Genomic DNA, 60,948 nt, shown 5'->3' with positions numbered 1-60,948 from the left:
GGCAGGAGAGCTGGATTTTGAAAGATAACTCATTAAAGAACTAAGTTCACGGAGAAAGACCCATGACCCAAGCAATTAGAGAACAAAAGCTTTTACTGGAAATAGCAATTCATTGTCCATAGGCTTAATAAATAAATGACGCTAAACCAATTTATTCTCCTCAATAGTATAACCAGTTACTTTATTCTCCATCATTGTTCCCTTTAATTGCAGCATATATGGTTGGAAAACAGGGGAAGTTATAAGCATTTGTATAGACCTACTATGTGCCAGGCTCTGTACTAAGTCATTTGTAAGTATTTTCTCATTTTGATCCTCACAACATCTCTGATTTTGGTACTGTCATCCCCATTTCTAGAGTGAGGAAACTGAGGCAAACAAAAATAAGTCATTTGCCCAGAGGCACACAGCTGCTAAGTGTCTGAGGCTGGACTTGAAATCAAGCCTTCCTGATTCCAGACCCAGGGCTCTTACCACTGCATTTCCAGGGGGCAGTTAGGTGGTGCAGTGGATAAAGCTCCATCCCTGGATTCAGAGTACCCGAGTTCTAATTTGACCTCAGACACTTACTAGCTGTGTGACCCTGGGCAAGTCACTTAACCCTCATTGCCCCCCAAAACCCAAAACCACGGCATTTCCACCTGCTTCTAATTTCTACATAATTGGTAGCTATGGAGCACCTGTGAAAGAGGTGGCCAAAGATGGGATTTCCTGATTACCAACTGCATGATTCCATGGTCCCCCTCCGAAGATCCTGACAATCATTACCATGGAAATCTTCCTCCTTGAAGAATCCTGGGAACCATCCTGTGGTCCTTGCTTGCCCCTCCCCCTTGCCCTGAAGAGGCCCACATTCCACATTTCTCCCCATCCTCATCCTTTCCTCATTCCCCATGCCTAGGGCTTCCAGTTTCCAGAGAAGACCTGCCTCTTCTCAGAAGGGGGAGCACCATGGCTTCTGGAGCCAAAAGGCCCAAGGCACCTTTTGTCCAGGTGAGTCACATGTAAGCAGCTGTATGAGAGATGTTTGTGTTGTAGTGAAGGGAGTGCTAGCTTTGGGGACAGGCAGACCTGACCTGGAAATTCCTGTTTAGATGCTTTTTAGCAACATGATCCCGAGCAAATCACTAACCTCTGAGCCTCAGTTTCCCCATCTGTAAAACAAGGTGTTTAACCTCCATGGCCTTTCAGTTTCCTTCCAGTGATAAGTCTATGATCATGTGTAGGTCACTCCTTGGAACTTTGGGGCACAGAACTCTCCTGAAATCATTCAAAAAGGGCTGCAGGTCTCCAATGGGAATGAACACTGTCCTAGATTTTCTTCAAGTCAACAAACCTTTATAAAGCACCTGCTTCATTCCAGGGATACAAAGAAAGTGAGAAAATAATTATTAACCAATATATGGGGAAATTCAGCTTCCCCTATTTGTTACTTGCTGTCAGGGCCAGACTCACTTGTGCCCCTTGGGACCACACCCAGATAGTAGCCAGCCTGCTGGCCTGGTCTGGGCAGGGTCCAAATTCTTTGGATTCTAATCCAGCCAATAGTTCAGTCCTTCAGACCTGATATAATCCACCTTCAAATACCAGAACCAGTTAGATCTGACTGATGGAAAATGACCTGCCTCTTACTGAAAAGGGATAATAACCTATAAAAGTAACCATGCAGTCTCATTCAGAGTGTTTCTGTCTCTGTCACTCTGTTTGTCTGTCTCTCTTCTCTCTCAAAACCACAAGACTTCGCTAGAGCTGCTTGGTTATTCCCTTAGTAGTAGAATGTGATAAAATCATAATATGGTTTGCCCCAAACTGGTGTCCTTATAATTATTTTACCTTAACATAAGGCAGGGGACATGCCCTGCTCTCAAGGACTTCACAGTCTAGTAGGGAAGACAACAGCCAACAACTATAATAACCCCTTATTCGCAGGATGAATTGCAGCCAATCAGGAGAGGGAAGCCCCCCTTGGCTAAGGAGGCCTGGAGAAGACTTATTGTAGAATGAGGGATTGTAGGTGGGACTTGGGGGAAGCCAGAGCAAGCAGGAGGGGCAGCAGAGAGAACATGGAGTCAGGAGATGGAATGTCCTGGTCCAGATAGAGAGGAGGCCTGTACCACTCATTATTGAACATGTGGAGGGGAGTCAGTGAAAGAAGACTGGAAAGGGAGGAGAGAGGCAGGTGATGAAGGACTGAACAGCCAAGCAGAGGACTCTATATTTGGTCCTTGTGATGGGGAGCCAAGGGAGTTTATGGAGTAGGCAGTGACATGAAGAGAGGAACATTTTTATTTAGGAAGGTGAGTTTGACAGCTGGAGGGGGGATTGAGTGGATGGGGGAGGAGATTTGCTATGCTATGGTGAGGCTAACAAGGAGACTCTTGCAATAGTATCTCAGATATTAGGTGATTGAGGCCTGAACTAACAAAGTTGCAATATACGGAGGGAAGGGGATATTACCTGGATGCTTGGAGGCAATCTGATGTCAGATTGAGAAGGAATTTGTTGCTCTTAGAAGTGGACAGAGTTGGATATAATCATGGCATGAACACCCAAACCATTGCAAGTCTGCCTGATCATGACAGTTTGTAATCAATGAAGATAAATTTTAGAAAATACATGGATAGTGGCAGCTAGGTGGCGCAGTGGCCCTGGATTCAGGAAGACCTGAGTTCAAAGCCAGCCTCAGACACTTGACACTTAAACTGTGTGACCCTGGGCAAGTCACTTAACCCTCATTGCCCCACAAAAAGAAGAAGCCGGGGGGGGGGGGGGGGGGGGGGGGGGGGGGGGGAGGGAATACATGGATAATGGATATCATAAAAAAGTTATAGACCAAAAACAGATTTTATTATACCTTGGGAAAATTTTTTTAAAGTGCTGATAGTCATGTTGGGGTCTGAGACCTGGAAATCAAAAAGTAGATTTTTTTTTTTTGTGGGGCAGTGAGTGTTAAGTGACTTGCCCAGGGTCACACAGCTAGTAAGTGTCAATTATCTGAGGCCTGATTTGAACTCAGGTGCTCCTGTTATCCAGGCCTGGTGCTCTATCCTCTGTGCCACCTAGCTGACCCCCAAAAAATGGATTTGAAAGGGTACACCAGGGTAGTTATTTTACATAGTGATTTAATAAATAATGAAAATTGTGCAAATTTAATATATGCTCAGCAAATAGCTAAGTATCTATCAGTTTTAATAGAATATAAGAGAAGTTAGTGGGAACACTGAATATTATTACAGGAGAATTAAACAGAAGAAACATATTTCCCAGCAGTCTATGAAACTGATGAATGAGCATGTGATTATTCATCAAATCTGAGCAATACAAAAGAGCAGGAAGATTACCTGAGATTGATAACACAAAAAGCAAAAATGTTTAAAAGGGATTTAAAAATGCTGTTGACCGTGCAATGGAGAAAGGACATTTATACTGGAAAAGGAGTATATCTAGTCACAGGTGCTGGTCCAATGTTTATTAATAGGTTACTGTGAATTTGAGCTAATGTCATATTCCACATTCCAAAGATTGATTCTGCCTGCTTGGGTTTGAAACTTCTTCCCTGGGGAAGTAGAATAACATTTGGTTTCCTTTCTGCCATTAAAGGGGAAATTATATACTTATATGTGCGTGTGTGCATGTATATGTGTATGTATATATATATATATATATATATATATATACATACACATACATACATATATATAAATAATATTTATTTATTTCTTCAGATGCAGTGAAAGTGATGACTACAAATTTGAGCATTTCTATGGGAGAATCTGGCCAGCTAGATTCATGAGTGACAGTCCCTGTGACTCAATGTGAGAGAAATCTATGACTCTGATATCAAGATGGATAAAAATCCAAAGAATCCATATGAATTTGATGAAGTTGGAAAGAGCTTCATACAATATTCAGTCCTAAATCACTGTGAGACAGTGTCCCCAAGGAATAACTATTTGGGGTACAGTAAATATAGGGAAAGCTTTACTGAACAGGTAAAACTTATTCAGTCCCATGAGAAGTCTCCTGAAATACAACTACATCAAGGTAATCAACAGAAAATGACTTTCAGCTTAAATTCAGACCTCACTGGACATCAGAAAAGTGAAATTGGCAAAAAGCTTCATCTATGTAATGAAGGAAGGAAGGCCTTCAGCCAGAACTCTAAGCTCATTACTCACCAGAAAACTCACATTAGAAAGGAGCTTGATGAATGTAATGAAGGTGGAGCAACCTTATCCCTTCACTCATCTCTTCCCTACCATCCTAGATTTCATACTGGAGAGAAAACATATACATGTAATCAGTGTGAGAAGGCCTTTCATTTGCACTCAGATCTTGTTAAACATCAGAAGATCCATACTGGAGAGAAACCTTATAAATGTAATCAATGTGGAAAATCTTTTACTCATAGTTCCAATCTTTCTGTACATCAGAGAATCCACACAAAAAAGAACCCTTTTGGACATAATCAGTGTGAAAATGCTTCCCAATGGAACTCCAATCTTGCTTCCCATCAGAGAATCCACAAAGGAGAGAAACCTTATGAATGCAGTCAATGTGGGAAGACTTTCAGCTACAACTGCAGCCTTGTTATCCATCAGAGAATCCACACAGGAGAGAAACCTTATGAATGTAATCATTGTAGAAAGGGTTTTACAAGGAGATCTGATCTAGCTACACATCAGAGAATTCACACTGGAGAGAAACCTTATGAATGTAATCAGTGTGGAAAGACTTTCACACGGAGCTCCAGTCTTGCTATCCATCGGAGAATTCACACAGGAGAGAAACCTTATGAATGTAATCAATGTGGAAAAGCTTTCACTCATAGCTCCAATCTTATTACCCATCAGAGAATTCATAGTGGAGAGAAACCTTATGAATGTAATCAATGTGAAAAGGCTTTCAAAGATAGATCCAGTTTTGATACACATAAGAGACTCCATACTGGAGAAAAGCCTTATATATGTAATCACTGTGGGAAGACTTTCCTAAAGAACTCCAATCTTAATACACATCAGAGAATCCACAGTGGAGAGAAACCTTATCAATGTAATCAATGTGGAAAGGCTTTCAAAGATGGTTCCAGTTTTGCTACACATCAGAGAGTCCATACTGGAGAGAAACCTTATGAATGTAATCAATGTGGAAAGACTTTCAGATCAAAATCCCATTGTGCCTCACATCAGAGAATGCACACTGGAGAGAAACCTCATAAATGTAATCAATGTGGAAAGGCTTTTACAAGGAGGTCTGGTCTAGATGCACACCAGAGAACCCACACTGGAGAGAAACCTTATCAATGTAATCAATGTGGAAAAGCTTTCACTCGGAGCTTCAATCTTTCTGTACATCAAAGAATCCATGCAAAAAAAATGCTTATGAGTGTAATCATTGTGGAAAGCCTTGCCAATGGAATTCCAGTCTTGCTGCCCATCAGAGAATCCACGCTGTAAGGAAAGGTTTTGAATGTAGTCAATGTAGGGGCGGCTAGGTGGCGTAGTGGATAGAGCACTGGCCCTGGAGTCAGGAGTACCTGAGTTCAAATCTGGCCTCAGACACTAATACTTACCAGCTGTGTGACCCTGGGGCAAGTCACTTAGCCCCAATTGCCTCAACCAAAAATTAAAACAAAAAAAAAACAAAAAAAAAAATGAATGTAGTCAATGTAGAAAGACTTTCCCAAGGAGGGCCAGTCTTGCCACACATCAAAAGAATCCACACTGGAGATAAACCTTATGAATGTAATCAGTGTGGAAAAATTTTCACTCAGGAGCTCCAATCTTTCTGTACATCAGAGAATACCACACACAACACACACACACACACACACACACACACACACACACACACAAAGTATCCTTATGGACATAATGAGTGTGAAAATACTTCCCTGAATGGAATTCCAATCTTGTTGCACATCATCAGAGAATACACAACTGGAGAGAAATCCTTATGAACATATTCAATAAGGAAAGGTTTTTCTCATTTCATTACAATCTTGCTGAATATAAAAGAATCCACACTGCAGAGAAAGCTGAGTGTAATGAATGTGGAAAGGCTCTGCTACAGAGCTGCAGTCTTGGGGAACATCTAAGACTTCAGTGTACAGAGAAACTTCTTGAGTGTCATGAATGTGGGCAGTTGCTTTAGTTATCAATTCTATAGTCTACTGAACTTGATATAATCCATACTGGGGGAGAATCTTTAGAAGATTTCTCATCAGAGCATGCGTGACTGGAGAAAAGTCTTATTAATGTAATGAATGAGGAAAGGCATTGAGATGAAGTACAGGAGCTTGTTCCACATAAGAAAAATCATTCTAATGCAGAGCTCTAGATTGAGTCACTGTCAGAAGCCCTTCAGACAGAGATCATCTCTTTACATCAGAGGATTCATATTGGACAGAAAACTTATACATGTTCTCAAAGGGGGGTGTGTTTTACTCTGCAAGAACAATATCAGTAGACAACAGGGTATTCATATTGGAATGAAGGCCTATAAAAGCAGTGATTATGGAAAGGCCTTCCTTGACCTAGAGGTCCTACTTGATTGTATCTTAGAGAATTCATGCTAGAGATGAAACTTTAGATCGAATGAACAAGAGGTCTCTTACTGCAGCACAGACTTGATACATTTCCCAATATAGAGACCTCAATAGATAGCATAGATTTCCTACTGTGCAAAAAGTCCTGTAATTGGAATAGTTTTTGTCATTACTCCTTAATATTTCATGGAATTCGTATGTTGCAATTATTTCAGAGGCCATTTCCCTGTTGATCAGTACTCACTTTGTTTTTCCTGTTCTTTGTTGGCTCAAAAAAAGTCCTTATATAAATATTTTGGTGTCCTGTTTGGATATCTATTTCTGTCATGCTTTTTTCTTTTCTTTTTTTGTGGGGGTGGGGTGGGGCAAATTCCAGTTAAGTGACATGACTAGGGTCACACAGCTAGTGAGTGTCAAGTGTCTGAAGCCAGATCTGAACTCAGGTCCTCCTGATTCCAGGGTCAGTGCTCTATCCACTGCACCACCTAGTTGTCCCTTGTCATGCTTTCCTTTAGCAGCAGTATTTAGTTTGTTATGCCTGGAAACACAAGTCCTGAGTTCATATTTGGTCTCTAAAATTTAGTAGCTGCATCACCCTTGGAAAGTCATTTGACTTCTTGCCTGAGTTTTCCCATCTGTAGAATGTGGATAATAAGAGACCCTACCTCTCAGAGTTGATGTGAGCCTCCAATGAGACCATATTTGTAAAATGTTGTAAATCACTTTGGAAATCCTTATTATTTCTTGGGTCTCATAATGACTTCAATAGGCTGAACATATGGATAGCTGAGTCACTTTTGTTTTAATTCAAATTGCTGTTCCAAAGGCATTACTTGTAAAGGATAGAACTCTGGGTTTGGAATCAGGAATTTTGAGGTTCAAATCCTGACTCAGGTATTGTGTAGCTCTGTAACTCTGGGAAAGGGACAACCTCCCCGTGCTTTGCTTTGCTCATCTCTAGAATGAGATGGGCCCCAGCTTCTATAGTCCCTTCCAGCTCTAAAGATGTGTTCTCCTCAAAAGTCCATTCATCTGTCTCTGTCCACACCCTCTTCCAATGTTCTAGGAAGGAGGCCCAGCAACACCAAATCTGAAGCTGGACTAGCAGTAGTCATCCAGACTCTTTTGTCCTCCTTACAAATAAAGATCTTGAGAAATGGAATTAATCAGGTGTGGAATAAACAAGAAAATGAATGTAGTAACTATGTGTTCACTGAATCCAATGACCTCCCCTATGGAGCTAGGACTTATCAACCACTACAAAGTGCTGGAAACACGGGAAAGTAATCTGGCAGGAAATAGATATAGCCTCTGACATTGTAGGCCAAGATTAGCTCCTAATGAGTTCACGACTTAGATGTGAAAGGTCACCTCAGATACATTAGAGGAACCAAGAACAAGAGACATCTCTGCCTAGTGGAAAAGTGGTGATGAACACAGAAAAGAATATGACTTGTTTTTTTTCATACACAAAAACCAAAGCATCTAAAATTCAAAGGGAAGCAATTAATGAGGGCAAAGATTTGCAGCAACTTTCATAAAACTCTCCCATCTGAGGTACATCAAGAGGAGATTCAGATTATATGCAGCTATGTAAAGTATGGCTGAACAAAATTTGGTATATGAATAGCAGAAGAACATGCTGTGAAAAGATACATGGAAGCTTCAGTGAAACCTTTGAAAAGTTGTGTGAACTCCTGTGGATTGCAGGGAGTAATTGATGATAATCACAACATTGTGAAGGCCAACAACTTGTGTTGTTGGAAGCTCTCACACCTCTGATGATTGGTTTTGGTTTTGGTTTTTTTGCCAGGCAGTGAGGGCTAAATGACTTGCTCAGGGTCACACAGCTAGTGTTAAGTGTCTGAGGCTGGATTTGAACTCAGGCACTCCTGAATCCAGGACTGGTGCTTTATCCACTGCTCCACCTACCTGCCCCACCTCTAATTTTTATAATGATCAGCAATTATATTAGGGCAGTAAGAAAGGTCTGGGCCACCTACCTCCTGATCCAGAGGTGATGGATATATTCACATCAAGGAATGTAGATGGGCCAGGATGAGAGAGGACAGAGGATCCCATCTCCCCTGGTAAGAGCTGTTTATTGGCAGGGATCTGCATCTTTCTGCACCTCTGGTCCCAGCCGTTGGATGGCTGGGCATTCTCTCCATGTCTCCACACCTCTGACTAGTTCAAAGCCTCCAGCGTTGTGTCCAGTGTTTATCCCAGCCAATGGTCAGCCTCATTCCTTTTTTTTTTTTTTTTTTAGGTCAGGCAATTGGGGTTAAGTGACTTGCCCAGGGTCACACAGCTAGTAAGTGTTAAGTGTCTGAGGCCGGATTTGAACTCAGGTACTCCTGACTCCAGGGCCGGTGCTTATCCACTGCGCCACCTAGCTGCCCCCAGCCTCATTCTTTACAGGAAAGTGCTCATACTTTGTAAAAGGAGCATCAGCACCTTCTCATACCTGATTATATCCTGTGAGTTTATACAGAGCTGGGGAGAGAAGGCGGATTTCAACTCTCTACCCCTTACCCAACTAAATGTAGCATGTAGAGGATCAGTAATCACAGTCCTGGTGGTAAAACACTCACCATGGGGAAACCAGGAAAGGACAGCGGAGCTGAGCTTTGATGGACCTTGGGGTTCTGAGCAGGGGAGGTGAGGGAGGAATGCATTTAGTCAGGACTGACAGCTCATGCAATAGCAGGGCACACAGGGGGCTGGCATGTCCTCTGTGTGTGTGTGTGGGGGGGGGACAGACCAGTCTGCCTGGACCGTAGAGGACAGTAGCCAGTCTGGAAGGCCTGGCTGGAGTCCATCAGTGAAGGGTTATACCTACAAAACAGAGAAAGGTGCTTGGACTTTAGGTGAGGGGGAAGATGGAGGGAGAGAAAGTGCCCATGCTGGAGTGTGGTGGACACAGCTGCCCAAAGAGTGAGAAAGGAGAGTGTGAGGATTGGAATGACACCCTCTGCTGAGAGGGACATTGTGAGCTCTGGCCTGAAAAGAAACCATGTGACTTTTATGACCAGAAGTGACCTTTCTAGAGTGTCAGAGGTCAGATCGGCATCAGGAAATGTTGTCTGCCACCTGTAGGACCTGTCAATCAGTCTTACCAGCCAATTAGCTTGGAGGTAGGTGTTTGTGTGTGTGTGTGTGTGTGTGTGTGTGTGTGTGTGTGTCCCTGTTTCCTGTTTCACAGGAGGCTTCTGGGAGAATGAGGGTAGAGCGAGCCTTTTTGGTTCCTGACTTGGGTTTGCCAGGACACATGCTGGGCTCTCTTAGATAGTTAGATTAAGTTTGCTTTTTACCTCTCTCTCTCTCTTCACTAACTTCTGATGCACTTTAATAAATGCTTAAAAGTCTAAACTCTTGCTAAACCTTCTAACTTTTGTGTGTGTGACACAATTGGGGATTAAGTGACTTGCCCAGGGTCACACAGCTAGTAAGTGTTGTGTCTGAGGCCGCATTTGAACTCAGGTACTCCTGAATCCAGGCCTGGTGCTCTATCCACTGTGCCACCTAGCTGCCTCTAAACCTTCTAATTTAAGGTGACCACTCATTAGGTTTTGGACATCACAGCTAGACTTTTAGGCCTTTAGAAAAGGGAATGTGGGTGGTTAGAGCCCTTTCCTTAAAATGGATGTTCTGGGAGCAAGTGGCCCATGGGAGCACTGCCAAGGGGGGCTGTGACCTGGCTGAGAAGGCTGATGGGGAAAGTGGATCAAGAAGTCTCGGGTATGGTGCAGAGAGAAGTCTGGGGAGCTCAGAGGACAGGCTGGAGAAGAGGCTGAAGGGTCTTCCAGGAGAAGCACTATTAGAGAGGGTGGAACATTCCAGGGGAGGGTCCAGTGCACACAGGATTGTGTGTGGTCTTTCCCAGCTGAAGCAGTGGTAAGGAAATGGTGCTGCCAGTGTCTGGGCCTTTAGTGCTGGAGGTGGACTGCGGCAGCACGGGTCACATCTCCTGTGTCTGCGATGACTATTGAGGGAACCGCTGCGGCCAGCAGAACCTGGGGCTGTGCAGCCTTCCAGAGAGGAGCCTCTCTGAACCTAGCTGGGGAGGCTTCCTCTTCCTGGCAGGGTTGGAGTGGGCCTTTAGTGGGGGCAGGTGGCACAAGGCATTCCTCATTCATTTATTCATCCAGGAAGCAGGGAACTGTGCTAGGGATCAGGAAGGCAGAGACAAAGGCATCCAGTTGATTGTATGATAGTCTCTGAGTTTAGCTTTCATGGTCCTGTCCCAGGAAGTTCAGTGAAGAGGAGGTGGGTGATCCACACAGTGCCACAATCATGTTAGGCTGAGACATCAGCCTCTCCACTAAATCTGATCATAGGATCAGTAGATGAAAGTCCCTGCTGCTCAGGAAGGAGAGCTGAGCATCAGGACTGCAGTGTGTCACAACGCACAGAGAGCTCTTCCAGGTTTAATATTTTACTGATTCAACTTGTGCAAAAGTTTAATTTTAAAATGACCATGTCCTCCAGTGCAGGTGTGTTAGAGGAGGCTCATCCCAAATGAGTGCAGTCAGTACAGTCTTCCCCAATTTCCTAAGCTCCCTAAACCTGCTCCAATTTATGACAACCCCTGCTTCTCTGGAGAAGAGTTAGGGGACTGGAATGTGCTGGAAACTGGGGCCAGGTGTTGGTGTGCCACTCCTGCCAAGTATTGATTTGCCACAGTGCAGAAATTATAAAAGTAAAATCCTAGGTCTTATGAATATGCTCAAGCATAGGTTCAGGCCTCAGAAAACCTGAACTGTCACAAGGATCATGACAAGGCTTTTTAGAGCCAAATTCCATCTGAGTGACAGGAAAATCCTTTATTTTATTTTATTTATTTGTTTGTTAGTTTATTTGTGGGGCAATGAGGGTTAAGTGACTTGCCCAGGGTCACACAGCTAGTGTCAAGCATGTGAGGTCAGATTTGAACTCAGGTCCTCCTGAATCCAGGGCCAGTGCTTTATCCAATGTGCCTCCTAGCTGCCCCCCCCAAATCCTTTATTTATCTTGTATATTCCTCTTAGGCCATAAAATTGATAAGAATTGATAGGCAGCACAGGGTTTAGAGCACTGGCCCTGAAGTCAGGAGGACCTGAGTTCAAATCTCGCCTCAGACATTTACTAGCTGTGTGACCCTGGGCAAGTCAACCCCAATTGCTTTAAACATCAGGGGCCATCTCACTTCTATGTATCTTGTCACTGGACCCAGATGGCTCTGGAGGAAACAGTGAGGTGGGTAACCTTGTAGAGCATCCCTTCACTTAAATCCAATTCAGTGCACGTCATGACATCACCCCAATGTCATGGTCCTCTTCAAAAATCAAGGACAGGGGGCAGCTAGGTGGCACAGTGGATAAAGCACCAGCCCTGGATTCAGGAGTACCTGAGTTCAAATCTGGCCTCAGACACTGGACACTTACTAGCTGTGTGACTCTGGGCAAGTCACTTAACCCCCATTGCCCTACCAAAAAAAAAAAAAAAGAAAAAAAATCAAGGACAAACAAGAACATAAAATTGATAAGTCCATAATCCCATTCTTCCTTCAATGTCATAAAAATTAAATTTAGTTAAACAGATTCATAATCTCCTATATCCCCATAGGAAGCAAACCTGATCAAACAAACTCTAGGCAAACTAAGCTAGGTTACAGATTAAACTACAATTAGCCAGTTCCCCAACAAGCTCATTGAGGAAGATGTAGATGTATCCAAAGAGGCAGGGATGGCTGAGATCCTTCCTCTGATTTCTTCTCTAAGGAACATTTAAGGGTCACAGTAAATGTTCACATTCTATGGGACAGGTTTTAGTCCAAAGAGGTTAATATATGTATATATATTTTTGCAAGGCAATGAAGGTTAATGACTTGCCCAGGGTCATACAGCTAGTAGGTGTCAAGTGTCTGAAGCTGGATTTGAACTCAGGTCCTCCTGAATCCAGGGCTGGTGCTTTATGCACTGTGCCACCTAGCTGCCCCCTAGGTGAGGTTAATATTAACCAAAAGTTGCAAGGGGCTATAAGAGGATATTTAAAAATCCCCAAAATGATAATAATAACTAGCATTTAGATAGTAGCTACTTTGGGCCAGGCACAGGCTAAGAGCATCACAATTATCATCTTTTTGATCTTCCAAAGTACCCTGGGAGGTGAGGGCTATGATTATCCCCATTTTACACATGAGGATACTGAGGCAAACAGTTGAAGTAACTTGCCCGGGTTCATACTACTAGTAAATATCTGAGGCCAGATTTGAGCTTAGGTCTTGCTGACTGACTCCAGGCTCAGCCACCTAGGTACCCCATACCAGATGAAAAGAAGGATGATGAGGGAATAGAACTTCCAGACCTTAAACTATAAAGCTGCATTCATCAGAACCATCTGGAATTGGTTAAAACACAGAGAGAAAGATAAACAGAAAAGACTAGACCAAGGAGATTCCCAGGAGGGGTTCAGTGTTTGATAAGAATACATTTACTGGGGCAGCTAGGTGGCACAGTGATAGAGCACCAGCCCTGGAGTCAGGAGGACCTGAGTTCAAATCCAGCCTCAGACACTTAACACTTACTAGCTGTGTGACCCTGGGCAAGTCACTTAACCCCAATTGCCTCACTAAAAAAAAAAGAAAAGAAAAGAATACATTTCCTAGGAAAAACTCCTGATTTGATCCAATCTGCTGGGAAAGCAGGCAAGCAGTCTCTTCCAAAGGAGGCTCAGACCAAGACCTTTCAGCACACCCCACCACCCAGCCCAAATGCCTATGCAGCCTTAACATTACAGGTCATACTATACAAAAATTAGAAGGGTAACAGCTCCTCAGCCTGTCCCAGCTATGGGAAGGAGATGTGATTTTCACCAAACAGGAGACGGAGGCAATTCCAAACTATGAAAAGACAACTGTGATTACTTGAAACTGAACACTTCTGAACAGAAAACATTGAGGGATCTAAGAGAAAAAGGGAAGTGGTCAAATGGGGAAACCTCTTGGTAACAAAATTTCTCTGTGAAGGGTTGTCTGTATCCTAGACATAGAAACAATTTAGATACATAGGTGCGTGTGTAAACATAGGCTCAAACATACCCACGTGTGTGCATATGCACATTCCTCTTTAAAGAATTATATCCTCTTGCACACAAATCCAGTGGAACAAGATAATAGTTTATTCTGGGACCGGGGAAGGGAAACCAAGAGAGAAATCCTTGGACTTCTTCTCATGGGGAGAAGGCATGCACAGAGCATGGCTCAGAGATATCAGTCTCCTAGAGCAGGAGACAGGCAGATACTTTTAGAGAGGTCTGATGATGGTCCAATGACCTGATCGTCTGACTGTGGAAAGTTCCCCTATTGAGGGAGGACCATCCCCCACTGGTGGTGGTTGGGGGAGTTGGGTGAGGGGTGACTGGGGATCTCTCAGGCCATTTCTCTACTCCTCATGGCACAAAGGAGGCAGCCACACCTATTCTTATCTCCCCAGGGGTGGGGGAGACTGGAATGAAGGGTGGGGGTTCAGGAGCTAGCTCAGTCCTATCAAGTTCCACTTATCTCTTTAGGTGTGTTTGTCCTTTGGTTTACTTTCTGAAGGAGAAGCTTCTTTGATGTACCCCAGAGAACTTCTGGGGTGCTAGGCCCTATAACACATATGCTCAAACATACCTTCGGGTGTGCATATGCACCTAGATATTGTTACTCCTTCTTTTACCTTCATTTTCACCCCCAGACTTTCCATTTCCTCTCCAGTTGGGGGAACAAGAACCAGATCAAAGCCCATTGCTCCTGTGCCAGGATGAGGAGTGTCAGTCTTTGCCCCAAGGCCCCACTCCCCAGCCCAGTCACTTTTTCATCCACATTGCAGGGCCCTGTCAAGATAAGGGCCAGGAGGGTGGACCTTTGCTAAAAAAGAAATGCCAGAAGGCTCTTTCAGGATCTGGGCCATGGGTTTCTAGCTAGCACCCCCCGCCCCCAACAGCAATCCCACATTCAGGCCTTCTCTGGCTTCCTGCCCTGATCAGTCCTGTGCCCCAGGACCAAGATGTCCTGCTTTCTGCTCCTCTCCCCTTCCCATTAGGACCCAGCTTTTGAGGGGGATTGAAGAGAGCATCATTGTTTGTAGAGCTGAGGCACAGGGAGAAATATGATAGGTTGGTGATGAGGGGCTAGCAGCATTCCCCCCTTCTTCCCTGTGACTATGAAGTGGTCATTGTTTGGAACACCTGCTTAGGTCTTAGAGGCAACAGACTAGCCTTTTGAACAGCAAACCAGACATGCTTGAAGGATGGCTTGGTGTCCTAGATGTTAAAGACAGCACCCTAGTAGTATTCATATGCATCCCTCAGGGATGGCTAACTTCCTTGAGCCAATGATGGATCAGTGATTGACAGGAGATCTGGATTTTGAAAGATAACCCATTAAAGACCAGCTGGGGGGCAGCTAGGTGGTGCAGTGGATAGAGCACTGGCTCTGGAATCAGGAGGCCCTGAGTTCAAATTCGGCCTCAGATACTTAGCAGTTACTAGCTGTGTGACCCTAGGCAAGTCACTTAACCCCAATTGCCTCACCAAAAAAAACAAAAAAAACAAAAGGCCAGCTGGATTCTGAACTAAGTTCACAGAGAAAGACCCATGACCCAAACAATTAGAGCATAAAAGCTTTTATGGGGAAAAAAATCAATTCATTGTCCATAGGCTTAATAAATAAATGATGGTAAACCAATCTATTCTCCTCACTAGTATTACCAGTTAACTTTATTCTCCTTCACTGTTCCCTTTAACTGCAGCACATGTGCTTTGTAAAACAGGGGAAGCTATAAACATTTGTATAGACCTACTATGTGCCAGGCATTGTAGTAAGTCATTTGTAAGTATTTTCTCATTTGATCCTCACAACATCTCTGATTTTAGTACTGTCATCCCCATTCTATAGCTGAGGAAACTGAGGCAAACAAAAGTGAAGTCATTTGCCCAGAGGCACACAGCTCCCAAGTGTTTGAGGCTGGACTTGAAATCAAACCTTCCTGATTTCAGGCCCAGGGCTCTTACCACTGCATTTCCAGTTGCTTCTAATTGCTACATAATTGGAAGCTATGGAGCACCTGTGAAAGAGGTGGCCAGAGATGGGATTTTCTGATTGCCAACTGCATGATCCCATGATCCCCCTCCAAAGATCCTGACAATCATTACCATGGAAACCCTCCTTGAAGAATCCTGTGGTCCTTGCTTGCCCCTCCCCATTGCCTGAAGAGGCCCACATTCCACATTTCTCCCCATCCTCATCCTTTCCTCATTCCCCATGCCTAGGGCTTCCAGTTTCCAGAGAAGACCTGACCTCTTCTCAGGAAGGGGGAGCACCATGGCTTCTGGAGCCAAAAGGCCCAAGGCACCTTTGTCCAGGTGAGTGAGGTGTAAGCAGCTGTATGAGAGATGTTTGTGTTGTAGTGAAGGGAGTGCTAGCCTTGGGGACAGGCAGACCTGACCTGGAAATTCCTGTTTAGTAATATGTTCCAGGGCACATCACTGAGCTTCTGAGCCTCAGTTTCCCCATCTGTAAAACAAGGTGTTTATTAACCTCCATGGCCTTTCAGTTTCCTTCCAGTGATAAGTCTATGATCATGTGTAGGTCACTCCTTGGAACTTTGGGGCACAGAACTCTCCTGAAATCATTCAAAAAGGGCTGCAGGTCTCCAATGGGAATGAACACTGTCCTAGATTTTCTTCAAGTCAACAAACCTTTATAAAGCACCTGCTTCATTCCAGGGATACAAAGAAAGAGTGAGAAAATAATTATTAACCAATATATGGGGAAATTCAGCTTCCCCTATTTGTTACTTGCTGTCAGCCAGACTCATTGTGCCCCTTGGGACCACACCCAGATAGTAGCCAGCCTGCTGGCCTGGTCTGGGCAGGGTCCAAATTCTTTGGATTCTAATCCAACCAACAGTTCAGTCCTTCAAACCTGATATAATCTACCTTCAAATACCTGAACCAGTTAGATCTAATTGCTGGAAAATGACCTGCTTCTTACTGAAAAGGGAAAAAAACCTGGAAAAGTAGCCATGCAGTCTCATTCAGAGTATCTCTTTCTCTCTCTCTCTCTCTCTCTCTCTCTCTCTCTCTCTCTCTCTGTCTCTGTGTGTGTGTGTGTGTGTGTGTGTGTGTGTGTGTACCACAAGAACCTAGGGCCTTGCTTGGTCAATCCCTGACTAGTAGAAATTGATAAAATAATAATATGTTTGCCCCAAATTGGTGTCTCTTATAATTATTTTGCCTGTAACAAAAGGGACAAGCTCTGCTCTCAAGGACTTCACAGTCTAGTAGGGAAGACAACATGCAAACAACTATGAATAACCCATTATGCACAGGATGAATTGGAGCCCATCAAGAGAGGGAAGTCCCCTTGGCTAAGGAGGCCTGGAGAAGATTTATTGTAGAATGAGGGATTGTAGGTGAGGCTTGAGAGAAGCCAGAGCAAGCAGGAGGGACAGCAGAGAGAACATGGAGTCAGCAGATAGAATGTCCTGGTTCAGATAGAGAGGAGGCCTGTACCACTGATTATTGAACATGTGGAGGGGAGTCAGAGAAAGAAGACTGGAGAGGGAGGAGAGAGGCAGATGATGAAGGACTCAACAGCCAAGCAGAGGACTCTATATTTGGTCCTTGTGATGGGGAGCCAAGGGAGTTTATGGAGTAGGCAGTGACATGAAGAGAAGAACATTTTATTTAGGAAGGTGAGTTTGACAGCTGGAGGGGGGATTGAGTGGATGGGGGAGAGATTTGCTATGCTATGGTGAGGCTAACAAGGAGACTCTTGCAATAGCATCTCAGATATGAGGTGATTGAGGCCTGAACTAAGAAAGATGCAATATTGGGAGGGAAGGGGATATTACTTGGATGCTTGGAAGCAATCTGATGTCAGATTGAGAAGGAATTTGTTGCTCTTAGAAGTGGACAGAGTTGAATATAATCATAGCATGAACACCCAAACCATTGCAAGTCTGCCTGATCATGACATTTTGGAATCAATGAAGAAAAATTCTAGAAAGTACACGGATAGTGGCAGCTAGGTGGCACAGTGACTCTGGATTCTGGAAGACCTGAGTTCAAAGCCAGCCTCAGACACTTGACACTTACTAGCTGTGTGACCCTGGGCAAGTCACTTAACCTTCATTGCCCCACAAAAAAAAAAAAGAAAGAAAATACATGGATAATGGCTATCCTAAAGAAGTGATGGACTTCCATTATACCTTGGGAAAAAATAAATTTTTAATGGGTGGTACTCCTGTTGGGGTCTGATACCTGGAAATAAAAAAAAAAATAGATTTGAAGGGGTACACTAGGGTAGTTATTATACTTAGTAATTTAATAAATAATGTGAAAATTTAATATATGTTCAGCAAATATATATATATATATATATACATATATATATATATCAGTTTTAATAGAATATAAGAGAAGTTAGTTTAAACCCTGAATGTTACTACCTGAGAATTAAACAAAGAAACATATTTCCCACCGGTCTATGAAATTGATGTATGACCATGTGATCATTCATCAAATCTGAGCATTACGAAAATGCAGGAAGATTATCTGTGATTGACAACATAAAATGTAAAGATTTTTAAAAGGAATTTTAAAAAGGTGTTAACAGTGCAATGGGGAAGGAGTACATCTAGTCACAGGGGCTGAAGGGTATTTATTAATGGCTTTCTATGAATTTGAGCTAATGTCATATTTCAGTGATTGATTCTGCCTATTTGGGTTTGAAACTTCTTTTTGCCTGGGGAAATAGAATAACATATGGTTTTATTTCTGCCATTAGAGGGGAAATTATATATTTATGTGAGATATATATGTTTATTTGTTTCTTCAGATGCAGTGACCAGGCTTACAGTGAAAGAGATGAGTACAATCTTGAGCATTTCTGTGGAAGAACATGGCCAGCTAAGATTCATGAATGACAGTCCCTATGACTTCAATGTGAGAGAAATCTATGACTCTGATATCAAGATGGATAAAAATCCAAAGAATTCATGTGAATTTGATGAAGTTGGAAAGAGCTTCATACAATATTCAGTCCAAAATCACTGTGAGACAGTGTCCCCAAGGAATGACTGTTTTGAGTACAGTAAATATAGGGAATGCTTTACTGAACAGGTAAAACTTATTCAGTCCCCTGAGAAGCCTCCTGAAATACAACTGCATCAAGGTAATCAACAGAAAATGACTTTCAGCTTGAATTCAGACCTCACTGGACATCAGAAAAGTGAAATTGGCAAAAAGCTTCATCTATGTAATGAAGGAAGGAAGGCCTTCAGCCAGAACTCTAAGCTCATTACTCACCAGAAAACTCACATTAGAAAGGAGCCTGATGACTGCAATGAAGGTGGAGCAACCTTATCCCTTCATTCATCTCTACCTTACCATCCTAGATTTAATATTGGAGAGAAAACATATACATGTAATCAGTGTGAGAAGGCCTTTCATTTGAACTCAGATCTAGTTAGAGATCAGAATATTCATACTGGAGTGAAGCTTTATAAATGTAATGAATGTGGGAAGGCCTTTGGCTACAGTTCATGCCTTATTGGCCATCAAAGAATTCACACGGGAGAAAAACCTTATAAATGTAATGAATGTGGAAGGCCTTCCTTCACAAATCAGTCTTTATTGGGCATCAGAGAATCCACACTGGAGAGAAACCTTATGAATGTAATCAGTGTGGAAAGGCTTTCACTCAGAGCTCCAATCTTTCTGTACATCAGAGAATCCACACAAAAGAGAATCCTTATGAAGATGCTCAATGCAAAAAGACTTTCCTATAGAACTCCAATCTTGCTGCACATCAATCAGAGAATCCACACTGGAGAGAACCCTTATGAATATAATCAATGAGGAAGGATTTTGTGATTCACTTACAATGTAGCTAAACATCAGAAAATCCACACTGCTGAGAGACCTTCTGAATGGAATCAATGTGAAAGTCTCTAGTCTTGCAGAACATGTGATCATCTTGTACAGATGTACTTCATGGTGTCATGAAAATGGTAGAGCCTTTAGTTAGTTAACACACTCTAAGTTTATTGATCATGAGAGAATCTACGTGGAAAGAAAACTTGAGGAATAGATTAAATGTGGTAAAGTTTTCAGGCAACAATCACCTCTTATTTCCCACAGAGCATTCATACGAGTAGAAATCTCATAATCACGGGGCATTGAAATGAAGTAAGAGCAGAGCTATTTCAACTCAGTAAAAATCATTCTAAGGAGAAGCTTTGACCAAACTCAATTAAGAAGGCCTTCAGCCAGAGATCATCTCTTCCTTTTCAGCAGAGGTTCAAGTGGAGAGAAGACTTATTAGTGTTCTCAAAGAGGACATGCTTTTCTCTGGAAGAGAGACATCAGTAGGCAACAATAGCCATATTGGAATGGAAGGCTTATAGAAGCAATGTTTGCGGGAAGAAGAGCTTCTTTCACCTAGAGCTGATACTTGGACTGTATGTTGGAAAACCTCCTATAGAGATAAAACTCTTGGTGTTTGATTAACAAGACAAGGTCATTTACTGCAGGACAGACTCCATTAAAGTCACAGTATGAGAGATCTCATTAGAAATCCCAGATTTCATATTGTGCATAAAATCCTATAAATGTAATGATTTTATCTCTGAAATCCTGATGTTTCTCAATAATCCTCTAGTTCATGGCATTCATATACTGTGCCTTCTTCAGCCCTTCCCCAATTACTCCCTTTGTTTCCTGTTGTTTGCTGGCAAAAAAAAAAAAGTCCTCATATAAATATTTTGGTATCTGTTGAACATTTATTTATGTCATGCTTTCTTTCAACAGGTAGGTGGCCCAATGGATAGAGTTCAAATTTGGTCTCTGAAAGTAACTAATTGTATTACCCTGAGCCTATTCCTGCCAGAGTTTACCCATCTTTAGAATCAGGATAATAAGAGCACCTACCTTCCAGAGTTGATGTGAGCATCAGATGGGACAATATTTCTAAAATGCTCTCCAAAACTTAAATCACTATGGAAATGCTAGATTTGGGGGAGGGTGGGATGGCAGGGCAATGAGGGTTAAATGACTTGTCCAGGGTCACACAGCTAGTAAGTGTCAAGTGTCTGAGGCCTGGTTTGAACTCAGGTCCTCTTTATCCACTGTGCCACCTAGCTTCCCCATTGCTAGAATCTTTAATGTTTATCATTGATTGGGTTATAAGTTTCACAGTGAAGTCAGCAGCCTTAAACATAAGGATAGCTTAGTCACTTTCTTTTAATTCATATTGATATTCCAAACAGTGTAGATGAAGGCATTACCTGCATTACTAAATTATGTGTGATCCTGACTGTGTCTCCTCAGTGTCTTAATTATTTCTATAGTCTTGCAGTATTTGGATAGGACAGCCTTGTAGATTTTCCCCTCCAACGCCTAAGAATGAGAACTCAACACAGTTAACAGCAAATAAATAAGCTGCTAAAAATGAGTAAGCAGAAGAGAAAGAATGACCACAGATAGTTACTGTGGTGATAGATAAGATCTAGGTTCATAGTCAGAAGATAGTGAAGTTCAAACAGCTACTTCTACTTCAAAGAAAAAATGTTAAATGGCTGAAGCCCAAAAAGAATTCTTGGAAGAACTTAAAATGGACTTTAAAATCAAATAAAGACGTTGAGGAAAAATTAGCAGAAAAAAATAAAAGTATAAAAGAAAATTATGAAAAGAAAGTCAACCAATTGGAAGAGGAGATCCAAAACCTAATCAAAGAAAATAACTTCTCTTAAAAATTCAGGATTGGGTAAGGGGAAGTTAATGACTTCAGAAGACTTGAAGAAAAAACAAAATCAAAAGAATGGAAAAATAGAAGAAACATCTCAGAAAAATTGTAACAGAGAACAGATAAGAGGAGAGGCAATATAAGAATTATGGACTACTTATGATCAAAAAGAGATTATAAGGAAAATTGCCTTGAAGTTTTAGAATAAGAAGAATAAAATGGGTAATTGAAAAAAATCCACTGATCACTACTTGAAAGAGATCACAGGAACATTAAAGCCAAGTTACAAAGCTCCCAGGTCAAGGAAAAACCTACTACAAGTAAACTAGAAAAAAAAAATACTGTGGAACTACAGTCAGGATAACACAATATTAGCAGCTTCAACATTAAAAGACTGAAGGGCATGGAAAATTATATTCCAAAGAGCAAAGGAAGCTGGGTTTGGAAGCATGAATGACACTTAGCTGAGTGTAATGCTGCATGGAAAAAATGGATATTTAGAAAGAACTCTAGGGTATTTATGAGAAAAATACCAGAACTCAATGGAAGATTTGATCTACAAATTCAGGAGAAACATAGGAAGGTAAACATCAACTATAGGGGATTTAATAAAGTCATATGGTTTACTTCTTAACTTGGAAAATGTTATCTGTAACTCAAGAATATTATCATTACTTGAGTGGTATAAAAGAGCATCCTTAGCAGGATTGAGGTTGAGTGGAATATAATGGGATGATTCTAAAAAATAAAATTGGTGGGGGCATGGGGGGGCAGCTAGGTGGTACAGTGGAAATAGGCTAATCAGCAGTCAATCACTCTCACTTGATTCAATCAGTTTAGATTAGTCTCCAGGTGGGCCTTTGAGTATCTGCTAAATCCCTTTACACACATGTGGGCATGTGGAGTTCTCAATTTTTAGGAAAAAGCAGAAGAAAGCTCACTCATGTGTAATTTAAAATTCTAAATGTGGATTCTAATCTGTCCCCCAGTTTTGGGGGGAAACTGACTAAAATCACTGATAACACACCTCTTCTTCCTCACCAGGATGTGCCCACCGTATGGCCCCCGGCTCTCCCAGGCATCCCCTTCCCCTCATGCCCCCACCCGCCCCCCGCCTGCCTGACAACCTTTACTACCCTGGCCGGTCTCCATTCTTGACCTGCCATACTCCATTCTGAACACTGAGGGGTCTTTTCCCTCTATCTCATTATCTTCCCTATGGGCCAGTCTGTCTCTGGAAAACAGCTGGATCCTATGAGGGCACTGAGGCCAGGCAGTCAGGACACCTGGCCTGGATTCAGGGGGACCCTGAGTTCAAATGTGGCCTCAGACACTTTACACACTTACTAGCTGTGTGACCCTGGGCAAGTCACTTAACTCTCTTTGCCCCACAAAAACAAAACAAAACAGAGCCTCCAAGTCAAATTCATCTTCTTGATAATCAACATGTCTAACTTTTGTGGGCATGCCAGAATACATTTCATAGTTCTCCTGAGAGCTTGTTTGTGATTCACAACTACTTTTCACAGATTCAGTCTCCATTTCACCAATATCTACTGAGGTGATTCCTTGTAAGTTATAACCTTCCTTAGATGGAGTATCCCTAAGATGTAAAGCACCCTTCCACAGCTTGATTTGCTGGTCTCATAATCACCTACTATACTTTTTTATGTTTTAAATTTCTTTTTATTAAAAAATATCCTTTTTATTTATTTTTTTTACTCTATGCCTGCGCCTTCAACACCTTCACAACAATTTTCTGCTCCTCAATAAGGAAAGCATAGATCCTGTCATGGACACATTTAACACATATGGAGCCACCATAAGCCCTGCTGACATTCTTTTTGGTATTTGATAGCCTCATAAGAACTTCAGGTCTCACTGCACGAACACCTCGAAGTCTTCCTGGGCACACACCACAGGCCTGATTTGGTGATTTTCAACTTTCTTAATATAAAGGTAAACAATTCTGTTACCTGGCATTTGTGACAGCCAAGTTTTGTTGGAAGCTGTAATGTAGGACAACCTATGCTGATACGCCAGATTCTGAAACATTTTAAATTTGTCAGATCTGTCACTGGAAGAGTGAAAAACCTACTGTACTTCTAAATTTGTTTTGGAGTCTTGGGATGAATTCCAGGTTTTCTAAGGTGCCTTGGAACTTCTTTAATATATTAATCATAGACAATTGTATCTTCACATAATTTATGTATTTTTGTCTCCTCATCAGAATATTTTCATCTGTTTTTTATTCTCCTAGTCCTACAGATGTTAATTCTTTTGTATCAGAACTTCCAGAAGATAATTTTCTTTCTCTTCCAAATTCATTCATGAGAAATTTTCTTTTGTATCTTGCAATTTGTTTATTCACTTTAGTTCTCATTCCTTCCTCTTGAACTACACTTCCCCAGTATGTACATCTGGAATGGAGTTTTGAATCTTCTGGTTTTGTATAACACTCAAGCATGTTGTCTGAATTCTGACATTCATTTAATTCTCAGTGTCTAGAGTTAGTCTCATCTTTAACAAATAGAGATGATTCAACATCTGGTTTTCTGTGCCTTCTATCCAATCTTCATTTTCATTCAGGAGACCCCCCATTCTCTCCCCCACTCCCCCACCCCCCTGCCAGGATGGAGAAAGTATGCTGGCAATTACTGTTTATTGCACTGAAGTACAGAGATGAGCATTTTAAGGACCCCTGGGTTAGTGTTCTGACTCTACATACAACCCAGAGCTAACCCCCTCCCCTTCAGCAGGCCTCCATTTCTTCTTTATAAAGGCAATAGCAACAGCAGCAGATGGGGGGTCTGAAGTCACTTTCACTATCTGTGGCCCCTTGGTAAAATGTGTAGTGTGGACTAGAATGGGACCTCAGGAAATTCAAATTCAGATGTCAGTTCTTACAATGAAGAAAGAGGAAAGAACCAAGTTCTTCATCCAAAAAGGCCCCTTGTCCCACCCTCAGCACCATCCTAACCTACATACCAACCTAATACTTTTCCCAGTGTGAACAATAATTATAATTTGAATGTGAATGAGATAAAACTCACCCTAAAGTGGAAACACGCGGAGTAGATTTAAAAATCAGAATCTGGGACAGCTAGATGGCGCAATGATAGAGCACTGGCCCTGGAGTCAGGAGGAACCTGAGTTCAAGATCCTGCCTCTGACCCTGGGCAAGTCAACTAACCCCAATGCCTCCCCCCCCTCCCAAATTAAGAAATCCAACAATATATTGTTGGACATTACAAGGATATTACAATATTACAAGAAACACATTTTAAAATGAGAAATACACAGAGTGAAAATAAGAATGCAAAAAACAAAAAAGGAAAACAACAAATGACAAGGAGTAGCAATCATGATCTCAGACAAAGTTAAAGCTAAAATAGACTTATTTAAAAGATAAACAAGGTAATTACACTGTTAATAAAATGTACCATAGATAATAAGTAATATTGATACTAAAGGGAATGGGCACCAAATGCTATAGCATCCAAATTTTTAAAGGAAAAGCAAAATGAATTACAGATGAAATAGCAAAACTATTAACCAGTGAGGGACTTCAACCTTTCCTCTTGGAACTAAATAACAAAAAAATAAGATAAATAAGTAAACAAACAAACAAACAAGAAAGAAGTAAAGAGATAAATAGAATCTAGCTATATACAATAGCTATCTGGAGAGAATTGAATTGGAATTGAAATAAATGTAATTTTTCTTAGCAGTACATGGTACCTTTATAAAAAATGACCATGTATCAGGGCATAAAAAACTTTATGATTAAATGCAGAAAAGCAGAAATATTAAATTAATCCTTTTCACATCACAATGTAATAAAAATTATATTCAACAAGGGACCATGGAAAAGATTAAAAATAGAGACTAAACAACATAATCTTAAAGAATGAGTGGGTCAAAGAACAAATCATAAAAACAATCAATAATTTCATTAAAGAGAATGATGATAATGAGACAAAATACCAGAACCTATGGGATGCAGCAATAACAATAAGCAGAGGAAAATGCATATTTCTAAATGCTTAACTCAATAAAATAAAGAGCAGACCAATGAATTGAATATGGAATTAAAAGAACTAGAAAAAGAACTAATTAAAAATCCCCAATTAAACAACAAATTAGAAACCTAAAAATTAAAGGTGTGTGATAAAATGGATATAAGAAAAGCAGTGAATTAATAAATAAAACTCTCTCTCTCTTTATTTTTTTTTATTTTTTGCAAGGCAACTGGGGTTAAAGTGACTTGCCCAGGGTCACACAGCTAGTAAGTTTCAAGTGTCTGAGGCCAGATTTGAACTCAGGTTCTCCTGATATCCAGGGGCCAGTGCTTCATCCACTGTGCCACCTAGCTGCCCCTGCCACCCCTCGGTGCCCCCAAGGGTTATATTATTTTTTTAAAAACAGAAGAAAACCAAATCAGTAGTATCAAAAGTGAAAAGAGTGAATATACCACTAATGAAGATGAAATCAAAGCAACTGTAAAAAGTTATTTTGCCCAAATACATGCCAAAAAATTATAACAATTTAAGTTAAGTGGAAGAATATTTACAAAATATAAACTGCTTAGATTGACAGAAGAATAAAATATGTAAATAAGCCTATTTTAGAAAAAAGAAATTGAAACAGACCATAAATGAGTTTCCTAAGAATAAAGTATCAGGGGGGTAGCTAGGTGGCCACCGTGGATAGAGCACCGCCCTGGATTCAGGAGGACCTGAGTTCAAATCTGGCCTCAGACCCTTGACACTTACTAGTTGCGTGACCCTGGCAAGTCACTTAACCCCCCCATTACCTCACCAAAAAAAAAAAAGACACCCCAAAAAAAAGAATAAAGTATCAGGACCAGATGGATTTACAAGTGAATGCTACAAACATTTAAAAAATCAAATAGTTGCAATATTAAAGTATTTGTAATAATAGGCAAAGAAGGAATCCTACCAACTTTTTTAATGAAACAAATATGGTGCTGATACCTGAACCAGGAAGAGTAAAAAGAAAAAGAAAATTATAGACCCAGCTTCATTAATGAATGTGGATGCAAAAATCCAAAATAAATACTAGCTGAGAGACTACAACAATATATCACAAAGAGTTATCTATTGTGACAAGGTGTGATTTATAGCAGGAATGCCAAGAATAGTTTAACATGAGGAAAACTATTCAACATAATTGATTATATCAATAACAAAAAGTTGCAGAAAACTATATGTCCAATAAATGCAGAAAAAGCTTTTGACAAAATATAACATTTTTATTAAAAAACACTTGAAAGCATAGGTAATATATAGAAATTTCCTTAAAATGATAAGAAGGGGCAAGCCCAAGATGGTGGAGGAAAGACAGTGAGCTCTCGAACTCATGACACAATGCTCCCAAAAACCATCCAAATAATGCCATAGGAAAATGCCTGGAGCAGCAAAACTCACAGAGAATGTGCTGAAATCATCTTCTAACCAAGAACGGCTTGGAAGGTCCAGATGAAGGAGTTGCTGTGCTGACACAGGAGTGGAGCCCAAGCCCACAGTCACCTTGACACAGATCCAGTCCCAGGAAGACCTCACCAGAGAGGGAGACCCCAAGAGCCTCTGAATCAGCTGAAGCACCAGTGTTGTCTGGAACTAAGCTCACAGTCTGTTAAGAGGGCTGAGTCCTGACCAGGAGGGAGACTACAGGGATCTCCGCTGGTGCCTGAGGCAAAACTTGGGTTTTCTTCCTCCCTGCTGAGAACCAGGAGGCCAGGCTTGAGTAGCAGTGGCCCAGGTGGGGGAGGGGGACAGGCTTGTCAGAGCTAACCACCAACACACAAAGCTGGTTGATTAGCAAGTTGGTCTGGGGTCATCTAGGACCAGGGAACAGGCCAGGCAAGGAAAGAACCTGATCTTCCTTAATTCATACCACCTGGGACTTCTTAAGCTTGGGATACTGCAGCCTGGAAACAGTGCCCCACTTTAAGGAGCTAAAAGTCAAAGTAAAAGAAAGGCAAGATGAGCAGACAGAGAAAGGTGAGGATCATAGAAAGTTTCTTCAGTAACAAGGAAGACTGAGGTGTACCCTCAGAGGAAGATGTCAGCATCAAGGCCCCTATATCTAATGCTTCCAAGAAAAATATGAATTGGTCTCAGGCCATAGAGGTGTTCAAAAAGGACTTTGAAGATAAAGTTAGAGAGGTAGAGGAAAAATGGAAAGAGAAATGAGGGTGATGCAGGGAAGACATGAGAAAAAAGTCAACAGCTTGAAAAGCCAAATGGAAAAGCTCTCTGATGAAAATAATTGCCTAAGAATTATTGATTGAACAAATGGAAGCCAGTGACTTTATGAGAAACCAGACACAATAAAGCAAATACAAATGAATAAAAAATAGAGGGCAATGTGAAATATCTTCTGGGAAAAACTGCTGACCCTGGGAAAATAGGTCCAGAGAGATAATTTGAAAAATTATTAGTCTACCTGAAACTATGATCAAGGAAAGAGCTTAGACATCACCTTCCAAGATATTTCCAGGGAAAATTGCCCTGAAATTCTAGAAGCAGAAGCCTAAAATAGAAATTGAAAGAATCCACCAATCCACCTCCAGAAAAGAGATCCCAACCAAAGAAAACACCTAGGAATATTATTAGCCAAATTCCAGAGCTCCTCAGTTCAAGGAGAAAATAGTTGCAAGCCTGCCAAAAAGAAAGAATTCAAGTACTGTGGAGCCCCAGTCAGGATAGCACAGGATCTAGCAGCTTGTACATTAAAGGACTGGAGGGCATGGAATATGATATTCCAGAGGGCAAAGGAAATGGGATTACAACTGTAAGGGCTAAAATTCTAGCTATACTGTCTAAAACATCTAATGAGTGGTCGCCAATAAATTATAAGTTTTAGCAAGAGTTAGGCTTTTAAGCATTTATTAAGGAGAATAAGAATTTGGTAAAGAGAGAGAGAAAGGCCTAGATTCATCTATCTATTAAAGGGAGAGAGCATTCCTAGGTCCCTTCTCCATCAGAGTCCTCAGGAAAGAGAGGGAGTCAGAGCACCAGCCTCCCCCTTCTTCCTCCCACAAGCAAACGTTGCTTCCTGATGCCAAAGAAAAGACACATGGTCCTGCCCTCAGAGGCCCTCTCATCATGTTGGAGCTTTCCTAGAGTAAGTCTCCAGCAGGTGGCATCATTCCAATCGTTACAGTCCCCACTTTGTTTCTTAAAAAAATGGGGCGTTTCCTTGATGAAACAGTAAAAAATAACAGAATATAATAACCTATGTTAACTAATAATATGTTAATAACAATATAGAAAAGGGAGGGAGGAAAAAAGTTTTGTCCAGAGGGACAGTCCCTCATGAACTGGCGCTTTGACATTGGTCTTGCAAAGGGAGGGCCTCTGCAGAGAGTGCATATTACAAATGGTGTATATAATAACAGAAGGGAAAAAGAAAAACAACAAAACCAAACTGTTCATTTAAAGTCTTTGAAAGTCTTTTCTCAGATGTCCTCAGGGTGTAGTCATGGAATGGAAGTCTTTTCAGGTGTTGATGTGTTGATTCTGATAATCAGTCAGGAAAATTTCCTACAAAATTGAGCTTAACACAACTTTAAAATAGTTTTGTCAATAATCAAATCAACAATGAAAGTTCTCAAAAACACGGCTAAGGGAATTCAGAATCTTAGTTGTTACACATAAAACATATAATAAAACAAAAGTTGAAACATTCTCTAAAACTTAATATTACTATAGTCCCCCCTTGTGGAGGGTAAATTGAGAAGACAATTGCTGTGATATTAATTTTTAAAAATAATTTTTACCAAGATGGCGGAGGAGAGGCTGTGACTCCCACAAGCTCCAGATAAACCCGTCCATTCACGCCCAAATAATGCGGTAAAAATCAAAACCCAGAACAGCCTAATGCACATAAGAACAGAGTGAGACTGTTTCTCCGCAAAAGAGGGCAATTCTGATCACCTACTGATCAGGCTGAACAGCTCAGCGCGGTCCGGACCCAGCCAGGGACAGTGCCTCCAACACGTCAGAGTCTTCAGCACCAGCAGCTTCTGAGGCTCCGATCACGGACTGGTGAGGGGGTTCGGAGGTAGGCCGGGGTGAAGTGGAGGCAGTATCTGCTGGAGTTGGGGCAAAGCGCCCTGGGTCTGAACCAGTGGGCTGAATCGAGTGGTGGTGGCCCAGTGGGGGAGGGGTAAAAGCATGCCAAGCTTCCGACCATAGAGAATCAGAGTTCAATCAGACTTCTGTTTCCGGGTCAAAGAGAAAGCAGCTGTGATTACTCACAAGCCAGGCAGGCTGAGAAGAAGCCCAATCACCCCCTGGGCCACGCTGTAGCACGAACAGTGTGTCCGGGAAGCAGTGCTACACTTTAAGGAGTAAAAAGCCAAGAAACAGTAAGCCAGGATGAGTAGGCAGAGAAAGCAGAAGACCATCGAAAACTTCTTTGGGGGAAAGGTAGACCACAATACATCCTCAGAAGAAGAAGATAATAATAGGGTCAAAGCTCCAACATCCAAAGCTTCCAAGAAAAATACGAACTGGTCTCAGGCCATGGAAGCTCTCAAAAGGGACTTTGAAGAGAAAGTAGGAGAGATAGAACGAAGATGTAGAGAAAGAGAGGAAGGAATGGAAAGAGAAATGAGAGCAATGCAGGAGAGTCATGAGAAAAAAGTCAACAGTTTGAAAAGCCAAATGGAAAAGGAGATTAAAAAACTGTCTGCTGAAAATAATTGCCTAAGAATTAGGATTGAACAAATGGAAGCTAGTGAGCTTATGAGAAACCAAGACACAGTAAAGCAAATCCAATTGAATGAAAAAATAGAAGGCAATGTGAAATATCTCCTTGGAAAAACAGCTGACCTAGAAAATAAATCTAGGAGAGATAATTTGAAAATCATTGGACTACCTGAAAACCATGACCAAAACAAGAGTTTAGACACCATCCTCCAAGAGATTGTGAGGGAAAATTGCCCTGATATTCTAGAAGCAGAAGCTAAAATAGAAATTGAAAGAATCCACCGATCACCTCCTGAAAGAGATCCCAAAAGGAAAACCTCCAGGAATATTATAGCCAAATTCCAGAACTCCCAGGTCAAGGAGAAAATATTGCAAGCAGCTAGAAAAAAGGAATTTAAATACTGTGGAGCTCCAATAAGGATAAAGCAAGATCTAGCAGCTTCTACATTAAAGGACCGGAGGGCATGGAATATGATATTCCAGAGGGCAAAGGAACTGGGACTACAGCCAAAAATCACATACCCAGCAAAACTAAGCATCATCTTTCAGAGGCAAACATGGAACTTCAAGGAGAAAGAAGACTTTCAGGCATTTGTTATGAAAAGACCTGAACTGAATAGAAAATTTGACTTTCAAATACAACACCCTGGAGAAGCATAAAAAGATAAACAGGAAAAAGACTTCATGAGGGATATTAAAAGATCAAACTGTTAACATTCCTATATGGGAAGATAATACAGAGGACACAGGTCTGAACTGAATACGAAGGGAAGTTATGTTTTGTTCTTTGTGGGGTGTCTTATGTATGGGGCCGGATTTGGGCTTGGGGCCTCCTGGGTCCAGGGCTGGTGCATTGTCCACTGTGCCATCTAACTAACCCATAATGACATCCTTAAAATAGGGTTGAGGTGTAGGAGAAATAGACTGGGGGAGGGGGAAGGGGAACGATTGTCTGTGGAGGAGTATGTTGCCTTATGAGGAAACAAGAAAAAAGCATATGGAGGGGAGGGTAAGAGGGGGAAGGAATTGGGAGTGTTTGAACCTTAATATCATCAGAATTGACTCAAAGATGGACCTAACATACATACTCAAGTGGTATAGTAATAATATTTTCGCCCTGATGAGGGTGAGGTGTGGAGATAAGGGGGGGGAGGGAAGGAGGGAAGGGCCCAGATTACTGGGATGAGAGTAGATAAAAGCAAATACTTTCAAGGAAGGTGAAGATGATTCAGCATAACGCACAAGTATGAAATATTGAATTGCTTGATTTCATAGGGAGGGTTGAGGAGAGAGGGAGGAAGAAAATTTGGAACACAGAATTAACTCAAAAGACCTAAACTGCATCAGAGTTGACTCATGGAGGGAAGAACATTCATACCCAGTTGGGAGGAGTAATCTATTTAACCTTACAGGAAAAGTATGAGGGGAAGAGGATAGGAAGGAAGGGTGAAAAAAAAGGGAGTGCAGAGTAGGGGAGGGGACAGTCAGAAGTAAAATACTTTTGAGGAGGAATAGTTTAAAAGAAGATGGAAAATAGAGTAAATATCATGGGAAGGGAATAGGATGGAGGGAAATAGTTATGATGACTTTGCTGGGCTAATACGAAGAAAATTCTTTGTCAAGTTTAAGGTACATTATTTAGGGTATGATGAACAGGATACTATTAGAAAAACCTGGAAAGACCTACATGAACTGAAGCAGAGTGAAATGCACTGTATACAAAATAACAGCAATAGTGTAAAATTATCTGCTGGGAAGCATGTGGTTATTTTCAGCAAGGCAATGGTCCAATATAACCCTGAAGGACTATGAAAATGGCAACCCATCTACAGAGAAAGAAGTGATAGTATCTGAAATAGATGGAAACACATTTTTTTTTCTTTTCTTTTTTTTTTTCTTTTTTGGTGAGGCAATTGGGGGTGGGTGGCTTGCCCGGGATCATGTGGCTGGTGGGTGTTGGGTGTGTGGGGCCGGATTTGGGCTCGGTGCTCCTGTTTCCAGAGCCGGTGCTCTGTCTGCTGCACCACCTAGCTGCCCCTGGAAACACATTTTTTTTAAAAAAATGTTTTTTCTCTTTGACAATTCCTTAGTCTGAAGTTTTGGGAGTTTTTTGACTGTTTTTTTCTCACAACCTAGCTAATGTGGGAATGTTTTCCATGACTACTCATGTATAATTTATTTTGAAATGCTTGAGTTCTAGTGGGTGGGGGAGGGAATAGAGGAGGAAGAGAAGTTGGAACAATTTTTTTTTAAATTGATGTTAAAATAAATCTGTTTTTACATTAAAAAAAAAAACAGGGAGGTGCTTGGTTCTAGATATTGGCATGGGCTGGGGAGGGGAGGGTGCACACATGACTGTGAGTTCTGTCAAAGAGACCCCAAGGGAGAAAAATAAAAGACGAATCTGAAAAAAAAAAAAAAAAAAAGAATGGATAGAGAGAGCTGGCCTAGAGCCAAGAAAACCCAGGTTCAAATCCCACCTCTGACAAAAACTGGCTATTTGGGACAGTTCAACGAACATGATATACTAGGCAACTCTTTATTAAAGAGTCTAAGCTTCAAGGAAGGTGCCAACCTGTATGAATGGAGGGAGTTTCCTCACCTGGGAGCTCCTAATACCAGTGAAATCACAGGTCTAATTCCCATCTCGAGCTATCACTGATCCTTTGCTTGTCAATAGATTACTTTATCGTATATAACCTATATCAGTTTGCTTTCTGTCTTGGGAAGAGGGGAGGGAAGGAGGGAGAAAAATGTAGATCTAGAAATCTTATAAAAACAAACGTTGAAAACTATCTTTACATGTATTTGGAAAATAATAAAATACTTTTGTGATTAAAAAAAAAGAAATAAAAAAAAATAATAAAAAAAAATAATTTTTATCTTTGTTTCATCACTTTTTGCATCATCTGCCTAATTATCCTCATGCCATCATGAGAAATTTTGAAATCTAATATAATTGGTAACAGATGTCAAGGCCAAACCTCCCAGACACGGTATTTATCATGACACCCGAGATATTATGGGTGGTTACCATAAAAGAACAGATAAATTAAGGGATATGAGCATGCCCACAATCGAGCTATTCCTCAAGCATGCAGTATGGGCCAGCGTAAAATAAGGTGGATAGAAATATATGTCCATGCATCAAACATATTAGAGGAAACTGAGTCCAGGACTTATCAGATGCATGGGATTGAGATGTCCATTGGCATCAGACAGACAGGAGGGGGCCATAGAAGCAAGGTGGTGGTGTCATTCCAATCGTTACACAACTAGATTCACCTACCCAGCAAAACTCAGCATAATTGTTGCAGAAGAAAAAGTGGGACTTAATGAAAAAGAAGACTTTCAAGATATTTGGGATGAAAAGACCTGTATTGATTGCAAATTTGAACATTCAAATACAAGACCCTATAGAACATAAAAAAAAATGAGTTGGGGGACATACCTGGGATCATACAGGTGGGTGACTGTCTTGTACTGAGGCCGGGTTTTGGCTGGGATCCCCCTGGGTCCAGGGGTGGTGCCTTGTCCACTGTGTCACCTAGCTACCTCATGATGACATCCTTAGGGTTAAATTGAGAGGTGAGGGGAATACACTGGGGGAGGGGGAAGGGCAGAGATGAAATCCTACATGAAAGAAACAGGAAAAGGCTTATGGAGTGAGGGAAGAGATGGGAGAGGAGCAGTAAATGAATTTACACTCATCAGAAAAGACTCAAAGACCTAAACTCATCAGAGTTGGCTCAAGGAGGGACTAACACACACTCACACCCAACTGGGTGGAGTAATCTATTTAATCTGGGCAATAAATGAGCCTAACACTCATCAGAATTGGCTCAAAGACCTCAATCTCATTAGAATTGGCTCAAGGAAGGAATAATGTACACACCTCATTTGGGTGGAGTAATCTCTAACCCTGCAGGAAAAATAGGAGGGAAGGGGATAAAGAGAGAGGGGCAAAAGAAGGAAGGGCAGAGTGGGGGAGGGGACAGACAGAAGTAAATCCTTTTGAAGAGTGATAGGATGAAAGAAGATGGATAATAGAATAAATATCATGGGGAAGGGAATAGGATGGAAGGGAAACAGTTAACAATAGTAATCATGAAAAAGAGAAAAGGGGGGGAAAATTGTACAAAAAATATTTATAGCACTCTTGGTGGAGGCTAAGAATTGAGAATCCAGGGAATGTCCATCAATTGTGGAATGATGGGAAAAGCTGTGCTATATGATTGCGGGTGGGATGGGTCTTGTGCTACAGGAAATGACAAACAGGATGATCCCAGAAAAACCTGGAAAGACTAATGAGCATTGATATATAGTGAAGTGAGCAGAGTTGGGAGGACATTGTGCGTAGTGACAGCAGTATTGTTCAATGAGCAATTGTGAATGACTTAACTACTCTCAGCAATGCAATGATCCAAGCCAATCCCAAGGAACTAATGAGGAAGCTTACTATTCACCCCCATAGAAAGAACTGATAAAAAGAACACTTGTGGATTGTACATATATAACCTGGTTGTGATCTTGTGGAGGGGGGGAGGAAAGGGAGGCAGGGAGGAAGGGAGGGAGAAAAATTTGAAACTCTAAATCTAATGAAAATGAATGTTGAAAACTACCCTTACATGTAACTGGAAAAAATAAAATAAATGTTGCTAAAATGATAAGAAATCTCTACCCTAAAACCATGAGCAAGAATTATTAAAGGCCGGCATTTCTACAGTGAATGGTTTTGAAAAGCATTTCACAAATAGTGTCTCATTTGTGGCTCACTTTGTGCTCCTATTATCCCCATTCCACAGATGGGGAGATTTAGACAGACATGCCCAGATAATATGTGCCAGAGACTAAATTGGAATTTAGGCTTTGTGGCTCTATGCACAAAATTCCATTCACAGGGCCATGCAGTGACTTAAAGAAAGCACAAGAGAAATAAATGTTCAACAGTAACCAACATATTGACATAAGGATTTTTTGTACCAGCAAACAACAGAAAACAAAGTAAATATCAATTGAGGAATGGTTAAAGAAATGATAGTATATAAATGCCAAGAAATGTTGGGGAGTGATGATGAACATTAGGATTTCAGAGAAGAATTCATCATATTTAGAGGATTTTACAGACAGTGTAAGTCTGGGATATCTAAAGCAGTCTTTTCTGTTGGGAGATCCAAAGAAGTCTGCTGTGGGGGTAGCTAGGTGGCTCAGTGGATAAAGCACTGGCCCTAGATTCAGGAGGACTCCGGCCTCAGACATGTGATGCTTTCTAGCTGTGTGACCCTGGGAAAGTCACTTAACCCTCATTGCCCTGCAAAACAATCACAACAACAACAACAACAATAACAAAACCCTAAACAAAAACCAAACAAAATAAAAACTCATTTCTTTCACATTTCTTCCTCCCCCAACTCTCATGCACTTATTTAAAAAAACAACAACTCTGTGCTGCAACAGGAGGCCTTCCTTTCTTAATTAGATATATGTCTAATCTCCAGCATGATTTCTCCATTGTGCAGCCAACCTTGAGCTCTAGCTGAAGCCCTTCCCACCACCATTGGTTTCATATTCCTTCATTATAGTATCAATAGTGTTGTCTACTATCAATGGAATAGGCTAGGCTCAGGAAATGCAGTAGTAAATGACACTAGTAATGTAGTGTTTGATAAACCCAAAGACTCCAGCTTCTGGGATAGGAACTCAGTATTTGACAAAAACTGCTGGGAAAACTGGAAGATAGTATGGCAGAAAATTAGGCATAGACAAACATCTTACACCTTATACTAAAATAAGGTCAAAATGGATACACATTTAGACATAAGAGGTGATACCATAGGTAAATTAGGAGACAAAGGGAATAGTCTACCTATCAGATCTTTGGAAAGGAAAACAGTTTATGACCAACAAGAGATAGAGTATATTATAAAATGCAAAATGGATGATTTTGATTATATTAAATTAAAAAAATTTTTGTACAAACAGAAGCAATGCATCCAAAATTAGAAGGGAGGCAGAAAGCTGGGAAACAATTTTTGAGGCCAGTACTTCTGATAAAGGCTTCATTTCTAAAATATATAGGGAACTAAATCAAATTTATAAGAATCCAAGTCATTTCCCAATTGAGAAATGGTCAAAGGATATGAACAGGCAGTTTTCTGATGAAGAAACCAAAGCTATCTATTCCCATATGAAAAAATGCTCTAAATCTCTAATGATTAGAGAGATGCAAATTAAAACAACTCTGAGATACACCTGACACCTATTAGATTGGCTAAAATGACAAAAAAAGGAAAATAATAAATGTTGGAGAAGCTGTGGGAAAATTGGAACACTAATTCATTGTTGGTGGAGCTGTGAACTGATCCAACCATTCTGGAGAGCAATTTGGAATTATGCCCAAAGGGCAATAAAGACGTGCATACCCTTTGACCCAGCAATACCACTTTGAGGTCTTTTTCCCGAAGAAATCATGGAAAGGGGAAAGGAACCCACATGTACAAAAATATTTATAGCTGCTCTTTTTGTGGGGGCAAGGAATTGGAAGTTGAGGGGGTGCCCATCCATTGGGGAATGGCTGGACAAGTTGTGGCATATGAATACAATGGAATACTATTGTGCTGTAAGAAATGATGAGCAGGAGGAGTTCAGAGAAACCTGGAGGGTCTTACGTGAGCTGATGATGAGTGAGATGAGCAGAACCAAAAGAATATTGTACACAGTATCATCAACATTGAGTGTTGACCTACTGTGATGGACTATATTCTTCTCACCAATGCAATGGCACAGAAGAGTTCCAGGGAACTCATGATAGAAGAGGATCTCCAAATCCAAGGAAAAAAAAAAGAAACTGTGGAGTATAGATGCTGAATGAACCATACTATTTCCTTTTGTTTTTGGTGCTGGTGTTTTTTTTTTTTCTATTTTGAAGTTTTTCATCATTGCTTTGATTTTTTTCTCTTATAACAGGACTAATGCAGAAATAGGATTAATGTTATTATTTGTATATATATGTGTGTGTATATCTATATCTATATTGATATAGATATATAGACATATAGATATATAGATATAACCTATATCAGATTACCTGCTGTCTAGGAGAGGGGGAAGGGAGGGGAGGGAGGGAGAAAAATCTAAAATTGTAAAGCTTGTATAAACAAAAGTTGAGAACTATCTTTACATGTAACGGAAAAAATAAAATACCTTATATGTAAAATAAAATAAAAATTAAAAAAAATAGTGTTGTCTACTGATTGTCCTACAGAGAAATGCACATTCCTCTTCAGTACATTCTTAAGGCTTCTCTCCACTATGAATCTGATATAAACTAAGAGATGATTTCTGGGTGAAAGTCTTCCTACACTGAATCTATATGATGAAACTCATCAGAATGAATTTTATAATACTGAACAAGGTCTGAACTCCATTTGAATGCCTTTCCTCATTCATGACAGTGACAAGATGTCTGTGTAATATGAATTCTCAGATGGGAAGTAAAGAGATGATAGTTGCTTGAACACTTTACTGAACTGATTACATTCTTAGGATTTCTCTACAGTGTGGATCCTCTTATGTTAAATAAGCTATGAATGTTAACTGTAATGATTGGAATGACGCCACCTACTGGAGACTTGCTGTGGAGAGCTCCACCATGAGGAAAATGCCTCAGAGGCATTGTGGCTTTTCCTTGGCGTCAGGAAATGACGCTTGCTCATGGGTGCTGTCTATCAAGTCTACCAGCCAATCAACTGGAGGAGCCTCCTATGGTCTGGGAGGAGACAGGAAGGAGGAAAGGGGAGCCTGCGCAGAGAGCGCGGGCCTTTTGGACTTCCGGACTTGATGGTGGTGGCGGCAGAGGGACTTCACAGGAGATTTGAGGAAAGATAGGAATGCCAGACTGTTAGAATTCTGTTCTCAATCTTTTTCTTTCTATTTTCCAATAAACCCTTAAAAAACCTAAACTCGTTTTATCAGTGATTTTTAGTCAGTTTCCCCCAAACTGGGGGAACACATTAGAATCCACATTTAGAATCTTAAATTACACAGTTTGGCTGACCACGAAGAGGAAAACCGAATGTTCATCTTCTGATCTTCTGATTGGGTAAGATTTCCCCTCCCTTGTCCCCTTAAATTGGAAAGAACTACCAAGTATAGGCTATTTTAAATTTCAAATGGATCTTTTAAACACCCTAAGTACCCCTTTTCTAGCTTTACCTTCACTAATCAAAGATGTTGGCCAGCTTGAACTTGAATATATTTTTATTACTCTTTGTGGTTTTGTGGGGCTTTTGGTGTGGTATGGAGAATTTGGCATGTCCTAGATAATATTAGAATAAAGATGATTCCCTGGGATTCCCCATTAGGAAAGCTACTTATGGATTGGAATGAGGGAAAACTTAGACTAAATACAACCATGACCAGAGGAGAGCTTATCAGACTGTGTTTTATGTGGCATGAGGAATTACAGGAAGAATGGCCCAAATATGGGTCATTTGATCCCCAAACATTGAGGCATTTGCAAAGAACCCTAAGTAGATGTCCACCTGAACATTTACGTTATTGGAAAATCTGGGCCAGAGCAAGTGAAAATTATCATACTAAAAATATAAAACGAGGAAAATCCAGGCCCCAGTTTACATCTGAGTCTGCCACCCAAACTGAAACGATAGACTGGCAGACAGACATGGCCTGCCTAACCGAAACGCCCAACAGAACAACTAAATCCAAGGCCATTCAGACTGAAATTCCAAATGACCCAACTCTTATTCCCTCACCCTCTACTTCCTCCATGCCAAACAAACAAATAAAGAAAGAAAGAAATGATTCCCCTGTAGAGGAGACAGAGAAAGTAAAAATTTTTCCCCTTCAAGAGATCCTCGCCCATGGTCAAAAAGGTACTATACGTAAGCTCAGACAATACACACCTTTTACACCCAAGGATTTGGCTTTATGGGGACAAAGCACTCCTAAATTTGATGAAGATCCCACAGCAGTTATCAGGCAGTTTAGAGCAATTTTTAAAGCATATCAGCCCACTTGGAATGATGTTACTGACCTTATGGAAACAATATTGTCCCCAGGAGAAAGAGCAGATATAGTAGCTGCAGCAAACAGCCTGGAAGCCACGGGAAAGGTTGATATTGGGTGGCCTATTCAAGACCCTGACTGGGACCCCCAATAACCCTGAGCATTTTGATATGTTGAAAGATGCAAGGGAAACATTGCTGAAGGCAATGGAATCCTGTATTAGAAAGACTGATAACTGGCAAAAATTTATAGATATAGTTCAGGGACCTGATGAGAGACCTAATAGATTTTATGACAGGCTGTGTAAGTATGCCAGGCAATATGCTAGACTAGACCCATTAGACAGTAGAGATGCCCATATTATCTGCTCTCATTTTGTAAACCAGTCATTACCAGAAATTCGGAAATATTTTAAAAAGCAATGTCCTGGGTGGAATAGTTTGAGTCCTGACAGACTTAAAGAAATAGCAACATATATTTACGAAGGAAATGAGAGAGAAGAAAGGAACAGACAGGACATTTTAGCTCCAGTACAGGAAACAACAGGGCAGAGAAACTGGAAAATTGAAAATCGTTATCAACCCCCTAAATTTTGTGAGTACTGCAAAAAACAAGGACACTTCTTGAGGGAATGTAGAACTAGAAAACAAGACCTTAAGAGGACAATGACCGAGAGCCTTGAGGAATTCTTTGGGGGAAATCGAAATAATTTTGGAAACTTTTATCAGAAAGGAAACAACCGGAGTAATTATAACCCTTATTACAGGCAGAATCAAAATGGATATAAATCTTTTCAGGGGGATACAAAGAGACAGTATCAGGATAACCGTAGACCCTATCAGGGAGGAACAGAAGGACAGAACCAGAATCAGGGTAACCATGGACTCCCTCAAAGGGGGGCACAGGATTGACAAGAGGAAGGGGAGGAATGGAACAAAGATAATGAAAGCAACATATTCCCAGATCTGGATTTTTTGAATGTGCTTGTGCCAGTTCATTCACCTCCCCAGAGTAATGAACCTCATGGGACCCTCAAAGTAGGGGACACGTATTATGACTGTTTACTAGACACAGGAGCTTCTAAATCAGTATTAATAAGCAAACCAGATGCTGGGTGTAGACCTGTAGGATTTTTGAATGTAGTAGGAGTCTCAGGAAAGAGCCAGAGAGTGGCAAAATTGAATCCTCGCATGGTATCTATGGGGCCCTTAACAGTAGAACATTCATTTTTACTCATGCCTGATGCCCCTGTAAATTTATTAGGTCGTGATCTCCTTTGTAAGCTTAGAGCAACCATATCTTGTGCTCCAGATGGGGCTGTCTCCCTACAATTGCCAGAGGATACTGTTCATTTATTACCAATTTTACTTACAGAAGCTCAAGGAACAGCAGGGGAGGTATCCAAAATCCCCTCTGACATTCCTGAGTCTTTATGGGCCTCATCCCCTAATGAGGTGGGGCTCCTTAAGTCTGCCATACCTGTTACCTTTAAAGTTAAGGGGGGACCACCCCCCTCCATTCCACAGTATCCATTGTCTAGGGAAGCAATAGAAGGGATCACACCTATAATTGAGGCTTTGAAAAGCCAGGGTATTATTATTCCATGTCATCACTCTCCATGCAATACTCCCATTTTGCCAGATAAAAAACCCAAGCCTGGGCCAGATGGTAAACCTGTTTATCGTTTTGTGCAAGATCTTAGAGCAATTAATAATTATGTTATCCCTAGACATGCTATATTGGCTTCCCCTTCTACCATACTTTCTTCCATTCCCTATGAATCTACATGTTTCACAGTGGTAGACCTCTGCTCTGCCTTTTTCTCCATGCCAGTACATGAGGACTTCCAATATTTATTTGCTTTTACCTGGAAAAATAGACAGTGGACCTGGACTAGACTCCCACAGGGATTTGTAGACAGTCCTACATTATTTTCCCAAATTTTATAGCAGGACCTGGCCTCTATTACCTTTAAAGGCTCCACACTAGTACAATATGTAGATGACTTACTTTTGGCCTCTCCTAATGCTGAAATTTGTCAGGAAGATAGCCGTCACTTACTGCTGGAGCTGCACAAGAGAGGACACAAGGTTTCCAAGACAAAGGTACAATGGTGTTTGCCCCAGGTAGAATATTTAGGATTTATTTTGGCTGCTGGAACTCGCTCTGTCTCTTCTAAGAGAGTCCAGGCCATTCAACAACTCTCTGCCCCCTCTACTAAGAAGCAATTAAGAGCCATTCTGGGAGCAGCTGGGTACTGTAGACAATGGATACCCTCTTTTGGTGAAATTACTAAACCTCTCATAGCTCTTACAAAAAGTTCTGTTCCAGACATTTTACAGTTGGATCCCCAGCATCTCTCAGCCATAAAAGAATTAAAACGGGCCTTGTTATCAGCACCTGCCCTGGGACTACCAGATTATAGTAAGCCTTTCACTCTCTTTGTGCATGAACAAAGGGGGGTGGCTTCTGGAGTCCTGACTCAGTCACTGGGGCCTAACCAACGCCCTATAGCCTACTATTCAATTCAGCTGGACCCTGTAGCGGCTGGAGTGCCACCTTGCCTTAGAGCAGTGGCGGCCACAGCCCTTTTGGTAGAAAAAGCCTCTGATTTGGTCCTAGGTAACCCTCTAACTGTGCAATGCCCTCACGAAGTGGAGGCTCTCTTACTACGTCACAGGACACAAGCCTTTTCAGATCAAAGGCTGGCTAAGTATGAAATAACCCTGTTAGGTAATGAGAATATCACTTTAAAACGCTGCACAGTTCTTAATCCAGCAACACTACTCCCTAATTTACCATTCTCAGGGGAACCGTTGCATGACTGTGCTTCTTTAGTTGATATGGCTGAAAAACCCCGTGACGATCTTTTTGATACACCTTTAGAAAATCCTGATCTTGTCCTCTATACAGATGGTTCCTCATTTATGAGAGAGGGAACCTGTTTTACTGGAGCTGCTGTAGTTTCTGATTATGACACCCTCTGGGCAGCTTCTCTGCCTTGCCATTTTAGTGCACAGGCTGCTGAACTTGTGGCTCTTACACAGGCCTGTAATATAGCCAAAGGTAAGAGTGCCACTATTTTTACTGACTCGAAATATGGCTTTGGCATATGCCACTTTATTGGTATGATTTGGCGTCAACGAGGCTTTCTAACATCCTCGGGCAAGGCTATTGCCAATGGGGACCTTATCAAGGACCTCTTAGATGCCCTGAAACTGCCCTCTTCCCTAGCCGTTGTACATTGCCCTGCCCACACAGGGAATAGTGATCCTGTTTCAAAGGGAAATGCACGAGCCGATTCTGCAGCCAAGCTTGCTGCATTAGAAGCTCCTGAACATGTATTTAAACTTTCACCTTCTGAGGATATTCCTTCCAACCTAACCTATGACGATTCTGAAGTAGAAAAGTGGAAAAAGAAATTTAAGGCGAAACAGATCAATGGCATCTGGTGTCTCCGGAAGGTAAGCCATTTCTTCCCCGGAAATTCTACCACCAGGTATGCCTCTCTGTTCACAGAAAAGGCCATTTTGGTACACAAGGCATTGTAGACTCTATTAAGAGAACCTGGATAGCACCAGGTGTAACTAATACAGCATCTCGAATCTGCTCAGGCTGTTCCACATGTCAGTCTTATAATCAGTATGCTTTTAAGGCCAAAGCTTATGGAGGGCATCCTCTAGCATATACACCTTTTGAGCACTTACAAATTTATTATATTACTATGCCAAAAGCAGGACATTATAAATTTTGCCTTGTTATAGTTGATCAGCTCACTCGGTGGGTAGAGGCCTTTCCCAGCCCCCGAGCCACAAGCTGCCTTTGTTGCCAAAATTCTTCTTAAAGAGATAGTACCTCGTTTTGGCCCACCAGCCCGCATCGATTCTGACAAAGGCACACATTTCACTGATTCGATTTTATCCCAAATCTACTCTTTCTTGGGAGTGACTCCAAAATTCCACACGCCCTACCATCCACAAAGTTCAGGCCAAGTTGAACGTATGAATAAAGAGCTTAAGAGCATGATTGGCAAATTATGTACTGAAACCCATTTGAAATGGCCTGATGTTCTACCATTGGCATTATTCTATCTACGAAGTAGACCAAGGGGAGAACTTCATATATCTCCTTATGAAATGCTTTTTGGTCACCCTCCTATCCAAGCTAAAACTTTTTCCCCCAGTTTATACATCACTGGTGGGAGGTGATACTTCTGTTGCCTCCTATATACAGGAATTACAGACCAGGCTACGTGAACTCCATGAGGCAGGAGCTGTGGTCCAGGCAGGACCATTAGACTTTTCATTGCATAACTTCAACCCAGGAGATAAAATATATGTAAAGAATTTTCAGAGAACCAGTGGAACCCAACCTGCCTGGGAAGGACCTTTTCAGGTATTATTGACAACTCCTACTGCCATTAAAATTGGTGAAAAAGACTCATGGATTCATTGCTCTCATGTAAAGCCTGCACCATTCATAGATGAAGAGATTTCAGATAGACCTGAGGTAGATGCTAAAGAGCTAAAAACCCTAATGATAGCAACTGTTAAAGAGCAAAGAGAGTTCAGAGGAAATAGGCAGTTCCCATTTGATAATCCCACTGATCAGTTAAATGCTTTGGGACTCAGTCTTCGTAAAGTATCAGGAGACAGAAATTGCCTTTTTAGGGCTTTAGCAGACCAGCTAGAAGGTCACTGTAGAAATCATCTCAGACACAGACAAGAAGCTGCTTCTTATATGATTAACCATAGACAAGAGTTTGAGTCTTTTATAGTAAATGACTCCCCTTTTGAAGAATATGTTGATGAATTAAAGAAATTTGGAAAGTGGGGAGGAAATGATACAATTGTAGCATTTGCTAAGCAGCATCAGCTGAATGTTGTGGTTCATCAATTAAATCAGCCTTTTTTGAAAATCAGTGGCACAGACAAAACTGATGCTAGAGAACTCCACATTTTCTACCATAAAGAACATTATGACAGCATTAGAAAGATCAATGACAATTCAGAAACCCCTGCCACTTTGGCTTGCAGAGAATTGGGGAACTAGTTAAAACAATGTGGCATACCCCAAACTCTAGCAGCTTAAATACCTTATAATTTAACAAGCATTTCCTTCTACAGGCAAAAAGCACTGAAGCACATGGCCTAGTTTTCTGGCCCACCTCAACTATTTTTTAAAAATTCTTTTGTTTTGACTTTTGAAAGGCACTAAAAAACCTGGAATTCACCACACCTTTAAGTTCTTTAAAAGCACAAAAGGGTGCTTAGCGAATCTTTTGTTTTTTATTTTTATTTTTGGTTTTGCTTTGTTTCTTGACTTTTGTTTCTTTTGCTTTTCTTTAAAACTAAATTTATAAACTAAGTGATTATTCAAAGACATTTTAAGTATATGCTGTGGGTGAGGCTATCGGGCCTCAGAAGCTACCAGAATTCTTTTTTTTTACTCTTTCTTTTTGAGAGAACCATGAGTTCTAATGAGTTTTGTTTTATTTATTTATTTTTCTCCTTTCTCTTTTATGTTGTTCTGTTTAACTAAAAAAGACCAGAAAGGGTTATTGAACCCTATTGCTTGATACCTCACTGAAAACAATGAATATTGAAATCTTATTTCTTTTTGAAAAATTAATCACCACTTTAAGTATCTGTTACTGTTATACTAGAGAATTCATGTATAAGATGATGTGGTTTACTAGCTAAAAGAAGATTATGTGATAATGTCTAATGTAATCAGCTATTTACATTCGTTTATTATTTATATGTCATAATACTCTGGGTATGGTTTGGAATTATTGTATATATCACTAATATATTCTCAGTTATGCAGCATAGCACGCATTTTTACCATCATACTGTCTTTGGTGAAATTAATGAGATTTTGGAAGTATGGAAACTTATCATTTCAGAGACTAATTTGCTGTGAACTCTGATGCAGGCCCTGTAGAGAATATATGTGCAACAAAAGGAGAGACAGGTATATGTAAGTCCATGGTTTGCTTATGATGGTGACTATGTAGAGCACAATTACTAGGCACAGTCCAGTATTCATCCTCTCTCCCTCCTAATTTAACCTAATTTAACTGAACTTAATTATCTTTTTATCTCACTCAGTTGAACTCACCTGTGGCCTAGCACAATCACTGGCTATCTGGGAACCATGAGATATGGTATGATAACCTTTCCATAACATTTTCAGGTGTCATGAACACATACTAAATTTGGCTTTGATCCAGACACATGGTGGTAAAAAGTGTTACAGATTGCATAACTACCTCAACCCTCTATTACAAGTCTAACCATATAAAGGAAGGAATGTAATGGAATTTATTAATTTGATCATTGACAATGCTATGCTAAGGTTTAGTAAAAATACAGCAATTCAAACAGTTAAAGAAGAGAATCCAGCTTTCCAGACCAGAGTCCAGTTTCCTCCTGATGACATCTTACCACTTCAAGAAGACAAGAGAACTCAGAGACTTTATATGAACTGTTTTGCTTTGTTAGTTTTTACTATCTCCTTTCTGTTATAATATACATCATCTGTAACATGTACCCTCTGCAGAGGCCCTCCCTTTGCAAGACTAATGTCAAAGCGTCGGTTCATGAGGACAAAAAAAAAAATCGCCCCTCTGGACAAAACTTTTCTCTCTTCCTTTTCTATATTATTGTTCACATATTATTAGTTAGCAATAGTTATTATATTCTTTTTACTGTTCCGTCAAGGAAACATTTTGTTTCTTGAGGAACAACAGGGGGGACTGTAATGATTGGAATGACACCACCTACTGGAGACTTGCTGTGGAGAGCTCCACCATGAGGAAAATGCCTCAGAGGCATTGTGGCTTTTCCTTGGCGTCAGGAAATGACGCTTGCTCATGGGTGCTGTCTATCAAGTCTACCAGCCAATCAACTGGAGGAGCCTCCTATGGTCTGGGAGGAGACAGGAAGGAGGAAAGGGAGCCTGCGCAGAGAGCGCGGGCCTTTTGACTTCCGGACTTGATGGTGGTGGCGGCAGAGGACTTCACAGGAGATTTGAGGAAAGATAGGAATGCCAGACTGTTAGAATTCTGTTCTCAATCTTTTTCTTTCTATTTTCCAATAAACCCTTAAAAACCTAAACTCGTTTTATCAGTGATTTTTAGTCAGTTTCCCCCAAACTGGGGGAACACATTAGAATCCACATTTAGAATCTTAAATTACACATAACTAAGCCACTTTTTTGACCCTAATAAATTTTCTCTCCAATAAGGATTCTCTGATGTTTATCAAGACTATATTACTTAAAAAGAAAAAGACTATAGTTCTTTGTGAAAGCCTTTCCACATTGTTTACAGCGAAAAGGTTTCTACCCAATGTGGATTCTTTGATGTCTAGCAAGATTGCCCTTCACTGTGAATGCCTTTCCACATTGTTTACATTCATAAGGTTTTGCTCCACTGTGGATGTTTTCATGATCAGCAAGACTGTAGTTCTTTATGAAACCCTTTCCACATTGTTTACATTCATAAGGTTTCTCACCAGTGTGGACTCTCTGATGGGCAGCAAGACTGGAACTCTGTGTGAAGGCCTTTGCACATTGTTTACATTCAAAAGGTTTTTCTCCACTGTGGATTCTCTGATGTCTAGCAAGATTGCCTCTCACTGTGAATGCCTTTCTACATTGTTTACATTCATAAGGTTTTGCTCTGTAATGATTGGAATGATGCCACCTACTGGAGACTTGCTGTGGGAAAGCTCCACCATGAGGAAAATGCCTCAGAGACATTGTGGCTTTTCCTTGGTGTCAGGAAATGACGTTTGCTCATGGGTGCTGTCTATCAAGGCTACCAGCCAATCAACTTGAGGAGCCTCCTATTTTCTGGGAGGAGACAGGAAGGAGGAGAGGGAGCCTGCGTGGAGAGCTCTGGGGCTTTTTGGGTTCCTGACTTGATGGTGGTGGCGGCAGAGGACTTCACAGGAAATTTGAGGAAAGATAGGAATGCCAGGCTGTTGGAATTCTGTTCTCAATCTTTTTCTTTCTATTTTCCAATAAACCCTTAAAAACCTAAACTTGTTTTATCAGTGATTTGGGGGAACAGTGTTCTGGGGGAACAGATTAGAATCCACATTTAGAATCTTAAATTACACAGTTTGGCTGACCATGAAGAGGAAAACCGAACGTTCATCTTCTGATCTTCTGATTGGGTAAGATTTCCCTCCCCTGTCCCTTTAAATTGGAAAGTACTATCAAGTATAGGCTGTTTTAAATTTCAAATGGATCTTTTAAACATCCTAAGTACCCCTTTTCTAGCTTTACCTTCACTAATCAGAGATGTTGGCCAGTTTGAATTGGAAATATTTATTACTCTTTTTGGTTTTGTGGGGCTTTGTGATGTGGTATAGAGAATTTGGCATGCCCTAGATAATATTAGAATAAAGATGATTCCCCGGGATTCCCCATTAGGAAAGCTATTTATGGATTGGAATGAGGGAAAACTTAGACTAAATAGAACCATGACCAGAGGAGGGCTTATCAGACTGTGTTTTATGTGGCATGAGGAATTACAGGAAGAATGGCCCAAATATGGGTCATTTGATCCCCAAACATTGAGGCATTTGCAAAGAACCCTAAGTAGATGTCCACCTGAACATTTATGTTATTGGAAAATCTGGGCCAGAGCAAGCGAAAATTATCATACTAAAAATATAAGACAAAGAAAATCCAGACCCCAAATTGACAAGCCTAAGCTTGTAGACATGGCCTCCCAAACCTCCAAACCCGAGATTGAATGCACGGCCATTCAGACTGAAATTCCAAATGACCCAACTCTTATTCCCTCGCCCTCTACTTCCTCCATAAGAAAGGAAGGAAGGAAGGAAGGAAGGAAGGAAGGAAGGAAGGAAGGAAGGAAGGAAGGAAGGAAGGAAGGAAGGAAGGAAGGAAGGAAGGAAGGAAGGAAGAAAGGAAGAAAGGAAGAAAGGAAGAAAGGAAGAAAGAAAGAAAGAAAGAAAGAAAGAAAGGAAGGAAGGAAGGAAGAAAGAAAGAAAGAAAGAAAGAAAGAAAGAAAGAAAGAAAGAAAGAAAGAAAGAAAGAAAGAAAGAAAGAAAGAAAGAAAGAAAGAAAGAAAGAAAGAAAGAAAGAAAGAAAGAAAGAAGAAAGAAAGAAAGAAAGAAAGAAAGAAGGAAAGAAGGAAAGAAAGAAAGAAAGAAAGAAATGATTCCCCTGTAGAGGAGACAGAGAAAGTAAGAATTTTTCCCCTTCAAGAGATCCTCGCCCATGGTCAAAAAGGTACTATACGTAAGCTCAGACAATACACACCTTTTACACCCAAGGATTTGGCTTTATGGGGACAAAGCACTCCTAAATTTGATGAAGATCCCACAGCAGTTATCAGGCAGTTTAGAGCAATTTTTAGAGCATATCAGCCCACTTGGAATGATGTTACTGACCTTATGGAAACAATATTGTCCCCAGGAGAAAGAGCAGATATAGTAGCTGCAGCAAACAGCCTGGAAGCCACGGGAAAGGTTGATGTTGGGTGGCCTATTCAATACCCTGACTGGGACCCCAATAACCCTAAGCATTTTGATATGTTGAAAGATGTAAGGGAAACATTGCTGAAGGCAATGGAATCCTGTATTAGAAAGACTGATAACTGGCAAAAATTTATAGATACAGTTCAGGGACCTGATGAGAGACCTAATAAATTTTATGACAGGCTGTGTTAGTATGCCAGGCAATATGCTAGACTAGACCCATTAGACAGTAGAGATGCCCATATTATCTGCTCTCATTTTGTAAACCAGTCCTTACCAAAAATTTGGAAATATTTTAAAAAGCAATGTCCTGGGTGGAATAGTTTGAGTCCTGACAGACTTAAAGAAATAGCAACATATATTTACGAAGGAAATGAGAGAGAAGAAAGGAACAGACAGGACATTTTAGCTCCAGTACAGGAAACAACAGGGCAGAGAAACTGGAAAATTGAAAATCGTCATCAACCCCCTAAATTTTGCGAGTACTGCAAAAAACAAGGACACTTCTTGAGGGAATGTAGAACTAGAAAACAAGACCTTAAGAGGACAATGACCGAGAGCCTTGAGGGATTCTTTGGGGGAAATCGAAATAATTTTGGAAACTTTTATCAGAAAGGAAACAACCAGAGTAATTATAGGCCTTATTACAGGCAGAATCCAAATGGATATAAATCTTTTCAGGGGGATACAAAGAGACAGTATCAGAATAACCGTAGACCCTATCAGGGAGGAACAGAAGGACAGAACCAGAATCAGGGTAACCGTGGACTCCCTCAAAGGGGGGCACAGGATTGACAAGAGGAAGGGGAGGAATGGAACATAGATAATGAAAGCAACATATTCCCAGATCCAGATTTTTTGAATGCACTTGTGCCAGTCCATTCACCTCCCCAGAGTAATGAACCTCATGGGACCCTCAAAGTAGGGGACACGTATTATGACTGTTTGCTAGACACAGGAGCTTCTAAATCAGTTTTAGTAAGCAAACCAGATGCTGGGTGTAGACCTGTAGGATTTTTGAACGTAGTAGGAGTCTCAGGAAAGAGCCAGAGAGTGGCAAAATTGAATCCTCGCATGGTATCTATGGGGCCCTTAACAGTGGAACATTCGTTCTTACTCATGCCTGATGCCCCTGTAAATTTATTAGGTTGTGATCTCCTTTGCAAGCTTAGAGCAACCATATCTTGTGCTCCAGATGGGGCTGTCTCCCTACAATTGCCAGAGGATACTGTTCATTTATTACCAATTTTACTTACAGATGCTTTTTTGGTCAAGCTAAAGCTAAAACTTTTTCCCCAGTTTATACATCACTGGTGGGAGGTGATACTTCTGTTGCCTCCTATATACAGGAATTACAAACCAGGCTATGTGAACTCCATGAGGCAGGAGCTGTGGTCCAGGCAGGACCATTAGACTTTTCATTGCATAACTTCAACCCAGGAGATAAAATATATGTAAAGAATTTTCAGAGAACCAGTAGAACCCAACCTGCCTGGGAAGGACCTTTTCAGGTATTATTGACAACTCCTACTGCCATTAAAATTGGTGAAAAAAGACTCATGGATTCATTGCTCTCATGTAAAGCCTGCACCATTCATAGGTGAAGAGATTTCAGATAGACCTGAGGTAGATGCTAAAGAGCTAAAAACCCTAACAATAGCAACTGTTAAAGAGCAAAGAGAGTCCAGAGGAAATAGGCAGTTCCCATTTGATAATCCCACTGATCAGTTAAATGCTTTGGGACTCAGTCTTCGTAAAGTATCAGGAGACAGAAATTGCCTTTTTAGGACTTTAGCAGACCAGCCAGAAGGTCACTGTAGAAATCATCTCAGACACAGACAAGAAGCTGCTTCTTATATGATTAACCATAGACAAGAGTTTGAGTCTTTTAGAGTAAATGACTCCCCTTTTGAGGAATATGTTGATGAATTAAAGAAATTTGGAAAGTGGGAAGGAAATGATAGAATTGTAGCATTTGCTAAGCAGCATCAGCTGAATGTGGTAGTTCATCAGTTAAATCAGCCTTTATTGAAAATAAGTGGCACAGACAAAACTGATGCTAGAGAACTCCACATTTTCTACCATAAAGAACATTATGACAGCATTAGAAAGATCAATGACAATTCAGAAACCCCTGCCACTTTGGCATGCAGAGAATTGGGGAACCAGTTAAAACAGTGTGGCATACCCCAAACTCTAGCAGCTTAAATACCTTAAAATTTAACAAGCATTTCCTTCTACAGGCAAAAGCACTGAAGCACATGGCCTAGTTTTCTGGCCCACCTCAATTTCTCCCACCCTTTCCCTACCCTATACCTATTTTTTTTAATCCTTTTTGTTTTTGTTTTTGTTTTGTTTTGACTTTTGAAAGGCACTGAAAAGACCTGGAATTCACCACACCTTTAAGTTCTTTAAGAGCACAAAAGGGTGCTTAGCAAATCTTTTGCTTTTTATTTTTGGTTTTTGGTTTTGCTTTGTTTTTTGACTTTTGTTTCTTTTGCTTTTCTTTAAAACTAAATTTTGTAAACTAAGTGACTTTTCAAAGACATTTTAAGTATATGCTGTGGGTGAGACCATCCAGCCTCAGAAGCTACCAGAATTATTCTTTTTTTTTTTACTCTTTCTTTTTGAGAGAACCATGAGTTCTAATGAGTTTTTTTTTCTCCTTTCTCTTTTATGTTGTTCTGTTTAACTAAAAAAGACCAGGAAGGGTTATTGAACTCTATTGCTTGACACCTCACTGAAAAGATTGAATATTGAATCTTGCCAATTGAAGTCTTATTTCTTTTTGATAAATTAATCACCACTTTAAGTATCTGTTACTGTTATACTAGAGAATTCATGTATAAGATGATGTGGTTTACTTGCTAAAAGAAGATTATGTAATAATGTCTAATATAATCAGCTATTTACATTCATTTATTATTTTTATGTCATTATACTCTGGGTATGGTTTGGAATTATTGTATATATCACTAATATATTCTCAGTTATGCAGCATAGCATGCATTTTTACCATCATACTGTCTTTGGTGAAATTAATGAGATTTCGGAAGTATGGAAACTTATCATTTCAGAGACTAACGTGATGTGAACTCTGATGCAGGCCCTGGAGAGGATGTATGTGTAACAAAAGGAGAGAAAGGTTTATGTAAGTCCATGGTTTGCTTATGATGGTGATGATGTAGAGCACAATTACTAGGCACAGTCCAGTATTCATCCTCTCTCCCTCCTAATTTAACCTAATTTAACTGAACTTATTTATCTTTTTTATCTCACTCAGTTGAACTCACCTGTGGCCTAGCACAATCACTGGCTATCTGGGAACCATGAGATATGGTATGATAACCTTTCCATAACATTTTCAGGTGTCATGAACACATACTAAATTTGGCTTTGATCCAGACACATGGTGGTAAAAAGTGTTACAGATTGCATAACTACCTCAACCCTCTATTGGAAGTCTAAGGATATAAAGGAGGGAATATAATGGAATTTATTAATTTGATCATTAACAATGCTATGCTAAGGTTTAGTAAAAATACAGCAATTCAAACAGTTAAAGAAGAGAATGCAGCTGTTCCAGACCAGAGTCCAGAATCCAGCTTTCCAGACCAGAGTCCAGAATCCAGTTTTCCAGACCAGAATCCAGCTTCCTTCTGATGATATCTTACCACTTCAAGAAGACAAGAGAAATCAGAGACTCTATATGAACTGTTTTGTTTTATTAGTTTTTACTTTCTGTTATTATATGCCATCTATAACATGTACTCTATGCAGAGGCTCTCCCTTTGCAAGACTAATGTCAAAGCATTGGTTCATGAGGACAAAAAAAAAAATCGCCCCTCTGTACAAAATTTTCCTCTCTTCCTTTTCTATATTGTTGTTCACATGTTATTAGTTAGCAATAGTTATTATATTCTTTTTACTGTTCCGTCAAGGAAACATTTTGTTTCTTGAGGAACAACAGGGGGGACTGTAATGATTGGAATGATGCCACCTACTGGAGACTTGCTGTGGGAAAGCTCCACCATGAGGAAATGCCTCAGAGACATTGTGGCTTTTCCTTGGTGTCAGGAAATGACGTTTGCTCATGGGTGCTGTCTATCAAGGCTACCAGCCAATCAGCTTGAGGAGCCTCCTATTTTCTGGGAGGAGACAAGAAGGAGGAGAGGGAGCCTGCGCGGAGAGCACTGGGGCTTTTTGGGTTCCTGACTTGATGGTGGTGGCGGCAGAGGACTTCACAGGAAATTTGAAATTTGTTGGAATTCTGTTCTCAATCTTTTTCTTTCTATTTTCCAATAAACCCTTAAAAACCTAAACTTGTTTTATCAGTGATTTTAGTCAGTTTCCCCCAAAACTGGGGGAACAGATTAGAATCCACATTTAGAATCTTAAATTACACATGTGCTAGGGCTCAGTATCTCCCACTGGCTTGTTGGGCTGTACCCTGTTGGTGGCTTTCCTGGAAAGTGCCTAAACTGAACTGTGTTCCTCTTTTACTCAAGTGAAACAGACCTTTCCTACTGATCTTCTAAGTTGTCTTCATATGGAAAATTATTTCACCCCATCTTTTTGTTGGTTCTATCACTCTAGAATTTGTTTTGAAGTGTTATTTTATAGTTGTTTGAAGGTAATTTTGGGAGAGTTCAGTTAAGTTCTTGTCACATTGGCTCCATTCCTCACCCCTCTCCAAAAAGGTACATTCTTTTTTTTTTTCAGGGCTATGGGGGTTAAGTGACTTGCCCAGGGTCACACAGCTAGTAAGTGTCAAGTTTCTGAGGCCGGATTTGAACTCAGGTACTCCTGAATCCAGGGCCAGTGCTTTATCCACTGCGCCACCTAGCTGCCCCCTAAAAAGGTACATTCCTACAAAAAAAGAGGATTTTTATACTCTTTCAAAGACCTTTAGCATAGCCATTTACATCAGTCCAAAGGAAACAGTATCTTCTTTATCAATCAGGTAGTTAAATCATATTTGTTCACCTCCTATCTTGTACCATATTAGACAGAATAAAAATATTGAATGAGTACCTAGAACTATCCAAATCCTATAAATTTTCTTTTGTAATTTTAAAGTGACTGAGAAAAGGAAGGTACTGTAAAAGGTATATAATAAAAACAAATCTAGCATGAAATGGAGTCAGGTCTGTTCTCCCAAAAATACACTTGGACACAGGAAGAAATGCTTCCTACAGACTCTAGAAAGGCAAGAACACCTGAATGTTGGGCTCTGAAGCCCAGCAGAGAATTAGACCTAACCTCATGTGGACGCCAAAAAGGGAGAAAAGGATTTCCAGGGTGAAGTCTACACAAGTGCCTTTTGAAAATAAGAATCATTTCATTTACAGTTTTGTGTTCTAAATTCTATCCCTCCTCCCTCACTCCCCGCCCCCCAAGCAGTAAGCAATCGAATACAGGTTATACATGTGCAATTATGCAAAACACTGCCATTTTAGTAATTTTGTATAAGAAAACTTGAATAAAAGAAAAAATGAAAGTGAAAAAAATACACTTAGAACAACTATTATCTACCTCCCATGGGACAGCCCTAGTGATAAGTTTAGGGGGACAGCAGTAACAAAGATGTGAATATATTTCCCAGAGTTAAAGGAGGAAAGAGACTGAGCGAGGGATGGCTTAAAGATGGCCAGAGAGCAGCACTAGAGGAATCTGGCTTGGGCTGGTCATGGAGAATTTTCTGCAATCAGGAGAGCAGAGCCTCCAGGTGGGAGCTAGAAGGCTGAGTCTGAGGCAGGACATAGAGCACGAAGTTGGCATCAGAGACCACTTCTTGCTTTTAAAAGGCTGGATCAATCAGAACATAAGAAATCCATCTAATGTCTATGACCTCCTCGTTTAGACCTACCTTGGACCAGCAAGCCAAGCACTGAGCTTCTAGGAGATAATAATTAGTCTAGACTGGCAATTTGATACTTGGATAAAGTGATTTTCTACGCATGATAATTTGTACATACATTCAACTGAATCAATATCATCTGATTGACAGTAAGTTTCTGTTTCAAATCTGTTTTGTCAAAACAAGATTTCTTTTAAATCTAAAATATTGCATTTTTTCTGATGCTTCTGATTTTTCTTTTATTGTGATTGTTAGGAAACCACTGTTAATTTGAAAAATGATTCCTAAAAAGTTATTCAATTGTATTCTTAGGAAATCAAGTCCTCTGTTGAGCTGGTTGCTGTGAAATGATGAATTAAGCCGTTGTAAAATGTGGTTACAATGTTTAAAATCTGCTAAGTATTTTAAGTGGCTATATTTTGCATTAAAAACAAGAACTTACTATTTGGACCTTGTAAATTCTCCTTATCTGGGAAGTTCTTTCCTCTGCTGTCTTGGCTCCACCCCTATCTGGGAAATTCTTTAGGGACTAACAATCGTTTTGGGATCTTCTTTTTGGACAAGTTCATAAAATCTTATCCATGGGAAAGAAGGTGCTGAAAGAAGGTTGCCTAATTCTAAAGTGGTGAAGTGCTTTACTGAGTAATTAAGCCCTCTAATAGCCAAAGTAGGATTGGAAGAGGAGATTTGTTTATGATATACATGTCTTGGTCAGAATTTCTCTGCATACAGTAATAGAATGGCTCCAATCCCTAAGATCTGGGGACTTAATCAAGTTAATTCAGCCAGTATTTTGAGAAAAATGATTATTTTCTCTTTATATTAATAACCAATTTTATATGTGGGTTCCAAAGATGTTCTTTTTGCTTTCTCAGTCAAAGCCCCATCTCTCAAGGATATTTCTGGCATTGCCCAAAAATTCACCCCACACAGATCATCTTTTATAGGTAGAATTCATTTTAAATGTTAGATGCATTAGGTTTTTTGCATGACGAAAACTAGCTATTTACTTTTCCGTGATCCTCTGTGATCCTTGTTTTCCACTATTCAGAAATATCTCTCCTTCTTGGTTCCTTTAATTTGTCTGAGGTGATCTTTCACATCTAAGTCATGAAGTCATTAGGAGCTCATTTTGGTCTACAATATGAGAGTCTGGATCAGTTTTCTGCCAGATTACTTTCCAGTGTTTCCAGAGCTTTGTAGTGGTTGCTAAGCCCTGACTCCATAGGGGAGGTCTTTGGATTCACTGAATAGGTAGTTACTATATTCATTTTCTTTTGTATATTACACACCTGATCAATTCTATTTCTCAAGATCTTTATTTTTTTGATTTGTTTTGTTTTCTGTGGGGCAATTGGGGTTAAGTGACTTGCCCAGAGTCACACAGCTAGTGTCAAGTGTCTGAGCCCGGATTTGAACTCAGGTCTTGCTGAATCCAGGGCTGGTGCTTTATCCACTGCACCACCTAGCTGCCCCCAAGATCTTTATTTTTAAGTAGGACAAAATAGTCTGGATGACTACTGCTTTCTAGTACAGTTTCAGATTTGGTGTTGCTGGGCCTCCTTCCTAGAATATTGGAAGAGGATGTGGACAGAGACAGATGAATGGACTTTTGAGGAGAACACATCTTTAGAGCTGGAAGAGACTATAGAAGCTGGGGCCCATCTCATTCTAGAGATGAGCAAAGCAAAGCACAGGGAGGTTGTCCCTTGTCCAGAGTTACAGAGCTACACAATACTTGAGTCAGGATTTGAATCAAAACCCTCTTGATTCCATCTAAACTGTCTGGAACAGCAATTTGAATTAAAACAAAAGTGACTCAACTATCCATATGTTCAGCCTACTGATGTCATTATGAGACCCAAGAAATAATAATCATTTCCATAGTGATTTAAATCTTTGAGAACATTTTACAAATGTTGTCTAATTAGAGGCTCACAGGTGCTCTTATTATCCACATTCTACAGATGGGAAAACTCAGGCAAGAAGTAGTCAAATGACTTGCCAAGCGTAATAATGGAGGTACTAAATTTCAGAGACCAAATTTGAACTCAGGACTTGTGCTTCCAGGCATAGCAAACTAACTACTGTTGCTGAAGGAAAGCATGACAAGGGACAACTAGGTGGTGCAGTGGATAGAGCACTGACCCTGGAGTCAGGAGGACCTGAGTTCAGATCTGGCTTCAGACACTTGACACTTAAGCTGTGTGACCCTGGTCAAGTCATTCAATCCCAATTTGCACCCCCCCACCCAAAAAAAAAAAAAGCATGACAGACATAGATATCCAACAGACACCAAAATATTTATATAAGGACTTTTTTTGAGCCAACAAAGAACAGGAAACAAAGTGAGTACTGATCAACAGGGAAATGGCTGAAATAATTGCAACATACGAATTCCATGAAATATTAAGGAGTAATGACAAAAGCTATTCCAATTACAGGACTTTTTGCACAGTAGGAAATCTATGCTATCTATTGAGGTCTCTATATTGGGAAATGTATCAAGTCTGTGCTGCAATAAGAGACCTCTTGTTCATTCGATCTAAAAGTTTCATCTCTAGCATGAATTCTCTAAGATACAATCAAGTAGGACCTCTAGGTCAAGGAAGGCCTTTCCATAATCACTGCTTTCATAGGCCTTCATTCCAATATGAATACCCTGTTGTCTACTGATATTGCTCTTGCAGAGTAAAGCACATCCCCCTTTGAGAACATGTATAAGTTTTCTGTCCAATATGAATCCTCTGATGTAAAGAGATGATCTCTGTCTGAAGGGCTTCTGACAGTGACCCAATCTAGAGCTCTGCATTAGAATGATTTTTCTTATGTGGAACAAGCTCTGTACTTCATCTCAATGCCTTTCCTCATTCATTACATTAATAAGACTTTTCTCCAGTACGAATGCTCTGATGAGAAATATTCTAAAGATTCTCCCCAGTATGGATTATATCAAGTTCAGTAGACTTAGAATTGATAACTAAAGCACCTGCCATGTTCATGACACTCAAGAAGTTTCTCTGTACAATGGAGTCTTAGATGTTCCCCAAGACTGCAGCTCTGTAGCAGAGCCTTTCCACATTCATTACAATCAGCTTTCTCTGCAGTGTGGATTCTTTTATGTTCTTTTATGTTTCCTTATTGATTATGTTCATAACATTTCTCTCCAGTGTGTATTCCCTGACTGAAGTGCAACAAGATTGGAATTCCATTCGGAAGTATTTTCACACTGATTATGTCCATAAGGAATTTTTTTTTTTGTGGATTCTCTGATGTACAGAAAGATTGGAGCTCTGAATGAAAGTTTTTCCACACTGATTACATTCATAAGGTTTCTCTCCAGTGTGTATTCTTTTGATGTGTGGCAAGACCGGCCCTCCTCAGGAAAGTCTTTCTATATTGACTACATTCAAAACCTTTCTTTACAGTGTGGATTCTGTGATGGGCAGCAAGATGGGAATTCCATTGACAAGGCTTTCCACATTGATTACACTCATAAGCATGTTTTTTGTGTGAATTTTCTGATGTACAGAAAGATTGAAGCTCCGAGAGAAAGCTTTTCCACATTGATTACATTGAAAAGGTTTCTCTCCAGTGTGGGTTCTCTGATGTGCATCTAGACCAGACCTCCTTGTAAAAGCCTTTCCACATTGATTACATTTATGAGGTTTCTCTCCAGTGTGCATTCTCTGATGGGAGGCAAGATGGGATTTTGATCGGAAAGTCTTTCCACATTGATTACATTCATAAGGTTTCTCTCCAGTATGGAGTCTCTGATGTGTAGCAAAACTGGAACCATCTTTGAAAGCCTTTCCACATTGATTACATTGATAAGGTTTCTCTCCACTGTGGATTCTCTGATGTGTAATAAGACTGGAGTTCTGTCGGAATGTCTTACCACAGTAATTACATATATATGGTTTTTCTCCAGTATGGAGTCTCTTATGTGTATCAAAACTGGATCTATCTTTGAAAGCCTTTCCACATTGATTGCATTCATAAGGTTTCTCTCCACTATGAATTCTCTGATGGGTAATAAGATTGGAGCTATGAGTAAAAGTCTTTCCACAGTGGTTACATTCATAAGGTTTCTTTCCAGTGTGGATTCTCTGATGGACAGTAAGACTGGAGTTGTAGCTGAAAGTCTTTCCACACTCATTACATTCATAAGGTTTCTCTCCTGTGTGGATTCTCTGATGTGTAGCAAAACTGGAACTATGTTTGAAAGCCTTTCCACATTGATTACATTGATAAGGTTTCTCTCCACTATGAATTCTCTGATGGGTAATAAGATTGGAGTTCTGTTGGAAAGTCTTTCCACATTGATTACATTCATAAGATTTCTTTCCAGTGTGGATTCTCTGATGGGAAGCAAGATTGGAATTCCATTGGGAAGCATTTTCATACTGATTATGTCCATAAGGATTCTTTTTTTGGTGGATTCTTTGATGTATAGAAAGATTGGAACTATGAGTGAAAGCTTTTCCACATTGATTACATTGATAAGGTTTCTCTCCTTTGTGGATTCTCTGATGAATAGCAAGACTGTAGTTGTAGCTGAAAGTCTTCCCACACTGATTACATTCATAAGGTTTCTCTCCTGTGTGGATTCTCTGATGGATAGCAAGACTGCAGTTGTAGCTGAAAGTCTTCCCACACTGATTACATTCATAAGGTTTCTCTCCAGTGTGGATTCTCTGATGTGTAGCTAGATCTGACCTCCTTGTAAAACCCTTTCCACAATGATTACATTCATAAGGCTTCTCTCCAGTATGAATCATCTGATGTCTAACTAGATCTGAGTTCAAATGAAAGGCCTTCTCACACTGATTATATGCACATGTTTTCTCTCCAGTATGAAATCTAGCATGGTGAGGAAGAGATGAGTGAAGGGAAAAGGTTGTTTCATCAGGCTCCTTTCTAATGTGAGTTTTCTGATGAGTAATGAGCTTGGAGTTCTGACTGAAGGCCTTCCTTCCTTCATTACATAGATGAAGCTTTTTGCCAATATCACTTTTCTGATGTCCACTGAGGTCTGAATTCAAACTGAAAGTCATTTTGTGTTGATTGCCTTGATGTAGTTGTATTTCAGGAAGCTTCTCATGGGACTTAGTAAGTTCTACCTGTTCAGTAAAGCTTTCCCTATATTTACTGTACTCAAAACAATCATTCCTTGGGGACACTGTCTCATGGTGATTTAGGACTGAATATTGTATGAAGCTCTTTCCAACTTCATCAAATTCACATGAATTCTTATCCACCCTGATATCAGAGTCATAGATTTCTCTCACATTGAAGTCACAAGGACTGTCACTCATGAATCTTAGCTGGCCAGATTCTTCCACCGAAATGCTCAAATTTGTAGTCATCTTTTTCACTGCATCTGAGGAAACAAATAAACATATATACATACATACACATGCACACACACACAAATATATAATAAACATCCTGCGGCCCCTGTGACTAGATGTGCTCCTTCTCCAGTATAAATGGCCTTTCTCCATTGCACTGTCAACACCTTCTCTAAATCCTGTTTAAAATTTTTTGCTTTTTATGTTGTCAGTCTCAGGTAATCTTCCTGCTTTTTTGTAATGCTCAGATTTGATGAATGACCACATGGTCATTCATCAATTTCATAGACTGCTGGGAAATGTTTCTTGTTTTTAATTCTCCTGTAATAACATTCAGTGTTACCACTAACTTATCTTATATTCTATTAAAACTGATAGATACTTTAATATATTTTCAAATTATTTCATTATTTATTAAATGACTAACTATAATAACTACCCTGGTATACCCTTTTCAAATCTATTTTTTTTGATTTTCAGGTCTCAGACCCCAACATGACTACTAGCCATTTAAAAAAAAATTCCCAAGGTATAACAGAATCTGCTTTGGTCTATCACTTCTTTAGGATAGCCATTATCCATGTATTTTCTCCCCCACCCTTTTTCTTTTTGTGGGGCAATGAGGGTTAAGTGACTTGCCCAGGGCAACACAGCTAGTAAATATCAAGTGCGTGAGGCTGAATTTGAACGTAGGTTCTCCTAAATCCAGGACCACTGTGCCACCTAGCTGCCCCTATCCATGTATTTTCTAGCATTTTTCTTCGTTGATTCCAAAATGTCATGATCAGGCAGACTTGCAATGGTTTGGGTGTTCATGCCATGATTATATCCAACTCTGTCCACTTCTAAGGGCAACAAATTCCTTCTCAATCTGACATCAGATTGCTTCCAAGCATCCAGGTAATATCCCCTTCCCTCCCAATATTGCATCTTTCTTAGTTCAGGCCTCAATCACCTCATATCTGAGATACTATTGCAAGAGTCTCCTTGTTAGCCTCACCATAGCATAGCAAATCTCTCCCCCATCCACTCAATCCCCCCTCCAGCTGTCAAACTCACCTTCCTAAATAAAATGTTCCTCTCTTCATGTCACTGCCTACTCCATAAACTCCCTTGGCTCCCTATCAC

At 40.4% G+C, this 60,948-nt stretch overlaps 2 protein-coding genes and 1 pseudogene across 2 annotated transcripts in view; 1 reads left to right on the top strand and 2 right to left on the bottom strand.

The window, feature by feature from the left end:
* Positions 1-4,058: 4,058 nt before the first annotated feature.
* Positions 4,059-6,153, top strand: LOC122748415 (zinc finger protein 79-like). The gene is made up of 3 exons (XM_043994053.1): positions 4,059-4,589; positions 4,725-4,863; positions 6,032-6,153. Exons 1-3 carry the CDS (start codon positions 4,059-4,061, stop codon positions 6,151-6,153), a joined length of 792 nt encoding a protein of 263 aa, XP_043849988.1.
* A 4,323-nt stretch (positions 6,154-10,476) lies between these two features.
* LOC122748414 lies at positions 10,477-53,873 on the bottom strand (annotated as a pseudogene).
* Positions 53,874-57,605: 3,732 nt separating this feature from the next.
* The window catches only part of LOC122745797 (zinc finger protein 260-like), a 24,171-nt gene continuing 20,828 nt past the window's right edge, over positions 57,606-60,948 (bottom strand). The window contains exon 5 of the mRNA XM_043991245.1: positions 57,606-59,849. Coding sequence (XP_043847180.1) covers positions 57,889-59,849 — 1,961 coding nt within the window. The 3' untranslated portion in view covers positions 57,606-57,888. The remainder of the gene's footprint in view (positions 59,850-60,948) is intronic.

Source organism: Dromiciops gliroides, chromosome 3 (genome assembly GCF_019393635.1).
Source record: "Dromiciops gliroides isolate mDroGli1 chromosome 3, mDroGli1.pri, whole genome shotgun sequence".
NCBI classification, from domain to species: domain Eukaryota; kingdom Metazoa; phylum Chordata; class Mammalia; order Microbiotheria; family Microbiotheriidae; genus Dromiciops; species Dromiciops gliroides.
The sequence above is the reverse complement of the archived record's forward strand: the minus strand, read 5'-3'. Positions and strand labels throughout refer to the sequence as shown.

What these genes read in the sequence shown, in the direction of transcription:
- LOC122748415 (XM_043994053.1), top strand. Translation starts at nt 4,059, where the DNA reads ATGACTTTCAGCTTAAATTCAGACCTCACTGGACATCAGAAAAGTGAA. An exon ending in TCAGCTACAACTGCAGCCTT is followed by an intron (nt 4,590 to 4,724) that starts GTTATCCATCAG and finishes GAATGTAATCAG; the next exon opens with TGTGGAAAGACTTTCACACG. An exon ending in TACCCATCAGAGAATTCATA is followed by an intron (nt 4,864 to 6,031) that starts GTGGAGAGAAAC and finishes TCCACACTGCAG; the next exon opens with AGAAAGCTGAGTGTAATGAA.